The following is a 72089-nucleotide window of genomic DNA, read 5'->3' as shown; positions in this document are numbered from 1 at the left end:
GCATGCCACTGCATGCTATGAACACTGAGGTGAGAGGAGGAGGGTGACAAAGTTGTGCCTTGTAGCGCTGTCAAAAGTCTTAAGCCACCCCTCATTTCTTTATATTTCACTAGGAAACTGGGAAATGAGTGCAGCGATTTATTGAAGCTTGTACAAACATACATGGAAATACAGTATATGAGGCAAAAACAGAGTCTGTACAACTGTAACAAGCTTGAAAGACAATATCTGGTACGACCACCAGATATTTAGTCTTCAGCCTTTATTCTTCCTTTGTCCTTTATTCTTGGCTGCCTTTTGTTCTGTTCCCTGTTAAGTTGATCCCACAATGTTTCAACTGAGGTCCAGGCTCTGGAGAGGCCAATCTATGACTGATAGTACACCACTGTGTGTTTTGCTATCCAGGTATGTTTTTACAGTGTTAAAGTGTTTTTGAGATAATTGCCGTGGTGAAACAATGAATCTGTTCCCAATCGGATGCTTTCCATGGATACCATCAGAAAATACCATCAGATTTGGATGAAAATCTGTGTTTTACAGATGGCTGCAGACACTGTTGCACCTCCTCTGTATGTACTGATGATGATGCTCTGAAACAAAAAGTTCCAATTTGGATTCCTGACCCTGTAAGTCCTGTTTTCCGTAACTTTAAGTCCAGTTCTTGTTTAATTTGGCATAACTGAGCCTTTTTGCAAACAGGGAGATATGCTTCTTGGCACCCACCCTTCCCCAGAGACCATTTCTGATGAGGCCTCAGTGAACAGTTGATATGTGCACATGAATTTCAAATACTGTTCACGTGCTGGTTTTTTTTAGGCCTGCCACTTCTCCTTTGGTCCTCCACTCTCCCAGTTTCCTTAATTTTTTTAAAGACACAATGAACAGCATGTCGGGATACGTGTGTGTTTTCAGTTATTAGCTTTTTTTGTTTGATGCAAAAATACTTTTTTATGCCTGTCAGTCTGTGCGGTCTTTGGAGTTTTTCTTAGATTCATTTCAAGAATTGGAAACAATATGAAAGCTGAAACTGAAGCACAAATAACTTGGATGGTCTGCAACGCACCGCAGGCACTTGTTATTTGTGAGATATATCCACTAAAATTGCTCCAAAAGGTGACAGCACCGCAGGTGCTGTGGAGCGGTCCAGTTCCAGGACTTGAATTAGTGGAAGTGAAGTCTAGCACACAGTGATCAGCTACAGCTGTCTGGCACCTGTCATTTGCTATGGAGGGGAGGATTACAGGGCTTCAAATTAGCTGTAAGCATGTATTTTTAATGCTGTTAGGGTGAACATTTTAATGTGAAATAGTCTATGGTGCACTCACATACAAACCTATGTGCCTTTTGATCTTAAAGAAATATTTTGCATTTCCTCAAGCTCAGATTCTTACATTATTTTAACAACCTTCCATACACACACGGAGCCTGCATCACTAGAAATGACACATTGCCCTCTCTGCATGTGAGACATACGCCGTGGCAGTAAACAGTGCAGAATACGATTTATGTGCCTCAGCGCTGTGGCAGGAACAAGTGATAAATCATGGAGTATTGTGAAGTGGACACTTCATCAGGCTATGCATTTTCTGAATATGTCTGCTGTAATTCTGAAGCAATGAGTGCTATTACTTTCTCCTCATTGTAATTAATGTCACCACAGAGAGAGAGAGATAGAAGTATAGAGGGAGAAAGACAAAAATAATACAGAGACAGGAGAGGAAATGAGCAGCTAGCAAGCCCGAGAGGAGAACATAATTCAGGGCTGGACCGAGTGCCTCGGCTGTGAGATAACGGTGATAATACAAGAATTGGGGCTGTTGTTTCAGGGATAAGCTAACAGTGTTAATTCCTGTAATTCTTAAAATTAGAGTTAAATTACTCAATGCATTACTGATTTAGCAAATATGTATTTGGAGCCTAACTGGGAGAAAATGTGAAAGTAATGTTTAGCACCTACCGGATTTTTGACCATTCAGGGGGAGTAGTGTCACACAGATCACATTTATAAACTACTGTTTTCACTACAAAGTTGGTAAGGCTGATGTTACAGACAAGCAGTTGCGTATTAAAAACCCAGTAGATACAAAAAAAAAAGTTTAGTGAATTTTTGTTCTTCTTTGAGTCCCTCTCAAATTTAAAGGTACAGTTAGTGATTTTTGTAAGGTTATTTAACAGAAAAAAAGGATACTGTACTCATAAATATACAATGAATACTGTGTAATTACATCTTCCAACAAACTGATGCATTCTCATAAACTTATGCATTGTTTTACTATTTCTGGAAAGATACTGGCCACATAAGTGGAGGAAAAGAGAAGTCGCAGGCATTCGCTTGCCATTGAGAGACATGTAGATTAATAACTGAATCTTTGGATTCTAAATATGAATATGTCATACCTATGTTTTATTGTCTGAGAAGGGATCACCTTCACCAAAGAAGGGAAACGTGAAAAAAAGAGACAACACTACTGGCACCTTAATCAAATATCATCCTCTTCCTTCTCACCCCAAGCCTCATTTCCTGAACTGAAATCAGGGCTCTAACACATGAAAATGTGCATAAACATGCTCATTTTTCCTGAAAATGTCACAGTTACTTATTGTCAGCAGGTTAGATATGTGACCCTGCCATCTCCTGCAGCTGACAAGAACTGGCTGGACAACAACAAGTGGCAATAAGCGAACATTATGCTAGCTAATGTTGGGCTGAAATCACACTTTCTCTCTGATAAACATTTTGATTAAATTCTCACATTGTATGAGAGTGTATTTGCTAACCCTCAGAATCCAGCAATGTTACATCCACTTCAAAAAAGCTTCACAGCAAACAGCAGCTAACAGAGGCTAACAGCAGCTAACACAGGCTAACAGCAGCTAACAGCGGCTAACAGCAGCTAACAGAGGCTAACAGTAGCTAAGAGTGGCAAAAACAGCAGTGCTCACTAACAGTTCAGCATATCCTCAACAACTCACCACAGTATCTTTATCACTGATCAGAACTGAGCTTCTCTGACTAACTGACGTGTATCAGACTCCTTTCCCAAAGTTTCACAGCCTCTTTCAGAGTAAATAAAGGTGGACGCTGCTCACCTGGCATTGACGGCTGAGGTAAAAGTGGACTCACAGCCTTCAACAAAAAATGGATCTGACCAGTTTATACTGGTAGCAGTATAAACATGCTGATTGGAACTGGCTGTTATAGGCTGTATTTTGATATAATGTTTTTGATCTCTCTTGACTAAAACCTGTTTGTCCTGTAGCTAGGATTATGCACCTAACTGTGATGGGTAAGAAAACAGACCTCAGATGACTACAGTCTGAAGCTACTGACAGCTAGTGGTAAAAATTGTAACCACCATAACTCTAATTTGAAAGTCCAGGGTGACTGTCAGGCTAACATGTGAAATATTTTTTGGCAATAGTTAAAAATAGCAATATTGTTAAATAATATTGGGTTAAATAAAACCTTTCTATTGAACAAATGAAAAACCTGATGACCGCACTGGCATTGTGACCATAAACTTACAACTGTACACCCACGCAAACTCACAAACCAAAAGAAGGTGACTGTGGAGTTACTACAGCCTTGAAGTTTAGAAAAGCCACATTCAGTCAAGAGATACTCTGTGAGAAAACCAGCAACACCCAATTCAGAAAAAGTACAAAGATGTAAAAAAAAAAAAAAAGAATAAAGAGATAATTACAACATCAAAACATCGATTGCTTGGTTTAAAGTGCTCAGGTGTTAAAGTGAAAAATAAATCAGACAAGGCAAATCTTCCACATGAACTATTATCGAACTAATTACAGTGAAAAGAAAACTAAGTCTCAACAGCAGTGGTATAAACACCACACATACACGCACACATATCTTTCAGTTTAGTCTTTCACCTCCTCAAATTCCTTTCTGCAATTGTTATTTGCTATTATTACAAGCAGTTCATTTTATTAACAAACATGCATAAAAGGCTGTAAAAAATACAACTGTTAATTGGAAATTTAAAAAATAAAATACCTTGCATCGCCCATCGGGCCAATTGTTCACAAATAATATGCACCAATAATTCTTTTTTGAGAGCTAGAATGTGAATGTCTCTAAAGCACTCTGGGTCAACTTCTGTTGTTTAAATGTGCTACAGAATTTAGCACATGAAACAGATGTGACAGTCAACGTATATTTTTTCATTTCCCCCCCAAAATTCAACACAATTCAGTGGATTACATAATAAACAAATTATCAAGCCTATTGCTCTTGTATCGATCCGATACCAATGCCTGCACTGGTATGGACACTATTGATATTTAGATCAATCTGCCCAGCTCTACTTCTTGTGGTGCCGAATTATTCCATAACATGTTTCATATATATGTAAAAAGATGTGCTGTTTTAAAAAAAAAAAAATCTACTTAATGTAAAGAAAATGCTTTCTAAAAGTCTTTTCTGCAGGCTGAAATGTTCACAGATGCATATTTGACACCTCTCCCTGACACTGTGTATTTTTGACTGCTCCATTTTGTTTTTAAGATGTATTTTGCCTCGGTCAGCCTTGGAAATGAAAAGCTGACTGAGTGGCTGTGTATATTACAGGCCTCCAGGTGAATTTGAGAGAGGAGGGAGCAGCAGAGACCAAAAGCAGATGCAGGAAGCAAGACCGTCTGTCTGAGAAAGCGTGAGCAAAAACAAGGTTTTTGTGCTATTATTTGAAGTTTTATTATCAATTAAAAATGTTCTTAGACAAAGGGGAACATTACTTCTAATTCTGCTCTTTAGGTATGGCTCAATGGATTGGCCATGCAGCACGTGTGGACTGTTACGAGTACGCATGCTTCCACTTGGAAAGATTAAAGATTAAATACTAAGAGTTTTTAATCAACTCTGGAAGAAGAGAGCAGTTTGAGAAGTCATAGCCTGTACTATTGGAAGAAAAGATTGATTTGTCGCTTCAATTTACTCTCGGTAATGAAATACGATAAAGACTTTAAAGATCTCATTTTATTGTTGCCAAAGGGCAGAAACAGAGAAGCGAGTGCACTTCGACACTTCATAGCTGCTGTGATCTGCAGTACCTGCATGGCCAAATCCACGCTGCATACATCATCCTGAGCATACAAGGAAAAACAAGATGCATGTCAATGCTCAAAAAGGCTTACTGATGCAATATTGTTCTGTTGGAAAAACACCTGGCGCAATTTCTTCACTCGTCGCCCCAAAGCTCAGCAGTGTTTAAAATCCAGCACACCTTTGATCGGCACGCATGATGCATTTTCTCAGCCCCTCTAAACCGAAAGCGACAATGCATACTAAAAAACCTTGGGGAAATGCTACAAATTAAAAATCGAGTTGGAAAAACAAACACACACACACACAAACGCATGCTTGTATCCAGCATTGCTCTCACGTCGCCTTCTCTCTCGCTGCTGTTGCGAGTTTCTGTTTGCTTTAAACACAGATATCCCTCCAGTCCCTCACGCTGCTGCACACTGTAGCAACTCAAGGCCTGTTGATCAATGCAGCCTTAATTTGAGAGCATGGATTATAATAGAGGCATTAGCGTCCATTGATTGGAGCGCAGAGGGCCAGTTGCAGTATGAACGGAGAGTCGATAGAAACATCACTTACATTGACCAATACTTGCAAAAAGCCCCTCGGGGTGGGGGGATTTAAATGTCAAGAACAAGTTTGATGTGGGGGAGATTTGACCGGGCTCTATATTTGGTTTGTTCAATTTTTTTAAATGTTTTTTTTAATTAGAAGAAGAAGCAAAGTCCTGTGATCACGTCAAATAATTTAAAAGTGTTAGAAAAGCTGCTAAGGGGAAAGAGTAAAATATTTTAGATACTAAAAGTAGCGTTGATGAAGACACTAACTGTTCGTGAACTGGAAGATTGGTGCTGGGCTAGCGTATGGTAATTTAAGGGTACATCTGCAAGGTTAGGAGGAAAATTACAAATTGATTTTGGCGATTTCACAGGGTATTATAAGCTCAACTTGTTGCGTGCATTTAAAGATCCACACCGAGCGATTAGGGAAATGAGAGCACAAGTTCAATGAAAGTAAAAACACTTCATCTTGGAAATGTCTGTGGAATCAGTGCAGGCTTCAAAATGTCTGTTCTAGAACACCATCTAGGTGCTCGGGGCTGTCCACTGCAGGTATTTGTGGGTGATAAAAAAGTGTTTCTACATACTAATAAACATCATGGCTTCTTTATTTTGCATGCAAATTTTAAACACTTTGCTTGTACTGTTACATTCGGTCTGTGAGATAACATACATTTCTCCCCTGTAACATCCCATAATATCCTAACAGAGATAACAGGCAGTCTGGTCAGTAATCGGATTAATGAAGCAATCTGGCAATCAGTATTAATTAACCAAATGAGCCTAAGAATGAGTTTTTGGGGGGAGAAAAAGGCAAAAACAACAATAAGTAGAGCCAATCGTCTTTATCTGTGAGAACCACATTGCTCATCCACACTCTCTGCAGCCAATCATTCGAACCCTAATTAACTCTCTGGAATTGGCTCTGTGTGTGTGTGTGTTTTGGCCTAAATGTTCCTTCCCACTATTTACAGTGCAGGAGATTATCTTTTTGGTTGTTGTTGGTTGTTGATAATCTGAGTGTGCTGCAGGGCTAGCAAAAGCATGCCTGGAGCAGCAATATTTCCTCTCTGCTTGCACTTTTATTGGCTGTGCCCGGGTTGACAGAACCTGTCCAACAGTCAGTCACAGAGAGGTGTCCTCTGCTGCTTGTGTCAAACTACACCTAATCCTTTACATTTTGGTGGATAGAATACCTTAAGATGTCCAAATGCTTACAAGCCCAGAGATGGAAAGGTGTTTGACCGTGGAGAGCGTTCACTGTCTGTCTCTTTTGTTGCACAGATTCCCAGCTGATCTACGGTATTGTTGTGCTCTCCATTCCTTTGAAGGCACTATCCTCCTTCCTCCTCCCTCTTCATGCTCCTCTTGTGAAGCATGAAGTAATAGTGGCTCAGTGAAACTGCTGCGCTAGCTCTTTCATCTCCCCATGGAGCATCTGGTTGGTTTGAGCCATGTAGTTGCGAGTACACACACCCCGGGCCCCAGTGTGAAACTTCACCCGCTAACACACTCTGATGGCGTCCTCCGACGGAGCATTTTTCGATTTTCACGGCTTATGCTAAATATGGCTCTCTCGTGCAGCTGGAAGTAGCTGCTGGAGACAGAGAGCGAGCAAGAGTGATGGGAGTGGTGGAGGGCAGGGTTGCAAATGGTGATGTGGGCACATGCAGGGCTTGCGAGAATGAGGGGCATGACAGAAGAGATGAGCTCGGGCAGGTGAAGGGGTGAATCATGTTGTTGTGTTTTGCAGCAGCTAGGGGTGGGGCAGAGGCTGATTTGGAAGCCCAGAGGGGAAGGGGGTCGGAGAGTGAATGCATTGAGGCTAATGTGGGGAGATACGAAGGGGGAATGAGCTGAACAGTAGGCTCAGTCAAGCAGGCAAGTTCACTCATTCAACGTATTCCCACAGAAAGCTAATGTACAAGAGAGGCAGACAGAGTGGGTGGGATAGAGAGAGTTATAAAAACGAGAGAGGAAAGAAGTAGAGAAATATGAGCTTAGGGCATAAGTAGGAGTGTTACATCATGGAATAGTAAAAGATTGGGTCAGGTGGGAGTTTGTCTCCTCTAGGACTGAATTCGAAATCTCTCTGCTGCCTTTTCAGCGTGCAATAACAGCCAGACCGATAACTCAGAGAGCTTATTATCTCACAGTCCTCCACTGCCAGGTCAAACAACAGTCTGCACCTCTGAGCCCCCAGGATGGAGCACTGCACCACAGGGGACCCAGGGCTGCTGCTCTCCCCCCTGCTGGTGGAACAAACTACACAGTCACCCAGGAGCACTTCCAACTGCGGAGACTTTTAAAATACAGACCTTGAGCCCTTTTGGTTTTAGCCATGTTTTTATTTTTTTAATGATTCATTAGGAAGCAGCTTGCCTCTTTTTGGCTTTGCTTTTAATCTTTGGTCCTGTTGGGGTTTTCCTGCCCCTGCTCACGGTCTTGGAAGAATGATCCAGATGCTCCATTACAATTAAAAGTCACTTACACTAAGAATTATTCTCAAATCAGAGCTTTTGGCCACTTGGGGGCAGCGTAAACAAATTGTCAACCTGTCGTCTTTTATATCACTAAACTAAGAATCGGTATTTCTTTGTAGTGATGCTGCTGGTCATCTGCTGAAAGCCTTTATTGCCTTTTTGGTTTGTTTTCAGTTACCTACATTCTGAAAACAAAAAACAACCAGCTTTTCAGATGCTAAATGCTCCTCTATGTTTGCTGTCCAAGCACTGGCTTTTCATTTGGCGTTGCAGAACTATGCAATAGTTACATGCTAAGACCAAGAACAAAAGAACAGCCGGGCTGAACCAAAGCAATAAAATGGTCATCCAATGATGTGAGATGGCTTTTCTATCACGAGCAACCCTTTATACATTTTTATCTTACGCGGTGTGTTTAGGTAAAAAAAAAAGATAAACTCTTGATATTCTCTTCTATCTCCTGTGGCGTTGTTATACAATGTCCCTTGCGGGGTTCCGTAATACTAGACATATATAGAAATAATAATAAAAAATTATATTTATTTCAGTGTAACACATGCTACCTATGCCTGAAACTGTAGTTTATATTTTATTTGAAATGTTTATAACAACAACAACAGCAACAACAACAACAACAACAACAACAACAACAATAATAAAAGTGTTACTATAATCATCAACTTTATAAACTTAAGGCAAATAATCACTTCTCTGAAGTGAAATTAAGATTCTAATTGATTCAGGATCAATGTGTGGCATTATTGATCATATATGTAGATCTAAAAATTACTCTCTTTGTCTGAAGACAGATCTCAGAAAAAAAGACTCCTAAAGACACCAGGATACATCAAACTAAACTCAGCTCAAGTTAGCATTCGTCACACTCTTGATTATAATAATTGTCTAGTTTAGTTCATTTCCCTTCAAGGTGAATTTTGTAGACATTTCAAACGGCATTAAATGTGAAAACTGAGAAAATATTAATGTTCTGCATTACTCTAAATGGTTATGTGGACATCTTTAGTCTTTATATTACTTTAAAGTATTCCCTGGCAGTATTTTCTAAAGCCTGAAATAGAACTGAGAGTTGGTTGGTTGGTCTAGTCCTCCTGTGGGCCTCTTGAATTACAATATTGTGAAAGATTATCGTTGATTTTTTTAGCCAAAAACATCATATTTAGTCTAGAACACAGGTGTTTTTAAAAACATAAAGGGCTGTCAAGTGCATACCATAGACGATAACCTAACCATGGAGGTATGTTGGCCATTAAATGGCCAACAAACAACCTGGCGCACAGTCTGATGTCCAAAAAAAGAGATAAAGATGTATGTCTTTCAAAGTTCTTCACCCTGTGTGAGTTTTCCAAAAACTACAGTAACCCAAATCCCTGTCTACATGGGAACGTAGCCTAGGTTTAAGTATTCACACTCAGGACATAATTGTTACCTAAATTAGGAAGTTTAGAAAGGTAGCAACAGCTGGTAAACCATCTCCACACAGGAACTCTGGTCTGGATTCAGGACGAATGGACCAGTTGACTACATATTAATAAGTTGCTGCCTTGCTCATTAAATGTATTGTTCTTATTTTACAAATATGCAGTGTCAGTTACTGTTTCAAACAAGCAATGTAAGCAAAGATTTTACAATGAACTAAGGTAAAATCATATAGTGTTTTGGGATGTGGTTGCTAGCGTAGCAGAAACAGTGGTTGCTGCTAACGCTATTAAGGTTAGCCAAAAAAAGCCACACATTTCAGTTACATCGGAAACATGATTCTATTAATGGTTTCATATAAAATACTCACAGAATAGTCTGTTCAAGGTTCTGAAGGTTTTCTGGTTTTTAGTCAACTTTTACATTTTTTTTCTTTGCTTTAAACGATTAGCAACTTAGTTGCTAGGAACATCTCTCATCAAAGTTGCGCTTTCTTACATGTTTCCTTTGAATTCTCCAGCTAATTACCCACTTTTTAAAAAAAATATGTGCTCAAACTACTGAACAGCTGGGAGGGTTTAAAAAAAATACTTCATGCCCTGTGTGTCTAATTGGTTATTTATTTTTCATCTGATACACCTCATCATGGTGTGTTTGGCTTCATCTTCTCTATATATTAAAAAAAAGAAATCTTCAGAAAAAAAAATGATACATTGAAATTTACTGGACTATAAAGGAGCATAAAATGTAATAATTCAAGTGCCACAACTCTGCTTAAAAGAATGTGACTAAGAAGGAAGACTACACAAGCTGTAGTGACAGCCAGACAACCGGCCAGCGTGCCAAACAAGGACAGGATCCCTTGCGAGCTGCTGGCAGGGCTGCTTTGTTGCATCCTCCAACCTGCTCAGGTGTGCTGCATCCTTAACTAGGCCAGCTTCACCCATCGGTTAAATTGGAAAAACTCCAATCAACAACCCTGTGGCCATCACACAAGTAAGCCTAAAAGTTAGACGCAATGGCACCATTGCCTACTTGTCGAAATCAGAGTTAGTGCATTATGAAATGGCTCATTACTAATTTAGCCTGCTTGTTGTTCAATAATTTGTGCTATTCATACACGCGCTTTCTCTATGCACTCAAATTCTTCTGAGCTGCAGACAGCCAAAGTCAAATACTTTATCCACACTGCTGCAGACAAAAGGTTACTCTGATTCTCCCTCTGTCATATCTGCTCACCTCTTTTCTCTCTCACTCCATCTGTCTCCATCTCTCTTCTTCAGTCTCTCTTTTCTTTTTCTCCGGAGAGCTCATTCTTCCCGAGCTTATTTCCCACGAGCCGTCGCTGATTGTATGATTGCAATCACCCCACGCAGCTGCCATGGTGACAGGTAGAGCGTATTCTTGCTCTGAGCGCAAATTTAACACCACATTTGATGACATAAGCAGAATGAGGTGTACCAGGATGTGTCCCTGTATGTGTGGGTGCCTGGTTGTGCAAGTGAGGCTAATTTATCTAACGGACTTATACCCATCACAAAAAGCCACCGGCGTCAGAAAGTCTTGTGACAGTGTGTTGTGTATTTCTCATTTTCTTATTACATCAGAAAATGAGAAATACCAGCAGATAGTGTGAAGTTATATGTCAATTTGTAAGCATTCTCTCCTAAGGGGCATGAGGTTTGTCAGGGAATTGGGGTTTTTATGAGTGTTGTCTGTCTCTACATCTTTGTAGCTTCTATGAAACCTCTCTGAGGGGTGGAGGGTGCCCTTGCTTGTGTCAGAGAAATCTGTTTTGACAGGCTCGGGGTGATGTTTGATGGTAAGGTGCCTTTTCTGTTGGATTTATTTTAGGTATTAGTTCCTCCTACGCCGAGCGGCGCATCGGGAAGCTAGTGATCTCCATCGATGTCGGTCAGCAGCGACTGCTTCAGCTTCGTCCCAGGCAATGTCGACAGTTCTCAGGTCGTCCATAAATGTTCGACGCCATGTGGTCTTTGGTCGGCCTTGCTTTCGCTTGCCAGTTCGTGGACGCCATGTCATGGCAATCTTAGCTGGGCGATGAGGGGGTAGGCGTAAAATATGTCCCGCAAAGCGAAAGCGTCTTTCTGCAACAACATCGGCTAATGGGCGGGTGCCTGCTCTTCGTAGGACCTCCTCATTTGTTATTCGGTCCCGGTAGGAAATTCTCAGGATTCGCCGCAAGCCACGTTGTTGAAGCACGTTCAGGTGTTGAATAGTTGCACTTGTTGAGCGCCAGGTTTCACTAGCGTAAAGTGCAGTAGGGAAGACGATAGAGTTCAGTAGTCTGATCTTGACCCTCACATTCAGGGAAGTCAAGTTCCAAATAGGTTGGAGACGTCGCAGGACACCAACTGCCTTCCCTACTCTGGCGTCGACATCCCGATCAGAGACCCCGTCATTCGAGATGATGCTGCCAAGATCTTTTCTGTTGGGAAAAAAAAGAAAAAAAAGAAAATTGTTTGGTCTGTGTCATACATGCCTCCCTAACTGGCAGAGTCATCGCGAGCAGAAAATAAAAATGGTTTGCATTGTGTGACAGTCCTTGAGTAAATTATGGTGAATGTGGGGAGAAATAACACCTGGAAAACCCTATTTCACGGCACATAAAACTGCACATCAAGCAGCTAATTTCCATTCTGAATGTATTCTCTTGCATTTGTCGGCAGAGGCAGAGAAAGCCGGCGCAATATCACAAGTTTAAGGGCTGATGTCACCCAGTTATCCAGTTATGTCTGGCTTTTATATCTGCGCCGCCGCAGTAATGTACAGAAAGCTCCACTATAGCTCACCAGGTTGAGTGGGTGACCCCACAGACTGAAGGGTTAGTGTAGATGCCTGTGTTGTTTCCCTCTTCTTCCCTTGTCAGAAAATTAATAAATAAAAAAATTGTTATTATTAATCTGGTTCTGCTGAAGGTTTCTTTTATTACTGTGCTGGTATCTATCTGATACCGAATAAATACAGGGCTGGTATTTCCAATGCCGATACCACTACCAAAAGCTGTATTTTTAACCCATGTTAGCGGATAGCAGTGTGTCATCATTTATGAGATGACTTTTCATTCATTTTCCAAATTCTGAACACAATTTAATGACCAGTAAATCACTGTTTGTTTACTTTCCACAATAGTCAGGTAACACAGTAAAACACACCTTTCTGCTTTAATGTATTTTTAAACTGCATTTTTTTGAGGTCACTGAGGCAGTTAAACAACTCCTTGGTGTCAGGGTTCTTGGGGTGGATGAGGTCCGCCCTAAGTTCCTAAAAACTCTGGATGTTGTAGGGCTGTCTTGGTTGGCACACCTCTGCAATTCTGCATGGAGATCAGGGGCGTTACCTCTGGATTGGCAGACCAGGGTGGTGGTTACCATCTTTAAGAAGGGGGACTGGAAGGTGTGTTCCAACTGTAGGGGGATCACACTCCTCATCCTCCCTGGAAAAGTCTACATCAGGGTGCTGGAAAGGAGAGTCCTTTAGTTCGGCTATCAGGGAGGGGCTCACAGTAGAGCCGCTGCTCCTCCACATCGAAAGGAGCCAGTTGAGGTGGTTCAGGCATCTGACAGGATGCCACCTGGGTGCCTCCTGGGTGAGGTGTTCCAGACATGTCCCATTGTGAGGAGGCCCCATGGCATGACAGTGTGTCCAGGACACGCTGGAGAGGTGATATGTCTTGGCTGGCCTGGAAACACCTTGGTGTTACCCCTGACAAGCTGGAGGAGGTGGCCGGGGAGAAGGAGGTCTGGGCTTCTCTGCTTAGGCTGCTGCCCCCATGACTCGGCCCCGGATAAGATGAAGAAAAAGGATGGAATGTAAACATGTCTGTCTCTAAAACATTTTTGGGCAATTTCGTTTGTTTAAATGTGATATAGGCTATAAAAAATAAATGTGACAGTCAACAGATTCAGACATTTTTCATACTACAGATTTAAAAAAAATACTGACATTGGTATCAATACTATCGATATCAGTCTGCCCACCTCTAGTTTCTTCCTGTTAAAGGGCAGTTTGTCCTTACCACTGTAAATCTTAGATATCAGCTTAAATCACTTATTAAGTCATTAATTAGCAACAGGAAACCATCTTTTTAATCCCCATCCCATCTCTTCCCTTTTGGCTTTTCTTACATATACTCCTGATTTTTTTCTAACCTGCAGCTCTCGATCCTTTTCTCTTTTACATTCACACATCATCTCTCCTCTTACTTTGACTTTACTCTGTTCATTTCCTTCTTCCACCTTCATCTTACTCCCCTTTTCCCCCTGCCTGATGATGCTTTCACTCCTCAGGTTCATACTTCATCTCCTCCTTTCTTTCACTCTACCCTGCAATTTGATTTAATTTCCTTCTCTTTCACTTTAGTCTTCCCCCCCACTAGTTTTTAATACCCATCTGGATATAAAAAGGACACCACGGAGCATAGCTTCAGCCAGGCTGAAGGAGATGTGCAAATGTGTTTTATTATGAGTAATTTGGTAAATCTACTTGGACACAAATAACAGATGACAGTTATACAGGAAATATAATTAAGAACTTAACTTGACTATTTTAATATTAATAATTCAAGCTTCTTTTGAATTACTTTTAGGGAAAAAATACACTTAACGGCCACTTTATTAGGTATACCTTTCTAGGCAGGTTGAGCCCACTTTTGGAGGCCGTTTGAGAAGAATGAGTTCACCTTTCTGTCATGTTCAAGGAACCAGTTTGAGCTGATCTGATCTGGCATTGTCAGCCACAACACTCAGGTAGGATGTTTTGTTTACAAATGTGGTGTTAATAGCCAAGAATATATCTCGCACACTCTTAAACCACCAGCAGCAGCCCGATGCAAAGATTGAGTCAGACCGTCATGCTGTTTATGTTGTTTGTGCCAGATTCTGACCCCTAAATCCAAATGTTGTAGCAGAAAGCAAGACTCATCATACCAGGCAATGTTTTTCTTTTATCATCCATTATATATTTTTTAACTTTATTATTACTTTTATGAACTTGAGCAAACTGTTTCCTGTTTATAACTGACAGGAGTTTCTCATTCTTGATTGGAAGTGGCAGTTTCTGGAATCCATCCTTAATGTTCAAGCCAGACTATAAGAGAGGGCAGCATCAACGCTAACAGCAGGATGTCTCTGTTTGGCAAAAACTAGCCAAACTATTGGCTTAGGGTAGCACATTGTGGTGGATTTAGCGTTCTGGTCGCAGGTTGTTGTGGTCGCAAGTGACTCAATTCAGTTATCAGTACAAACATTTCAGTTGTACAATCTTTCTAATAGCTTATGGTTCTGCCTCCTTGACACTGGCCTTGTAATGTGTAGCAGCCTGTCTTTTAGCTTGGCTGTATAAAATTCAGTTTCATACTGAGCTTTGTTGAGAAGAGTCCTCTGTGAAATGGATTGAATGAACAGACATGTTTGCTGTTGGCTGTTGTTGAGCTGAAAAAAGACACCATATCCACTGTTGCTCTGTGCTTTTCTTCTGTACAGAACCCAAATGAATTTTACTTTTCTTCACAACAAGAAATGCATTCTGAGCCAATAGTGAAATAAGAGTGAGCAGGTGGATGGTGCTGCCGATGTAGGAGCAGGATGCAATAGAAGACCAGTTTAGATATAGGCGACCCTGCTGTAGGGGGCAAATGGTAACAGCTTTAGTGGTATTTTAACTAAATAGTTTTATTGATTCTGAATTTATGTATAAAATAAAATCCCCAGCTGCTGCTGTTAAACTTCTAATTATATGTGGGGATGAATCCAATCTCAAAATGTCAAGTGTTAAGTGTAGAGAAAACAGAAATGTCCAAGGTTTGGTAACACCTCAAATAAGATGAGGTCTGAGTGACTGATACTGCTGTAATCTGATCATATTTTATGGAAGTTGTCTTTTTAAGAAGAGAGCCATAGGTTAATGAAACACACACACTTATAAGTCCACTGTTTAAAGAAAATCGCTCAAACACCTTGCTCTCTATCAGTTACAGATTATTTTTGCACACATAACTGCTGTTAAAATAATAAAAGAGGCAGTTTTATAACTTCTAGTTCATGGCACTCCCTGCAATGTCAGAATCCTGCTGCATAAATGTTTTGGAGGTGAGAATATTTCAACTGAAAGGTAAATTAATCGCAGTAGAGCACATGCAGCCACACTCTCATTATTGTAGAGCATTCATGGTGTCCACAAAGCGATGCACTACCCTTGCTTTATAGACTTTGATGTGTTGCACAGATCGGGGAGTTGGCCTAAACCCAAAGGCTCGTTCTCCTGGTATAGCAGTGTCATGAGAAAGCCTTTAAATTTAAACAGTCACTGTATCCAGACCTGATACACTGGGAGTGGACAACAAACAGATGTGGCTATTAATAACTTTTCAGCTTTAGTTATGGAAACAAACAACAGTCACATCGCCTCGGTTATTTTCTCCAGAAGATACAGAAGTCATCAAAGAATGTCTTCATTGACTCTTCGCTAAAATAGTCCCAGTTTGTGCTTCTCCCCTAGCTTAATCTCCATCTATTCTGAATTTGGCTACTCAAAGGAAATTTGATGATCGCTCTGGCAGCTGTGAATGAATTTTGTACTTTCATGTATTATGCTATAGTGCTCTAGTGTGTTTGTCTCATCATGCGTGTGAATTAAAAGCTGATTCTCTCCTTGACTGCCACTAAGAGCCACGTTGTAATGAATGAATGAATGAGAGATTTAAAATCTCTCATTCATTCACTACAACTTGGTTGTAACTGCTGAGCCAGGAGCACGACGGGCATCAGAGACAAGGAGTGACTGAGCTGGTGAGTGAGGTTGTGGTTCACACAGGTCAAGTCTCCATCTTGCTAAATGAAAGACGCATATGCATAGAGAGGGTGTGTGTCATAAACTGGCTGTGTGGAGGCAGAAGAGGACCCAAACGCAAAACTCACGGAGACAAAAAGCTGAACTCAAAACACTGCTTTATTGCAGGCTTCACAAAGAAACAGAACTAAACTGGGAATGCTAACTGAGGCCCGAGGGAACACAGAAAAGCACACATGTTCGGGGAGGAGACATTGACAACGCGACACCGAACTGAGGGAGACATGCACATAAATACACAGAGGGTTAACGAGGGAAGTGGGAGCACACGGGAAACACAGCTGACACAGATAATCATAACGAGACACGGCAGGCGTAACACAACACTGACGGGAGACTGTCAAAGTAAAACAGGAAGTACACAGAGGTGCAGACAGGAGGAGAGAGAGAGACAGAAGAGCACAGGCATAGCGGGCTGGGGAAACATGGAATAAAACACAAGGAGGGGGGACGAGGGCTCACAGATATAGAGGGGCACACAGGGGGTAAAAGTCACAAGAGGGAAATCAAATAAGGAACAACTTAACAGAGCAACCCAGGAACCATGGCCTAAATAAAGAACAAAATACAAAAATACATGAAAACTAAGAATGCTGGGCCAACATGGCCCAGGATCATGACAGTGTGATTTACTGGTGTTAATATTTAAAATGTTTATTATTATGTGTTTAGAATATAAATACTATCTGATAATATTATAATATTGTCTGTTTCTGGTCTCTTTCTCTAACCCATATACTCATTAAAAAGAGACCAAAGTACATATACAAAGCTAAAGATGAATTTATGTGATGACAATACTATTATTTTATTTATTATTTTACAAACTTCCATTGGTATCAAGACATCAATATTTCCGATTCTTTGGAGAACAGTGTTGTAGCAGCCTAATCCCATGTTGCGACAGCCCTGCTCCAGACACTAGTCGATAGGAGAAGAACAATTTAGTTTTGGATTAACAAGAGTTCAAAGAAAACACAAAGTGCTGCTTGGCAGAGCATTGCATGCATGCAGAAAGATGCTTGAAAGTTACATGTTTGCTAGCTGGTAAGCTTCTTGCAAGCTGTGGGCACTGGCACACACACAGCAACAAGCAAGGAACGGCACGAGCTGTGTCATGTGATTTGATTCTGAGCGACGGATCCTCACAATAAAAACTTTTCACACAGCTTTGCAATACTGAAAGATATTGGAGGTTACCTTACCTGCCCCTAGAGTGAGACGACTACACAGGTGTAGCGAGTTGAAGAAGTTTTGTTTCTCCCTTTTCACAAAACACAACATATCTAAAGCTGGGAGGAAGTCTCAGCATGACCTCTGTGTCATGTCAGTCATTGCTAACACTGGCAGCTAGGACTGTGATATTAAGTGACAGAGACAACCTGCAGTCTCCAAAGGAGTGATCTGCTATATGAAGTCTCTTCTCTCGAGTTTGCCAGGTCCACAAAAGACGGGAGGAGTGAAGGCTGGCGTCGCCCCTGATGATTCTGAAACACGAGCACTCCTGCACCGCTGTGCACTTTGCAAGGCTGTTGCTTTTGTTGAATCGATTTTATTTATTTTTATTATACGTGTGTGTTTAACACCACACGAAAGGCCGAACAAGGAGGGGTCTTTAGTGACCTTTTTGACTTTTTTATTAAAAGATGCAGCGAGACTGTGTTTGCGGTTCTATGAAGCATATTTTTTGATAGAGATGTTCTGCTGTGCCACAAGAATTTTAAATGGCTCAATAACAACCTTGTAAATGTCAAACGTCTTACTCCCATCTTGCTGTTTACCCCCCCCCCCCCCCTTTTTACACGCTTTCTTCTTCATCCTTCGCTCATGTGTATGTCTCGCCCATCCTATCCTGTCTTCCTCTCTCTTCTCTAATTGTCCCCTATAGCCGAGGGGACGGAGCCAGACAGGGAGACAATTATACAGAAGTTGCTGTTATGTAATTCATTATCCTGCTCCGTCTTGATTGGCTCACTTGGGTGAAGTAAGGGTAGGAGGGAGGGAAATAAGGCAGTTCATGCATGGCGCACAGAGTAAAAGGACGGCCGGGTAGTGATGTGCCTGGCACAGCATTCTTACATGCCTCAGCGCTTTCCATATATACACATATATAGAGAGATAGAGATTGTTGGAGTTTGGCTTTATCAGGCTGCACTCAGGCCAACTGCCCCTCCTCCTGTTTCCTCTTATCACCACGCCGCTCTGAAGGTCAAATATTACTCCGATGTTTGCTCAAAATGCTCGAATGAACACGCAGGCACAAGTACAAATCTGTCCAATTTATTACAAACCAGAAACACACTTGTTCATTATCCGTATGTCAGGAGTTGTAGATATGCAGAGTCCAGAAGAGCACTGAAGGCAGCTTTTTGGGGCTTACATGTAAATTAAATAACCGTTTCTTCACTCCAACATCATAATGCACGACTTCACAGAGCCTCTATCGCTATCCAGTGACACATTGCTCAATGAAGCTGTTCATTGTGCTTGCAGCAAACATAAAGTTAATCAAATTATGGGTGTTCTTCATTTTTCTAGGACACTTCAAAAGCACCCGTGGTGCCACTTTGGCCATTTCCTTCATACAGAAGACAACAGATGGGACAAAGGAGTCGTTTCATTTCAAGGCCGAGGACAGGGGCTTGATTGTCTCCCAGACAATTTTAGGCTTATTTGTAATAAAAAAAAAAAAAAGAGAGAGAAAGTGGGAATGACTTTCAAATGCAGCTCTGTATCGTTAGGAAAAAAAGCAGTCTAGTTTCCTCTGCGCTGCTGACTGGATGCCTAACATAATGGACGGACACCTGTTTGAATTAACCAAAACGTTGCAAGGTTGCTCTGACACTATAGGCATTGCATGGTGCATTTAAACAAAGGCTGTCTAAAAGAAATGATGCAGTGATTGAGGAGTGAGAGAAGAAGGGATAAAAGGAACAGGAGAAAGAGATGGAGGAGGGAGAAACAGAACAAGGAAGAGTCACACTGACGGGCGTCTTATAGCAGGGCCGATGTCCTCAACATTGTGCGTCTGTCATAATCTCCCTAATTCACCACTGTATTACATAATGCCAGGCAGGAGGCCTTGTTTTTATATAATAACCGTTTACTACAGGAAATGCCCGAGTCAGTGTGTGCTATTTAGTTTTGTATTCGGACTCGAGGAGTAGAGAACGGAACTTGGAACGTATTAAATGACCGTTCCACAAGCAGCACCTACGCAGCGACACTCAGCCTCGATCTCTCACTTCAGGAAATAATCGCTGTGTTTTATTTTACTAACATATTTACTTGAGCATTCCTGTGCACGGACAACTTGACACACAGTGCCGGTGTGTTCAGATTTCCATTATTTTTGTTTCTCCTATGTAATCTGAAACATTTATCCGTGATGCAAGGAGTCATCCCGGCAGCGTAGCTACAGAGATCGGTGCAGACTCAGTAAGTTGTCAGAATTGCTATGACACTTTATACTGACATTCATTGTCCCGACATCATCTTAAAAGCTTTGATAGTACCAGGATCTTTCCCCCTCCTCCATCAGGAGCTTGACATATGCAGTTTTGAGTAAAATACGTTGACATGTATTGGATGGACTGTCTTGAAATTTTTCCAGAGACATTCATGATCCCTTTGGATGAATATATCAACTTTGGAGATCTCAAGGCTTTGACTTTAGACACGTCTGGCATCAGGCAGTGTGAGGGGGCTCTGTGCTTTGGGAGAACATGCACATGCGTATCATCAACAGTGACAAGCAAATTCTTCCCTCATATAAAGGCCTGCATTTCAATCCAAAACCTTTTAAAGATGTTGAAGAGCTGGCCTCATTTGGCAGACTGTATAAACTGTAACAAGATCTGATGTGTGCTGACAAGCCTCTGCTGTGGATGTGGGCTTTGTGCAAAACTACCAGCTGTAAAACCGTTCTGCAAAAAGATGTACCAGGCTACCTTGAAAGAGTACATTAATTTGAGTAGTAAGATGCAACTAATGCAGTCCTGCTGCATCCTCTTTTCCGTAAGCCTTATTTACTGAAAACAATTTATACGAGCGTCTTAATTGCTATTGTATTTTTAAAGGTAAAGCACGTCTCTGGTGTTTTATCTCCAAGTTCCCTGCTAAATCTACAGGCCTGGCTTACATTTTAACACCTAGTGATTATAGCCAAGATGAGATGGCAACTTTTTTTCCTGTCTGGAGCATAGATTGCACATAAAATATGGACGTATAGATGCCTGGATCTTAAAAGTGTAGCCAGTGCTGTGTCTTAAAACTCTTTCCAGTGGTTGTTGGGAGAGGTTTATTTTTATTTTATTTTGTTTTACAAAATACGTTGTGTATGTATTCAAATTGTTATGTATTTATACAATTATAACCTGTTACTATAATGTGCAAACAATGGCAGTAAGAAACATAGTTTTAATAGCTCCGAATAGCATTATTTTCACCTTGACACTCAGATTCATCTGTTGAAGATGAAGGAGAGGTCAAAGGTCAAATGCAACATGCTATTTTAAATCTTTATACAGTACTTTCTACATATTGACAACACACGCCACACTTGTAGCAATCATGGCGTCTAAGTTATAAGGCTTTCTGACCATTTTTGACTAATAAATGATTAAACTGACTTTGAAGAGCTTGGTGGAAATAAGCAAAGGTGTAATGGATGGTTACCATGACTCCACTCTACAGCCGTACATGCAAAACTTTACAAATTATTGTGTTCACAGAAGAAATGATGGCAAGCAATCAAAAATATAAGCTCCTTGGCAGCTGTAATTATCTATGGAGAAGTGACCCTTCTTCTCAGTTTATGATCACAGAAGATACTTTTCTAATAAGTTTAAGGTCTTAATCGCTAGTTTTAAATCCCCAACAAAGACCAATTTCCTTTTTATAAATCATGATCACATCCAGACACAAAAACTGACAAAAGACAAGAAGCCAATCCTGCATGAGTGTGCAGTGCTCTCGATTCCTCAGTCAGATCCACCCCTTGCTTGCATAGTCTTGTTTGAAAAATTAAGATACCGATGGACAAACTGATGAACTCATGGCTTCAATATGGGGTCTGCCACACACGAGGTGATGTCATCTTGCTCACGTCAACTTTTAACATACAGCCTATGATCAGGAGCTTGTCAACATCAAACAAAGTGCCCAGAGCTGATCTGTTTGTGCAGTCGACTACAGCAGCTTCACTGTGTACTGTGGGTGGGGGAAATGAATATGTACAAACCATCAGTGGGCTTTGCCAGAATTTGTCTCCTGACACCTTGTGTTTATCTCTTTGAATGCATTACATCTTGTTACTTCAGATAATCAAATTTGAATGTGAGGCGCCGATTAAGCAAAGCTCACACAAATATATACATTGCACTCAAATATTCACGCACACACACACACACACACACACACACACACACACACACACACACGCGTGCATTTATTCTTGACCGTTTGAATTGCACCATTATGGTGATTGCAGTTTACATCCATCTTCTCTTTCTCTAGACAGCCACAGTCAAACCTAATGAGCTTTGCTCAGACGGAGCTCGTGGCTCTATTCAGGTTGTGCAAAATGTGTGGAACCTAATCCTTTCTTACGCAGATCACTAACTTACACTGATCAGCTAATAACTCTGCCAACTCTCTCATTAACCACTCTCAGTGACTCTGGTCCGGCGCCCATGAACTCACAGACCTGGCACACACACGTTTTTCCTCTCTCTTCCATACATGTAACAGTGCTGGGTGATAGCAAGCAGAGAGCTATATTTTAGGGTGCAGTTAATCCTTTACATACATAATGCAAACCAAAGACATTTTTATCACTACACCTGTAAGGCCTGGAAGCCTTCTCGATTTTAAGCCACTTCGATTTGGTCAGAAATGATCCAAATGTAAATCTGAGTGAGAGCTTACTGCAGCATCAATGACACATCTTTAAACATTTTCAAATGTTGAACAAAGTTTTAGGCACAATGGTTACTGTCAGAGGCCTCTTCATAATGTATTTATGGTACTAAGTATGCAAAATGGATAACTGTTGGCATTCTTATCCGAGGTTTGGATCAACATTAGGGCACTGCATCATTTAGCGCTGTTGCATTGGCTCAAGAAGGTCCTGGCTTCTGTGTGAAGTTCACATGTTTTCCCCACATCTGCTTGGGTTCCCCCGAGTACTCCGGCTTCCTCCCAAAGACATGCAATTATTTGGTTTACGGTAACTGGTGATTCTAAATTGGACATAGGTGAGAATACGAGTGTGAATGGTTGACAGAGAAACATTCAACCAAGGTAACCTTTCCAGGGTGTACCCCACCTCTTGCCCTATGGTAGCTGTGATCGCCTCTAGATCCTCTTGTGATCCTGCGTCAGATAAGTGAAAGAAAATGAATGGATGGATGGGTCAGCATTAATGAACGACTGCTACTTTGGAACCTTAGAGAAAATATATCTACATACAAACATATGTGCACATGGAGAGATGACACAGCTAGCTTTTAACATGGCGTCCTACAGCTCTTTGTAACCAGTGCCAGTATAGTGTCACTGATTTATTATATATTTGTGATAAAGAATGCAATGTTGGGGCCAGTATGTAATGCTGTGTTTAACTTCCAAACCTAATGAATTATGCAGGCTGTGGCTGAAAAGTAGCCTGAACATCCATCCATCCATCCATTTTCAACCGCTTATCCGAGGCCGGGTCGCGGGGGCAGCAGCCTAAGCAAAGAGGCCCAGACCTCCCTCTCCCCAGCCACCTCCTCCAGCTTATCCGGGGGAATATCAAGGCGTTCCCAGGCCAGCCGAGAGATATAATCTCTCCAGCGTGTCCTGGGTCTGCCCCGGGGCCTCCTCCCGGTGGGACATGCCTGGAACACCTTGCCCAGGAGGCGCCCAGGGGGCATCCTTGTCAGATGCCCGAACCACCTCAGCTGACTCCTTTCGATGTGGAGCAGCAGCGGCTCTACTCTGAGCCCCTCCCGGATGGCCGAACTTCTCACCCTATGTCTAAGGGAGAGACCAGCCACCCTTCGGAGGAAGCTCATTTCCGCCGCTTGTATCCGTGATCTCGTTCTTTCGGTCACTACCCACAGCTCGTGGCCATAGGTGAGGGTAGGGACGTAGATCGACCGGTAAATTGAGAGCTTCGCTTTTACACTCAGCTCCCTCTTCACCACGACGGACCGGTGCAGCGTCCGCATTACAGCAGCTGCAGCCCCAATCCGTCTGTCAATCTCCGGCTCCCTTCTCCCATCACTCGCGAACAAGACCCCGAGATACTTGAACTCCTCCACCTGGGGCAGGAACTCATCCCCGACCCGGAGAGGGCACTCCACCCTTTTCCGGCTGAGAACCATGGCCTCAGATTTGGAGGTGCTGATCCTCATTCCCGCTGCTTCACACTCGGCTGCGAACCATTCCAGTGCGAGCTGGAGGCCCTCACCCGATGAAGCCAACAGAACCACATCATCCGCAAAAATCAGAGATGAGATTCTGAGGCCACCAAAGCGAAATATATATATATATATATATATATATATATATATATATATATATATATATATATATATATATATATATATGTGTGTGTGTGTGTGTGTGTGTACAAGAAGGCCTATCACGCAAGACCCCAGGTGCAGGCTGTGTAAAGATGCCCCAGAGACAATCCAGCACATAACAGCAGGGTGCAAGATGCTAGCAGGCAGGGCATACATGGAACGCCATAACCAAGTGGCCGGCATAGTGTACAGGAACATCTGTGCCGAGTATAACCTGGAAGTCCCGAGGTCAAAATGGGAGATGCCCCCAAGGGTGGTGGAGAATGACCGAGCTAAGATCCTGTGGGACTTCCAGATACAGATGGACAAAATGGTGGTGGCTAACCAACCGGACATAGTGGTGGTAGACAAACAGAAGAAGACGGCCGTAGTGATCGATGTAGCGGTTCCCAATGACAGCAATATCAGGAAGAAGGAACACGAGAAGCTGGAGAAATACCAAGGGCTCAGAGAAGAGCTCGAGAGGATGTGGAGGGTGAAGGTGACAGTGATCCCCGTGGTAATCGGAGCACTAGGTGCGGTGACTCCCAAACTAGGCGAGTGGCTCCAGCAGATCCCGGGAACAACATCGGAGATCTCTGTTCAGAAGAGTGCAGTCCTGGGAACAGCTAAGATACTGCGCAGGACCCTCAAGCTCCCAGGCCTCTGGTAGAGGACCGAGGTTGAAGGATTGACCGCCCACAGGGGCGAGCTGGTTGTTATATATATATGTATATAAAAAAAACCTAATGTTATTGGTTTACCACACTGTGTATGTGTGTAAACTTGAACAGAATAGCAATGACTGCTGAGATGTCAGTAGTTTTCCCTCACAGTGACACCTGGAACTGAAATGACAGTGAGGTTGGGGAGCTGTTTACTACTCACATCAAGACAAATGCAGTTCTTCACTTTTTTTTTTTTGGCCTGTCCCGTTTGGCTCTTTTGCCATCAGAATTGTTGTCTAAAGGCAAAGAAAGATGCCCAACGGATTTACTTTACCAAATTGACCATCCCAGCCTTGCCGTAATGGTCCATTTGATTCACCTTTTATTGTTTATTTTATTTTCACTTACTGAATATGGGACAGACTTGACTGGGGGAAAGAAGGGGAGAAAGAAAGAGGGAAAGAGAAACAGCTGAGAAGAGGGACGGGGGAGAAGGTCAAAAGACAAAAACCAACAGAACGGGCAGCAAAAAAAAGCATATATCGATCACCTGGATCACCTGCTGAGAAAGAAAAAAGAAAACAAGCAGAAGAGAACAAGAGTAATAGAATAAACAACATCACAATGATATATGGGAATATGACAGTAAATACTAAATATTAAACATTATTGTGCAGCACATAAGATCAACAGAACACAGTGTGCTTTGAGGTAGGAGCCAAAAAGGGTGTAGTTTGTGGGTGTGATCACCCGTGTGTACACCTGTGAGCATGGACGCGCTTGTTTTTTGTTTTTTTAAAAGGTTCCTTCATGTAATAATCTGCTAGAGGGTGTGGGGGGGCCACAGCCCCGTCCTCCAGGGCATGAAGCAGGTGTGGAGGAGATCAAAACTCCAGACATCCAGAGGCCCCCAGAACACAAGAGACCAAGGAAGACCAACAGAGGGGCAGCTGCGCCACTGTCCCGGAAAGAGCTGAGGAGAGTCCCAGATGAGGGCTCACTCAGCAGCCGCGGAGCAGAAGCCAGGGGGAGTTGCAGTGACGCGCCCGTGAGCTCCGCCGGCAGCCAGCTGCGCCTGAGTGACTGAGCCCCAGGCCGAGAGGCCGGGGGCACCCCACCTCCGAAGTGGCCCGAGCGAGCCCCAGGCTCCAGGCCCCGATAAGCGGCCGCCAAGGAGTGAGCCAGTGTGTACCCGGACGCCCATCCCCGGACACAAAGAACCACCAACGCACCGACACCTGAGGGAGTCTGCCACTGGCAGGGGAAGTGGTGGTAGGGGGAGATAGGCCTCCAAACCTTGGAGGGCCTGAGATGTCCCCAGAGAGGTGGCGCCTGACACCCAATCTGACATATAGACACAGACATACAGGCACACACAGACACAAACATCCATTCCCACCCTCATGCTCTCATATGCACTTACTCCACACTCAACCAACGTGGAGACAGACATAAAGAGACACTGTACACACGATCACACTCCCCAAGCGTACTCTACAAACCGGGTCTAGGTACCCTTGCCCCTGGAGGGGGGAACTGCACCCAGACCCAGGTGGTGTTACCCTTTTCCCTGCGGTGGGGGGAGGCAGACCGCCCCGACTCCGCAGCAGCAGGAAGGCTCCACACTCCAGACCGCAGTCGGACGGCCAACTCCTCCTCCTAGCCCCCCCGCTCCAGCAGGTCGCAGAGAATGGGGGTGACAGAAGACTCCAAACCTCCCTCCACCCGCTCATTGTAGTGTTGATGCATGTGTGTTCTAAGGTGCATTTAAAACCCAGGAGGGCATGGAGCTACCTGCCAGAGAGCAGCAGGTAAGCGCATGGTCCCTCCTGCTAGCCCTCAATGTCTACGTGTATTTAAAATTGAGAGGTGGGCAACGACGCCAGGGGTGGGGTGTACACCCTGATGGTACTTTGGACTCCGTGTATTGTGCCCACCCCCAAGATCCTATATGTATGTGTAATGAGAGTGTGAGTAATGTGAATGTCTAAGTTGTGGGATAAAATTGAGGCAGAGGCAGCCAGAAGGGGACAGAGGGGGGGGGGGGGGGGGGGTAGCTTCCTCTGCACCCTGGTGACATACCCCTACTCCAAGGCCCTGCATGTGTGGGTGGTTGTGGTGGAGCGGGAAGAGGGAGGCAGCTGGAGATGGGGAGGGAAGGAAGGGAGGGGCAAGTGACCCCTCCCTGGGGCCAGCTCCCCCGCTGACCCCAGTAGGCACCCCCATACTCCGCGACCTGCCAGGGAAAGGGGGCCCAGGCCCATCCAGACCGGGGCCCAGTGCAGCAGCGCCGCCCGGCCCCACAGAGCCCGGGACAGTCCACCCAACCCCACCACAGAGAAAACTGCACCCACCCCACCATCCACTCATCTTCCAGACTACATAAGACAATAAACACCCAGGCTGAGATCTTCCTCCACCTCTCCTGTATCTCCCCCTCCTGCAGAGGGAGCTCCTGAGGAGAGGAAAGCTCCTGCAAGATGTGACAATCTCCCCCACCAGTTGAAGAGCCCCCCAGGTGGCTCGACGCACCGGCGGCACCCTGCTCCAGGGCTGGGCCCCCATGCACCCACCCGCCCACAACCCCGGCAACACACCAACCAGGACCCAAGCCCCCGAGGCCCGGTCCGGGTCCCAGCCCAGTTCTTCACTTTAAGACTGTGGCCGTTTCCTTGTCATTCACCACAGTGGGTGTGACTTCAGAGAACGGAAATATGTTAATTTTCTAATGATATCATATATGACTGTAATGAACTAATCTGTCAAACGTGTGTTGCTCCTATCTGCCAATCGTCTTTCATCAAATAAAGTGTTTGGTAGGTGGTTATGTTGGTAATCTTTATAGCTATTTTAATAGCTCCCATTATTCCCCCGTTCCACTGCTTTCACAGTGATTCAAAACCTGCTGACAGCAGCAGCTGCCTGGGAAGCAGCAACTGGCGTACTCATTATTTCACAATCAGGAGTCTTTTATTTACCTCCATTCCCTCTCATGGTCTCTATGGGAGCTAATGGGAGGAGGAAATGTTTTTCTTATTAAAATGAGACCAAGATGGGATGAACTGACTGGCAGTGAAGAACTTGAGGTGTGGCTTCCGAGAGAAATCTAACACTGGTCGTTTTGTAAATAATAGCAAATTTTTTTTGAGTTATAGTAGAAATTGTTTAAGTTGTTGCAAATTAAGACTGTTATCTTAAGATTGTACATACTGAAAAGTTGGAATAAAGTAATGAACCTGACTATGAAGCTGGAGAAGTTAAGGGTTTAAATTCCACCTTCAGAATAACTAAAGTGATCTGTCAAGAAGTCTAAGGAGCTTAAAAAGAAAAGCGTCTGGACTTCTTTAAGTTGCTTGAAGATGTTTCACCTCTCATCTGAGAAGCTTCTTCAGTTCTAGGGTCAAATGTTGGGACTCCCCACCATAGCTTCTCAGATGAGTGGTGAAACGTCTTCATGAAACTTAAAGAAGTCCAGACGCTTTTCTTTCCAAGCTCCTTAGACTACGATGACCTGGATGACTGAGAACCTTCACAGACATCTGTCAAGAAGCCAATCTTAAGGAGGAGGAACGGGGAGAAAAAGCTGAAGTATGCCAACTTAAACAAGAACTGGACTTAAAATCAGTGGCAACCGATTGAAATTTCTGGTTTAAGGTAGTGTCAATATCTATGGAGGGGGTCAAGAGAGAAGTGCAACGGTGAGTGTCTACAGCCTCTAAAGCACGGTGGAGGCTCAGTCATGATTTGGGGCAACATCTCAGCCAGTGGAATTGTGAACACAGATAATTACACTCAGATCACCATCTGACATCTTAATTTTTCAACACGACATTGCTGTAGTTCCATTTATTTTTGCACACATTTCAATAAATCATTGCTTGTATTTTCCAGACTTTGCAAACTGTTGTATAACTCATGTTTCAGCTATACAAACAAGGAAAAAATAAAAATGAAAGAAAATGTTGCAGAAAGCATGAATGACTCTATCTACCTGTGAACTCAGAAAGTACCCCTACATCCTACTACTTTACTTACAAGCTTTCTATTTGCATGTGTTTTAAGGTAAGTGAATAAGCTTTAATTTTATGGGGTGTGCATGCTGCAGTAACCAGAAAGAACCGGTAAACTGTCATTATGGATCTGAACGTCTTATTTCCTAAATCTATCTTTTAATCTTCTCCATGTAGAGATAGATGACTGCATCACTTTAGAAACAGAACCTGTTGCATACTACTGTCCTTTGTTATCTGTGGTGCATGTCAGACTAATTATGAGAATAAATTGTGCAGCCTGGTTTATTTTAAAAAAACTGGCCTGCAAGAAGAAAACGTGTCTTCCTTGCTGAATAATGCACAGCGTTAAAAAAAGAAATCCATATGATCCTTGTAGGAAAAATGGGTCCTTGTAACATTTAATTATTAGAAATTGCTGAGTAGAAAGGTTTTGTAATAATAGCCCTTCAGAGAAATACATAAGCATTTATCCTGTAAGGGAGAAGGCCTTTGGTTGTTTGGTTTGTAATTAAGGACGGTACAGCTCCTGCAGCTAAACAGCTCTCTCCTCCTCTTCCTCCTCCTCCTCTCTTCCTCCCCTCTTGTCGGGAGCAGTGTTCAGTGTAATCTCTGGCCTTAATAAACACATGAAGATACATGTGTGTGCACACACCAACACACTGACACACACATATTCTCTGTGAAATCCCTTTAGCTGGAAGAGCACGCTGTCTTAACAGTGGAGGCCTTCACCACGCGCGGCAGTGGCTATATATAGAAGTCATCATAGTCGGCTTTCAGGCCCCCTCATCTATTTCCCCTCTTCTTCTTTTCTGTATTAACCGCACCACTGGTTTTCTTTTCCTAAAGTGCTTTCTAGCCGGACAGCCCATCCTCACTGCTGTCCTTGAAAAGGTTGCACACATGTTTCATTCTTCTCCATTTTGACTGTCTCCTGCAGAGAAATCGGCGAAGGGCGACGGCAGAAGAGACGGAGAGCGGGAGACAGTCCCTTCTGATTGAGAATGATTAAAAGCAGCGGGATGTCACACCCTGCTGGTGCTGATGACACGACAAAATTACAGTGTGTTAAAGACAGTAAGCTGAGGAGGACGCCCGGAGCAGGAGGGAGAAAACGCTGGGAACGAAATTGCGATCCAAAATCAGTTCTGACAAATTGATGTTGAGGTGAGCCTGAAATCCCACACGTCTTGCCGTCTCAAACCCAGTCCCCCCCCCCCCCCCCACCACCCCCCAGTTCAGTTGCCTCATTATACAGAGAGTGACCTCATTATTTCCTACAGAAACAAGCATTCCCTTTCACGACCCTTATATGAGGTGCCCCCAGGATCCCATTAAAGCGACGCTCTGTTTGAAGACCATTCGGAGACCGACACTGCTCCACTTGAATTGTTGATGTACCAACTGGTGGAGTGCAATGGCTCTGAGCTGCTTGTGGTGGTGTTGTTAAAGTTAATGTTTGATTATGGGCTCTCTGATTTGCCATCTGGACTGCATGGGAGGAGAAATTAGCACCGTTACAGAACTGTCACTTCCTATGCTCATCAACAGCTCTGGCTTTAGAAGATATTTGAGGTTTTTTTTAATAAGGTGCAAAGCAAAAAGTGGATTATCACTTCATTACAAATGTAGAGATCTGGTATTTCAGTGGAGACTGCAAAGTTTACGGTCTTTAATACCATGTAAAAAGTTTTATCAGACCAGCAACAGCCCTTTTTTATTAAAGAAAAGATACTAAATAAATAATAATAAAATAAAAAAAAAGAGCTCTCACATTAACAGTCTGAGACTGAATGCTTCCAGCAAGGATGGAGGTTCCCTTCCACACCATACAGGAAATGAGTGTCTTTCCAGAAAATTACCTAGATTTGGATTAACTTGTGATATTTTCTTGAAAATGAAGTATTTAGGGCTGTCAACGTTAACGCGGTACCGCGGAAGGATCCGTCATCGAGATTAACACAATTAACCCATCTGGAGTGCAGAATGACTCAAAATCCCTGAAATGTCTCCGTCAACACATTTTGGGCAGTTTGTCCATTTTGCGCTCCAGTTAAAACTGTTAAAAATTTAATTACGTTAATCGTGATGACGCGTTAATGTTGACAGCACTAGAAGTATTGATGTAAATTACAGAAAGAATAATTTTAAAAATTCCTGGATCTGGACCAAACTCCTAAGTTAAGCTGGGCCAAGCCTTATACATTAACTCATGCAAATTCGTCCTTAGGATAAACTGAAAAATCACATTTTCGTGGATTTTTGTTGGTTTGAGTCTTTTTTTTTTCTTCTTTTTCTAAGTTCTGCATCCTTGTAGAATGCAGAGATTTCCACCTCTGTTGTGCATGCCTGTGAGGTAGCATAACATAAACAGCAAGGCAGGTGATAAGTAGACAGCATCAGCAAACTAGTCAAGTTTCTTTTAAGTATTCTTTATTTCTGGTATCTGCATTCTGCCATAAAACAACCAACCAGGTAGGCAATACACACACCTGAACCTCATTAGTCTCTACCATTGAAAAAATAGGTCAGACCAAACAATGCGATTCTAAACAAAGAACAGGAATACGATTATGCATCAAATTGACTCATTTACTCAGCTAAATGGTCTGAAAAGTAAAACACTGCATACAATACAACTCAAAAGGCTACATTAAAGAAAATAAACAATACTATACAAAATGAAAAACCCTTCATTTGGTTGCACCCAGTGATGCGATCGATGACCTCATGACCCTATATAAACAGGAAGTACTGGAGCAGCTCCTCCCACACACCTGTTTTAGATACAGGACCTGACGAAATAGACAAGTATGGTAAGTATAACCAAAGCAGCATAAAGAAACATAATTTTCTAGACATTTGCCTGTGAACAGAAGAAAATTGAAGTGACTTGATGGTTAGTAGTAATTGCTTTAAAAACATGTGCGTGGGTGTAATGGATGTAACCACTGCTACCACAAACAAACCTGGTATAGTATGTTAAGCAAAGTTACACCAGCAATGTCTAAATTAAAGCATTATGGTCAACTGCAAAATAACAAGGAATAGATTATCAATATGGTTTTGGCAAAGGTCTGGTGTTCATGTTTTTAGCATGATTTGTGGTATTTCAATGAAATCTTTCTCTCTCTGACCTTATTAAGCACTACCTCACCTGAGGTCAAAGTGCCAAAGCTACAGTTCACCAACTAACGTGTGAAGATGCGTAATGGTTCCAAAAACACAATGGTTGCTGACACAGAATCTGCTAAATGGACCTCTTGGTCGTGTGTGTGTGTGTGTGTGTGTGTGTGTGTGATAATTTTTCTAGTTTTGGTGGCTTTGGGAGTGAGAACGGGTTGAAACTATAATGTAACTTTCCGTGTGGAGTTTGTTCTCCCTGTGCCTCTGTAGGTCCTCTTCAGGTAGTCATCCTTCCACACACATGCGTGTTAATAAATAAACTGGTGGTTTCTAATTGGTGATAGGTGTAAATGCTTGTCCATCTCCTTGTGTTACTCTGCAAAAGACTGGTGAGCTGTAAAGGGTGTACCCTACCTGTCAAGCAATGACAGCAGGGTCAAAGCTCATCCCATCTTGGCTGACGTGGCGAATATTAATGCAGTGATATTCCTTTGGTAAACATCTTGTGGAAGCCTTAGATTTAGCACCGTCATTCTTTCCTATCATGAAAGTTAACTTTAGATTAACATTAGCTGTGTTACACTGGCAGTGATAGATTACCATCAAGTTACAGAAATCCTATGTGCACGCTGCAGGCTCGTGGTTTGTTTTTCCTGTTTTGTTGCTGCTTTTTGCCAGATTGTAATTATAATTTGTATAACGAAAGTTGACTTCAGTTTCTTGTGGTAACATAAAACAGCATTACTGACATCTACATAAAGATACTGAATACAAAATACCTCTAACAGCAGTGCAACAACACACATGTGGCTAAATATACTTCGGGGAAGCTGAGGAAACTTGTACTAATTAGGAGCTGGAGTGTTATCATTTAGTTTTTACTCACTGATGAACAAAATGTAAATATTTCATTATAGTTCTTTTCTTGAAATCCTCCCCCCCCCCCCCCCCCCCCCATGTTTTAGGTAAAAAAATAAACAAGTAGTACTTTTCATCAGTTTTTAATAATCAGATCTTAGGTAACGTTGCACGATGTGCGACTCATTTCTACATGTTTCAGGATGGTGCCTGATGTCGCACTTTTTGTGGAGAAGACAAATTTGGTTTTAGTTTTTAATGGTTTATCAGACGACAAAAAGGTTAAATTTAGAAAACAAATTACTGAAAAATAAGTACAGAACTGCCGGCACTTTCAGTCGGTTCTTAAAAACAGAATGAATGCTTCTGGCATAACTGCACTTAATTCCATGGTTGGTGTGAACGGCTGCATTAGGAATAAGTGAGTCCGAAACTTGTATAAGGAGCAGGTTTATTGCTTGACCAACACATTTTGGCCCGTGGCCTTCATGACCCTGCTAAGGCCTCACAAACTTTTTCTTGCAGCTACCTCAGTTTAAAATGTATAAAACCAAAAAGTTCCCTTACAGTGGAGAGTTCTTAAAAATGCAAAGTTTATAAACACTACAAATGTAGGATATCGGTGAAGTCCTTTACACACTTTGCAAACTTAATCTATTTGTTAGATTCCTGAGTTGTGATGTAACAACATGACAACTGGGAGTTCAGGTGTGCACACAGGGAGGGACTCGCTTATCATTCATGTCTTTGAAGCTGACAGCTGATCACTTACAGACTAGGCTCCAGTTGCCTTTATAACCCTCTGCTATATTTACTACCCTGTCATATTCAAACAATAGTATCCTGTAGTATCTTAAGACCTTTACACATAGGAAGGGTAAAGTCTGTGTAAATATTTTGTGCATTAAAAATATTTTTGAGACTCACCTGTCCAATCAGATCTCATTGGTTTGTTCCAGGTCAGTCAGCTCTCTGAAATGATTTGTCCGGATCCTGAAATGTGCTCCCAACTCTGCCAGCAAAAACTCAAACTGCCACGCTGACATCCTGAGATATGTAAGAAAGTGGTCATGAAACAGCTTCAACTTCTGGATCAAACCATGAAATTCTCCCTGCTGCTGCTTTCTCCTAAGAATCTGCAGAATCTCTGTTTCTTCCTAGAAGATAGAAAAACACACGACAGAGCACCATCAGTCATGGATTGATCTCCCCAGAACTTGAACCTCCACATTGTTAAACAAAGTGTGATATCATCTCAACACAGAATGGGACAAAGTACAGTCAACATCCAAAGAAATGTTTGCACTGTTACTACTCAGCCATACCCAAAATTGACTTGGCAAGAACTGTACAAAAATATTTCAATAAATCACTCCACCTGCTATTTATTTTCCCAGCAAAATATAAGAAAAGAGTGACAGTTCAAGAATATTCCACAATACTGTAACGCAACCATATTTATTGTTTTAAGATGTTTTAGCTGCTTTGGAGTGATATATGAATGTATACAAAAAAGACTTTGGAGTCCTTTCAATGAAACTCTCTGATAAATGATTGCTTGATGTGCACTTAATCGTGCTAATAAACTGTGCCCAGGACTTCTGGTAAGTGAACCTAAAGTAATTTTTATTTACCACTTATTATCAGGAATCAATGCCTGTGCTATCCTCCTGCACAATTTAGGAATGCAGTTTGCCAACAGTGCCCCCTGCCCCCCACAAAAGCGTTCTAGCGAACAGTGTTGGGGAGTAATGGAATACATGTACCGCCGTTATGTATTTAAAAGACAAAATATGAGTAACTTTATTCCGTTACAGTTACTGTTTATAATGGGTGGTATTTAGAATACAGTTACTTTGTTGAAATAAAGGGATTCCACGGCGGTCTTTTCCTGTTTCACATGTTTGGCTCTGCCCTCTCTATTTTTGGTAATTCCACGCCGGTGGAAACCCAAACAAAACAAGAGGCTCAAATGCCCATGTCTCAATCTCGCGTCTCATAATGACGTGAAGAAATATTTTAAAAAAATGATTTAATATGAAGGCAATAGCAGAGTGTTACAGGCATCGCCCTAAAGCATGTAGCCTGATGGGCAGTGTAGTCCGTGCTGCAGGGTGAATGGACTGTCATACCCGTTATGTGTCTGTGAGCGAGGGAGGGAGAAAAAGGTGAGTGGAAAAGTACGAGCTGTCACCGAGCAGAAACGGGAGCTGCAAGCATGTAAATATAATAATAACCACTGCAGCCAAACAGAGAGCCTGACGAGCCCAGTTGTAAGTAAGCTGTTAAGACTCGACTGTACGCTGTGTTCCTGTTTTCCTCCGAAACAATAAGTTCCGTTGCAGCAGCCTTTCAACGCCTCTCTCTGTCTCTCGCTACCAAAGTTGACCCAGACAACAAAGTAAAGCTAGTTTTTGGCTACGAGCCCGACACGAACCCGACGTATTAGCCAGAGGTCCTTTACTACGGTTCAGAGCCACAGACCTGTTTTCTATACGCGCGGAATAGTTTTCTATATGAGATCGCTGCAAAAAGTGCAGCCTTACCTAATGTCCACCTACTGTTACTCATTTATATTAAGATTTAAACATCTAGTTGCTAATGGTATGGTGAGTAGCCTTCAGTAATAGTAATAAATCACACAGCAATAGGACATTCATTAGTTGTTAAAAAGCATGATAATATATTAAGTAATCCAAAGTATTCAGAATACGTTACTCTCATTGAGTAATGTAACGGAATATGTTACAAAATACATTTTGTGGCATGTAATCTGTAATCTGTAGTGGAATACATTTTAAAAGTAACCTTCCCAACACTGCTAGCGAAGACTGCAGATTGTTATGATAACGGAAGCAATTTATCCGGACGGCTTTTCAAATGAGCAAATGGAGGCATAAACTCCTCGTTGACAGACAAGCGAAAGGTGGAAGGAGAGGAATGGGTTTTTCAGTCTAAGAGATGACATGTCTACTTTGCTGTCCTGCCAGCGCTACCTGTTCCCTGGTAACATTTAAATTGCTACCTTGCTGCAGGCTCAGAGATGAGCAAAAATGTCAGTGTGTGATGACAAACAAACAGTGCCTCTACCATGTCTTGATTCTCTCTTTATTAGACAGAAACGCGGTAAGGTTCATTTGCATCGAAAAGAAATGTGGGCGAGAAAACCTCAGGCGCACACAAAGAACTGCCGGTGTGACGCTGCGAAATATGACATCGTGCCACAAATAAAAGTCAATCCCTCAAAGGCTACATGCTTTTTTTCTTGCTCTTGCTTTCTGTGAACAGTCTCTCTCTCTCACACACAGGCCCAGCGGCCATTCGTTGTTTGAGCAGCATGTACCCATCAAATCCTACCTCCCCTCCCATCCCCGCCACCTCTCTCTCTCCAAGTGTATATCACAGGGCTGACAGACAGCACTGGGGCTGAATCGCTCCCTCAGCTTCGGAGGTCTGCTCTAGTGTGTAATACTGATCTGTGTGCCATCAGCCACCATTGGCTTCACTTACACACTGCCTCATAGAAGCAAATTTTGCTTCAAAGGGAGAAACTATTTATTTTCTAACATTTGTACCAGAGAAGCACACAACTAAGCTCGCCAAGGATTGTTTTCTTTTTCCAGGTTTAAATCCAGGACATTAAAGCTGCTCAAATTGCCTTCTCAAAGCTTTCTTGGTTATCTGTCGACAAAGCAGTCCAACTCAGTAGTGCAGCATAAACAACATCTCATTTATCTTCGTTTTAGTCAACAGCAAACGTCTTGCTCTTCGATTCAATTTGCTTCACGCAGCTCCAATGATCAGAAATATAACTGCCAGGCATATGGAAGAGAGCTAATCCAGAAATGTTTATTAGTGTAGCAATTGTACCTTTATGAGCTTTCAGCACCACCCATCACTACACTAATGCAGATGCAGGACTCGCTGTTAATGAATGCTGCCTGAAAGATAATGTTTAATCTGTAAAAGAAAAGATATTAATCTGTTATTTATGTTGCTGATTTGCAGTCCCAGCTGGATCTGCTTTACTATTCATAGAGTTGAGCCTGAGCCTCGCTGCATGGGCCGTTAAGGCCGTGATTTGCACGAGACATTGCCCTGTGCGTATGTGTTTATACAATCATGCATGCATGCACTTGTGCTTGAATGCATGTCCATGTGTGCTTGACCCAGCTCTATACATGCAAGGCTGGCTTTCAGCACACCACACAGGCATGTTTTTTTTTCCCTATACAGCATATTTTTCTCTCTTAACCTCTGCAATCCAGCTGATTTGGTGACTCAACACTTTTGTTGCAAAAAGAAACACAGTCTTCACAATAAAATGCAGTGCATCTCGAATTAAAAAATAAATAAATGTGTGGACTATAAGCTAACTTGTAGGAATTTAATAAACCTTGTGAATAAGTAAAAGCCACCAGTACCAGTAGGTTTGATGGTGAAGTGCATAAATGAGGTTTTTTACAATAGCACAGTTGTATTGAATTGTCATCTAATATTCAATCAATCTGCTCTGCATGAAATTTTTGGAAATGAGACCTTAAACTATGACCTCAAGAGATGGTGCCTTTAGCAGATCCGGGATTAGCTATGTTGAGTGTACACAAACCCATAGTATGGTTAACTACTATATACACTGATCAGGCATAACATTGTGAGCAATGACAGGTGCAATGAATAACACTGATTATCTCTTCATCGCGGCACCTGTTAGTGGGCGGGATTATTATATTCGGAAGCGAGTGAGCTTTTTGTTCTAAAAGTTGATGTGTTAGAAGCAGGAAAAATGTACAAGGATTTAAATGAGTTTGACAAGGGTCAGATTATGATGGCTAGACAAATGGGTCAGAGCATCTCCTAAACTGCAGCTCTTGTGGGCTGTTACCGGTCTGCGGTGATCAGCATCTATCAAAAGTGGTTCAAGGAAGGAACAGTGGTGAACCAGTGACAGGGGTGACAAGGCTGAGGCTCACCGATGCACGTGGGAAGTGAAGGCTGGTCTGTGTGATCTGATACAACAGATGAACTACTGTAGCCAGTTGACGCTGGTTCTGATCAGAATACACAGTGCATTGCAGTTGTTGTGTTTTCGGCTATACAGCCACAGACCAGTCAGAGTGTGCATGCTGATCGCTGTCCACCACCAAAAGCACCAACAGTGGGGATGTGAGCATCAGAACTGGACCACAGAGCAACAAAAGAAAGCCTTCTCATCTAATGAATTATTTTTTGTTTTTGTTTTTTGTACATGTGGATGGTGTGGTGCATGTACACCGTCTACCTGGGGAACACTTGGCACCAGGATGCACTATGGGAAGAAAACAAGCTGGGGGAAGCAGTGTCATGCTTTTGGGAAAGTTCTGTTGGAAAGCTCTGGGTCCTGGTGTCCACGTGGATGTTACTTTGACGAGCACCACCTACCTAAGCTTTGTTGCACACAATGTACACCCTTTTACGGAAGCAGTATTTCCTGATGGCTCTTTCAGCAGCAGGAACATGTGCCCTGCCACAAAGCAAATATAGTTCAGCAATGGTTTGAGAATAGAATAGAATTTTTTTAAGGATATATATTTTTTTAGTTTTAGAATAGAAGAGGAGCACAAGATTCAGTTTGAGGTGTTGACTTGGCCTCTGAATTCCCGAGATCTCAATCCAATCGCACATCTGTGGGATGCACTGGTCCTGTTGCTTTCCTGGTCATAATGCTATGTCTGATTAGTGAATATGATTAATGCACTCTTTATCATGATTTGCATTTTCCCCCCGCTGAGCCATGCTGGATGATTTTCACGTACAGGTATTTAACCCGGGCTACAGTCTGCACTGTTATATCTTGGATGGAAATTCAGGCAAATTACCTTAATATTTCCACTTCACTGCTAACTGGATATGTATTCTAGCTGGTCTCATAAAGTGGCGAGGAAAGTGGAAGGTGAAACTGATTTTTATTATTTACCCCTGCAGGCATCATTTCACACAAATCATGCACTCACTTTTCCTTTCCTTCAAAAGAATCTTAAATCCTTATTTTTCTTTTTTAACCCCCATGAAGATTGTTGTAGAGGGAAAAGCTAAACATATTCCCCTGACATCAATTCCAATTCCCTCAACTGTACTGTAATATCACTGCATATTTCATAATTAAATATTTTTGTGTTCATATCACTAGTGATCTGTGCAATGAAAAACAGACAGGCAGCTGAAGCTCAAAGCAAAGTGTCAACCCTCTGTGTGGTACTTTTACCTTTACTTCCTGTTTTATTTTATTTTATTTTATTTTACCCAGAAGGCATGCCATTGCAGAAATTATGAAATCAATGTGGATATAATAAAAATGAATATACATTATTAAAAAAACAAAACAAAACCAAGTCAGAGTCAACAAATACAATATTACAAAAACATAAAGTCAGACTTATGAATATTAATTGCACCAAAGTTTTTATAAAAAGTAAACTTGCCCAGGGAGGCAAAAGCATTCGGCTTCAGTGTAAAGTTTATTCCAAACAGAAGTGCAAAATAAGACAAAGCTGTTCTACCAAGTTCCCAAAAAGACACCCTAAGGAGCAGCCATCTAGACAAGTGCAAATCATAGCAGCTATCTGTAAGTTGTAAAGGATTGCACAGATAAGGAGTTTACCCAATATAGCACTGTACTGGGGAAAGTGCTGTTGCGATCGTGTTGTTGCGATCGTGGCTCAAGAGTTGGATGTTCATCTTGTAATCGGAAGGTTGCCGGTTCGAGCCCTGGCTCGGACAGGCTCGGTCGTTGTGTCCTTGGGCAAGACACTTCACCTGCTGCCTACTGGTGATGGCCAGAGGGGCCGATGGCACGATATGGCAGCCTCGCTTCTGTCAGTCTGCCCCAGGGCAGCTGTGGCTACAACTGTAGCTGCCTCCGCCAGTGTGTGAGAGTGAATGAATAGTGGTATTATGAAGCGCTTTGAGGGGTCCTGAAAAGCGCTATATAAATGCAATCCATTATTATTATTGTGTCCTTCGACCTAAAGAAGGCCAGAAAAAAGTGTGATGTTTTTGTTCTTAAAGCGACTCATGGACCGGGCCGCGAGAGTTGACGCTCGGGTGTGAAATTTATGGTTTTCAGGGTTTTATTTTGTTGCATTTATCTGCGACACCTTAAACGCCGGTCTGTGAAAACATTGTCAGACATAAATAAAAAGGTTGGGGGCCGCTGTGTTAGACAACTAATTTGATGAGAAGCTTAAAGAGTTGTGATACGCAGTCCAGACAATGTAGCGTAGAAGAGGTAGTTTGCATGTAAGTAAAGTCACCACGAATAGTAACATTTAAGAATGTAGCCAGTACGTGGATTTTCTTAACTGGTAAATTAAGACAGTTTTTCATTAGTCTTTCAATAAAACCTCCTCCTAGATTACGAATGGCAGCATTAACTAAGTTATTTGTGGAAAACATGTTGGCATTTAGAACCTAATTGAAAAGATGCTGTGATGCCTGAAAGGCAGTCTGGAGCTCCTTAGTTTCCTGACTCAGAGTAAAGTATTGTGTCATCTTCATAAAGGTGAACTTTAGCTCAAAAACATATTATCCCAAATTTTATTTACAGAAATAGTTTTTTGGTTTTTTTGTTTTTTTTTAAAGAGAGGGCCTAAAATGGAACCAGGAGGGACTCCTTTGAAGAGATCCAAGAATTTTAACTGGAAATCCTTTCACGGATACACACAAGGTTAAATCTGCAAGGTAGCTCCTGAAGCACCATATTACCCCCTCACTCAAACCAGTATCAATGAGTATGCCTAACAACAGGTCATAGTCTTCAAAAGGTAAAGCTGCTGCTATACTGTGACCCACTCTAAAGCCAGACTGAGTTTTCAGCCCAATACTGTTTTATTTCATACAGAGAGGCTACAGAAGTATGCTGTAGCCTCGGTGTTACCCATGGTGTTAATTTATCACTTTGAATTACAATGCTACAACTGTACACTGAACCACACGACATACACACTCACACATCCATTAAGTGGCGTGTCGGATATCCAGCCGTGAAATCAACCGCTGAATAAGGAGTGCTTCCGTCCGGGTAAAGAGATCCATCGATCGCTGTCTCCAGACATAAAAGAGTGTCTTGATGCAATACCCCACAAGGATTTGTGCTAGACATGCAGACCGAGAGGAATCTCATACTGTACTCTGCGATGGATCTGACCTGAGTGACTCCTCCTGCTCCTATCCTACCTAACAACTTTCTACTCAGACACGATTTCTGTTGTGTGAAGTTCATTGCATACCTCAAGTGATAAAGCTCATACCAAACAAGTGAAACATCTGACACAAAACCTTTGTGAAATTCCCTACAAGGAAAACTGATTTTTCCAGTCACTTCCACTTCCTCCACCCTTTGAACTATTGTAACATGATCTTTTTGGGTACTTTTTTCCTCTCTGTCTGCTAAGGGACAAGACCAAGAAAACCTGATCTGAATGAACCAAGTGTGTGATAATGAGGCGTATGATAATAGCTACGCTACACTGTGACCCTTAGCTCCTTATTCAAATTCAGTGTGATGATGGGATTGAATTTCTTCCAGCCTGGCCCCTGAAATAGAGCGAATAACCATGGTCATTAAAACAACCTTATCCAGTGGAGACCCATGAGAAAAATGACCTATTTGAGTCTAAAGTATAATAACTTAAAAGAGCCAAAGTATCCAACTGTTACGCTGTAAGATCCAAATAATTCATCTATAACACAGTGCTGCTGAAATGCTATGTATTCTTAAAAGAATAGATATTTTACTGGTATGACTAGTCTAGTGAATCTAAATCTATATTTAATAGACTTGCAATGTGGGCTTCAACTCCTATAAACCGAATTTATTAGTGAGGAAACAAAAAAGACAAAAAAAAAGACTTGCTAAATATTGTGCCCACAAGCAAAGGATGTGAGTCAGTTTTCATGTTACACATCCCCAGTGGAACATTGGCTTATAAAGTGCTCCTCCATAAAATGTCGGCTGTTACGCCGTTCTGGCAGCCTCCAGGCAAAAGCTGTAGAGGTAGCTTGATCTCCTTAGACATTTAATTTTCTTCCGTGTAGGACAGAAAAACTTGTTAATGTGCTCTTATATGAGGTTTTTAAGCGCAAATCATCTACATAATCTGTTGTTTTTGTCTGAGGTTTGCAGGTTTTTGCGCTACATAGTCTCCTTTTCTATTTCAGTATGAAATTTGCAAGTAAGATGTTCTCTCCAACAGTCTGTCCGTCACTCAATTATCACCCCAGCACATGTTGTATACGTTTTAAGCAGGCAAGCTGCGATAACAGGGGAAGTAGTGTCGTTTTTAAGAATCACTTTATTCGTCGTGCATTTGCACGGTATGTTGTGACACACAACACACAGGTGTCTGCACGGAGCAGAGTCAAAAGCAGCTGTGTTACTTCCTGTGGAGTGGGTTCTTGATAGCTGTCTGTCTACCGGTCTGTGTGGACACACATCAAAGCCTCCTGTCAAAAACTTCTGATGGAGTTGGAACAGTGACATATTTCAGAGCTATAATCAGTCACAATATGACAGAGAAATTACCACCTTCCCTCAAGAGCAATCAGTCAGTTCCAGTGCCAATCAGCTCATCTGATGCTCACACAAATAGACATGTCAAAAAAAAGAAAAAGGATACCACTCCCACTCTGCTGTAACGCTAGTTCTTTCTGTTTGTGGAGCTCCGAGGAGAACCGAAAGAAGCTTTGCACTCCAGAGATGTTTAAGTCGTTCAGCGAAACACCTGTGCTTGTTTCATTAAAACCCATTTGATTGTCAAAATAGGTGCACACACTTATCAGTGGTCCTATAAATTCTTTCAGTTGGTGTCTGAGTAACTTGTACGCAAGTGCACGCAAATGATTGCAGCCGCATCTTTGTCAGCTCGCCTCGCTGTACGCAGCAGGCCGGTGCACCTAGTCAGTGTTAAATGATCATGTTCCAGTCTGATGGTCTAACCAAGCTCTGCTGTGCAACGACGATGCCTAGAGAGACGAGGCTCCATTTGAGCAGAAAGATAAGACGGCCTCCTGCCGGTCTGCCAGCGCAGCAGGGGGTGGGAGAGTTTGACGGTGGAGGAGCGGGGATGCATAAAGTGGGAGTGAAGAGTTTGTAGGGAGAATGTTTTCTGTCTCTTCCTCTGTAATCTGACCAGAGTAAAGAGAGGGACTGGAGGGTGAGGTGAGGTGAGTAGTTGTAAAGCAAATGTGCCACACTGGCAGGCCCCTGGGAAGACCCTGTAAACACTGCTCAGTCACAGCTCTGATTACAAAGGCAGAGAGGGGAGGGTTATAAAAAGAAGAATGGAAAACAAGGGGGAACTGGGAGGGTGTGACAGCAGGAGGGAAGGTGGGATGAAACCAAAGGGACAGAAAAGGACGTGGAAAAAAGAAGAGGAAGGGAGAGATGCTAAGTGGATGGAGCATAAACTAGAGGTGGCTGATGAAAGAGTGGAGAAAAAAAACGTCAGAGAGAATGAAATCGATATCAAAACCCTTTGTTATTTCTGTTTAGCCGGAAATATTTTTCTCTACAGGTTGAATTGTTTGCTTCTATAGGAAATCATCCAGCCTTGTTGTGCAGCGTATAACTCCATCACAAAGTCAACACATGGATTTACCTTCTGGAGTCGATACTGCAGCTACATCTAACTCTGTTTCATTTGCATTTCTTTAACCATGACTTTTGTGCTCCCCTCTGTGCTATTGATCCACGCAGCCCGTGCAATATGAGGATTTGAAATGGCGGAGGAGAAACGTTTGATATAATTTTCCTTTAAGCCACAGCGCCTAATTATGTGGCATGAGCATGAACACTGACAAGAAAGCAGGAAATTGGCCTCGGCTTCTGAACTGGCAATCAGTGCTCTTTGATAGAAAGCTATGGAGTCATATCATTGCATCAATAATTACAGCTGTGGATAAGCCCCAAAAACAAGCACCAGCAGAATAGGAACCAACCAATAAAGAGAGGCAAAACAAAGTGGGCCAATCAAAAGGCGAGAAACATTTAATATGTCAGCGTCAAGCCAAAGAGGCACAGCAAGAGGGATTTTGAGACTGAGTAATGAACGTCGGTGTTTGTCTGTGAGGTTGTTTGTGGTCCTGATAGCTATCTGTGACGTGGGGCAGATGGATTAGTTCAATATTGAATTAGAGCTGTCTTTTTAGAATGCCTCTCCGTGTTCACAGTTAGCCTGTTTAATGTCTCGTGCCATTCATCTGGAGCAGACTTCCTGCTGGTTCAACATGAGATTGTGTTCTTTTCTTTTAATGCATCTTAATACAACTTTAATAAAGTGATATATGGAAGTCTGTCGATTTCAGTATTAAATTTCAGTGCCTAATATGTGTTTAAAGTTACTCTAAGAAACAAAAACAAAAAATAAACTCACTTAGTATGCTCATAAATCATGAGCACACAGATGATAAGTTTATCAAATGTTCAACATTATTAATATACATACACTGGCCCCTTCAGTAGACCTTATGCGTCAGAATTGGCTTAAATTCACCAAGGTGCTGGAAACATTCCTCTGAGATTTTAGTCCAGCATAGCAGTTAGTGCACGTTTGTCAGTGTCATGATCTGGAAAATTCCATCAGGCACCTGAGTTTCCTTGGTCTCCACCCCTGGGCGGAGCCATCATTGCTCCTGCAGTCCTGCACACCTGAAGCTGATTCTGGGTAATCGGGTTGAGGATTTAATCTCCACTCAGACTCTGCTTCACTGCCAGTTTGTCAATGACATCATTTTCCCTGGGCCTTCTTCACCACTTGCCTTCAACCTCAGCTTTTCTCGGGTTATCTCCGCGTTCCGGAAAATACAGAAAACCTCACCTGCCTGCCCTCCAGCTGTCGCTCACCACCTCGAACGCAGTGGAACTCAGGTCAGCCCTCTTCAATACTCACCCAGATTCTCGCTGCCGCTCCCTCAAAGCCAAACTCACTCTGGCTATCAGTAAGCAATATCAGTCATACTCACCTTCCCTAAGTGTCCTGCACCCGCCACCTTTCTAACCACGTACTTTTCTCTTCCCAGTCGCACCCGCTCCATTCCTGTCCCACCTGTCAATTCCCAGTTCACCCTCACTGACCCACAGCCGCATCACTAGTAACACTTTGCTACGAATTAATCTGTTTTCTTAATAAAACACTAAAACGTACATGCCATCTCTGTGGTTCTCTGCATTTGACTTCAGTTTAGCTATCGGCCTCTGACCGTTGTGACAATCGGCTGCGTATTCATGATGTAACTGTCCCACTGTAACACATCCCAAAGCATGTGTGTATTCTGTTGAGAGCTGGTGACTGTGGTGGTACGATGACCTTATTGCCATGATTAAGAACCAGTCAGAGACAATCTAAGATGATTTGAGGTTTGTGACAAAGCATATTATCCTGCCATAAGCAGCCATCAGATGTTGTAACTTAAGGCATTTCAGTTGCAGCCATCCTGTTTAAAATATCCTTAAAACAAGCACTAATCAGGGCCAGTTGGATGTTCAGAAAACATCTGACATTATTTCCATGGGGAAAAAAAACAAAACTGCTGCATCATGACCCAAATAAGTCACACATGAAAAATGGTTTGACGTACATGACAGATGTTAGGGGAGGGGGGGAAAGGGCGAAGAAATTAATTAATTAAATTAAAACAGAATGCATCTATCTCTGTCTACGTCTGTGGACACTCCACTTCTTACAGTCATCGCACAAACACACGCACCCTTTCCATTTCCTCCATTCCCCTTCCCTTAGCTGACTCGCTCAGAGTGACAGCCTGGATGATTTCTCTTGTCAGTCTAAGTGTGCGCTGTCACACCATAGCTGCACCTGCCTCTCTCCACCGCAGCACTCACTCTGCCCTCACCTTCTGTGCTGGCTGCTCTTTCCCCAAACTTTCTCCTCCTCCCTCTTGTTTTGCTTAAATCTTCTTTTATCCATCCTGCAGACTCATTTGGTCTCAATTCACTGCTTAACATCTTCTTTCCTCGCAACACAAACCTCCTATCCATGTGGGCGTAGGGGATGGAAATGGGAGTGATATAATTGACTTTCGGGTAAAGCTCATGCTCTGATGGATGATGTGTTAATATAGCTGCAGTGACCTCAGATCAGTGTTTGGTGTTCTGATCTTATCTGCTAATAAGTGGGTTAATTAATCTTAATATTAACTTTGACCCATTGGAGGGGAAAAAAGGATGTGGTGTGTTCATAGGTCTCTGTAGGGACTGGTCCACAGATATGAGTTTCCATGCAAATGCTGAAGTTGAGCCTATTTTAATGAAGCAGAGAAAATAAAACAACTGCTGCATCTAAATGTGAAACTGTGGGAAAACATACCCATCTTTGTTTTTAAGCTGAGGCGGAAGGCAGGAGTCGGTGAAAGAACACTACGTGAAAATTTTAAATGCCAAGTTTAAATTAAAGCCCTGCAGGTAAAATTAATGTAGAATATTTGAGAACTATAATAGACCGAAAGCAAAGGAACACTCATTCAAAGACGATAACTGTCAACATCTCAGTATCCCCATGTCTGTGATCGTTGGAGGTTAGTAATGTGCCTTACTGTCAGCCGCAGTCTGCCTTAATTGATAATCACTGTCAAACATGTAGAAATTAAAATTCAGTGATGGATTTCTTTTCTAGGATGGAGTCAGTATAGCTGCATTAAACATTTAAACCTGCTTTTTCTACAACCACGAGCGAGTATTAGTCTATATATTTAAGGTCTTATCTTGACCTGTTCTAAGGAGGAAGGTTTATTTTATTTATTTATTTTTTTAAAGTATAGTGCTGTCAGTTTGATTTGCAGCATGTTTGATTTTGTTTGGTCTGTTTGTGCTGGTTCTCCACACCTTAGTGTGGTTGAGGGGCTTGTGTGTCTCAGTGATCCCAGGGGCTTTGTTGTTGGGGGGCTTTTTGCCTCTGATTTCCCAGGAAAAATTGGGTAAGGGACCACAAAGAGCAATTCATTCCTATGTATGGGGGGGGAAAAAAAATCAAGGGGCAAAATTACCCAGTCTGGAATAAGTTTACCAGGGCCCCACCCTGGAGCCATGCCTGGGTGCACGCCTGAGGCAAATCGCCTACCTGATCTGAACCACAGTGCTGTTCTATTATTGGACTTCTCATCACATGATAGTTTGTCTATAAAGAGGACAATATCTGAACATAAGGGTGTCTGTAAGTGCATGTGGCACCAGGACACCCTAGGTCACAGGTTTAACTCAGCTCCCAACTAATCATTACCTAGGATCCAACTGAAGATCAGGTGGATGTCTTCAGTAGAGGAACCAGATTCTGGGGACGAGGGGGGCAATCCACCCATCACTGGGGACGAGGTAAGTGGATTGGTTGTTATACAGCACTTTATACAACATGGCTCATTTACCTACTGACACACATTAATACAAGCGCTTTATTCTAAAGATGATTTAATAGTTGATTCATATCCCCATGTTCATCTATGGTCAAAGCTTTGTATAGTGACCAAAAGAATGAGAACATGGATCCAAGTGACAAAAGTGAGCTTCCTTTGAAGGGTGTCTGGCATCGAGGGGTCCCTGGGATAGAAGAAGGACATGCTGGAAAGATTCAGCTGGTCTGGGAACGCCTCATTGTTTCCTGGATGTTGGAGGAGGTGGATGAGGAGAGGGGAGGGTATTCTGGGTTTCTCTCGTTAGGCTGCCCCTGCAACCTGGCCCCGGAAGGGGAAGAAAATAGATGAATTGTTCGTGCTGTTGGAAACTGATGTAATCAATCAAATTTAGAAATGTAAAGGGGGAAAAAAAAATCAGTGGTAGAAGTTGTAATTTGTTTAAAATGGGAACACCATTGTAAGGTGGTTATTAGTAATCTGTAATTCAACTTTTGTGAAAATAAATGAGATTAGCTGAAATTAAAATGATAAGATGTTTTCATAAGGTGTAAGTGCATAAACCATAAAGATTTAAATATGAGTCATTTAGCCCATTGCTAAGTGGTTACCAGGCAACATGTTGTGTTATATATCATATGCGATCGAATGTTACTGCAGTGAAATAGAAATTATATACTTTTATAAGGTGTTAGAGGTGCATCAATGTGGAAAAACAGGCCTTTTTAAACCATTGTGACATGGTTGCTAGGCATCCTAATGACCTCATTACTATACAATATAGATAAGAACCTTCAAGAGCCCAAGATATACCTGTGTATCAAGTTTGGTTGCTCAGATCCTGATTGTGTAGAAGAGGTTTGTAGACAGAGTGTGTGCATACTCTACCTCCTAGATTAGGCATGGGTTTTTCAGGCTCATCTGTATGTCATTATCACTTACCTGCAGAATTCAACCCCAGCTCAGGTTTCCACTCATCACCAGATCGCTGACCTACTCAGTGTGGTGAGAAGTTGAGTTAAATGAGTTGCTCTGGCTCTTGCAGGATCTAGCTTTGATGCTTGCCTTTTTCACTTATGTACCTGCCTTGTCCTCCTCTTGCTGTGTGTTATGTGAACAAACAAAACTGCCTTGCAAGTCTGAATTTATTTTCTAAAACACAAGGAGGAGGTGCAAAATCAGTGGAAAGCAGCAGCAGCAGGCTGCTCTTCCCATCCCAATACTGGGTCTGTCTAAGTTTGGCTAAGAACCAAATGTTCCCAGCCGCCATGTCCCATGGATTAATCTCTTACTACAGCAACACATGGAAACTTAATATTACGAAGAAACTTCATATCAAGAGTTCTACAGTCACTTGCCATGGCTCTTAGCAGTGCCAGAAGGCTAATAACAGGATCTAATAGGTTTTAGACCCTGCTAACCATCTGCCCGCCCCTGCTCTCTTCTCACACTGCCTACTCCTCTATGAGTGGAACCAGCACTCAACACAAGCACAGCTCAGTTCAGCTCCCTGCTCTCTAGATTTTGCTCTGTCTGGCTTCCTTCAGGAAACCACTGATCCTGCTCTACTCTTCCTAACATTCACTCTAAGCTCAATCCAAACTCTAACTTCTGTTCTGAAGTACTCTCGGGTCATTTTGCTATCTTCTTTTACAATAAAAAATCATATTAATTACAGCCTCCCCCTCCTTACTTGTAATATTATATGTAGCATAACCATTCCCAGTCTGATGGGCAATGATCTTAAAAAAGGAAAATTTGCTTTTCTAAGACCATTGCACCTGGATACTCCAGACCAGCAGACTTCTGCTCTTACAGAGATGTTACGGTGTAATCTAGTGTGCTGTTCATCAGAGGCTGAACCTAGCAGTGACCAAAATGTTTTTTTTATTTTTATAATCCTGATGCGTAAACCCTTAGACTCAAAAGAGCATGTACTTTCTTTTTTGCATGACCGTCTATAGGGGGAAGAAAAAAACCTTGGTAAATATTTTTCAAAACAGGGTTGATGAAAAACTTATACCTATCACATCAGACAGAAGCCTCACCAGAATCCAGCCAAGGTTAACCCCAGAGCACCCCTGGGCTAAACACAAAACTGACTTTGTGATCTGCACTGCGTCAGATTTCAAAAACTACCTTCAACACCTTTAAAGCAGCTCGGTCTCATGTGATTTGTTTCTGCAAATTTAGAAATATTTTTCCCATACAGTGTCTTCCCACAGGAGAAGCAGCATTAACATAAAATGAAGCCAGTTTACACTTACACAAGCTTGCTGCCATCAAACACTGCTACTTAAGGATATTTTCTAAATGTTCTCCCTTGAGTGCTACAATATTTGGATTGCAGCTCAGCAAACGCCAAATTTTCAAATGCTTTCATTGTAAGCAGGTGAAACAGGGGGAAAACAAAACTGTGCTAAAAGAGACAGGATGGTGGAAAGGAATGAATAATGTTCAACAACTGAGGGGACAAAAGAGCAGAAGCTGGCATAAATTGGCTTGCAAAAGCAGCGTACAGTCATAACGTACGTGTGTATCTAACCGAATGCGGATTCATTACTGGAAATGTTTGCGAGAACCTGTGCACTTGTGGTACAACTGATACAGAAGCAGAAAACCCAAGGTGGTTAGAGTTTTTAGGTTCGCAGGCAAACCAACACAGATTAAGAATCAACACAAATCGAAGACCCAAACTTAACGACTCTGCAGGGTGTTGTTTATTTTTATTTTTTTACATTTTCAGTTCAGTGCAGAACTAGGGTTACTGAGTGTTGAGGTGTGTGTGTGTGTGTGTGTGTGTGTGTGTGTGTGTATATATATGGCTTTAATATCCTCTGTCTGATCACTTGTTGGGTCAGAAAAGATGATCCATGGCTATTCATTCTTATCACGGCTGCTTTTGTCAATTTGTCGTATTATTGATTGGACCTGGAAGCGAAATCTCTGCAGCATCCGAACAAAGATGAAAGAGGAATAAAGATGGTACATCTGCAGTTTGACCGTCACACAAGATGGCTTAGGCCTGCACCTCTGTCCTTGTGTGCGTGATATGTGTGGAAGAACACTTCTGGGGTTCGCCCCTTGATACATCCACAACATAGATGGATGAGGCACACCAAAACAATATACCCTCTGACCTAGATACTAATAGAACGGCCCCGGCCTTCAGTCGCTCGCTGCTGTTCATACCACACTGTCTCTCACGAGAATCTACACAGTAAGAGAAGGATTACTGTGTTCCTTATATGGAGTAAACATTTTTAAGTGGTGTGTTGCTCCTGGTTTTGTGGACATAACTTCCTCTTAGGGAACAAAGAACAAAGTCCCTGAAGATGTTCAGCCTTAGGGTCACAAACTAGTTTACTCCTTCGGCCAGTCCTTAGTTTCTTCTTCTTTGTCGTCGTCTTCTTATAAAAACATGGTGTGTGTGTGTGTGTGTGTGTGTGTGTGTGTGTGTGTGTGCCCCAGTGTGCCAAAAAGCCATTTTTGTCCCTTTTCATTTGTAACACATGCCTTCATGCACGCTGTCCACATAACCTAGAGTAGTTGGCTCGGTGCATGTTTTCTCACACTGTGTTTGTGTAAATACCGGCATTCACAGTGAGACTGTTTGCCATTATTAAATATTAACTATGGGAGTGTTTGCTCTGTCTGACAGACCAGCTACTGCTAATGGCACTGTGAGTGTGGTTTATTTGTGAGATGAGGCTCTGTGTTGCAGGAGCTGCTCCTCAACTTATTGACAGAGGGAAACAGAGCTTGGTGAGGGTGGCTTACCCCTGAATTATCTGTCTTGCCTTCACATGCAGGCTCTCACATCCTCAGCCGTCTCTCCTTCTGGTCAGGTCTTAAGAATTGCTGCCTGCACTTGACCCTCACTGGGGTTTGAAAATGAAGTCCACTTTGGACTTTGTTCCAAGGTAGACTTTAATCAAAAAGATGGATGTGGAAACATTACAGTATCCATAGGCTTGTGGATTCCCAAGATTTTACTGATGTTATTGTCATTTTCTAGAGACATAGGTACTCCACGGCTTGACCTCCCATTTTGAAGCCTCAAGTCAACCAAATATATTTCAGCATCTTCTTAACATCTTGATAACTCCCTGGGAACTCTGAGTCACCGTGAGTTGTTCAGAGGGACGTTTTGTCAAACAACAGAGGAGTTATCAGATGGAAGGACTGCTCATGCTCAACAAGGATGAGACAAGAGAAAAAATCCAGTGATGACATTTAGCTGCGAAGCACTGCCCTTTACCAAAAGTCAATTGAACAGGAACACACAAAGGTCAGTGTGTTATAAACTGCAGCACAGCGATGACACGCAGGTGATTCACCTGTAAACAACACTGTAAGAGCTTCTGTTGCAACAAAATGAGGGGGAAACGGTTCACACAGTGTGGGCACATATTCCATATACACTGAAATGAATGTCAAAATCTTCAGTCGCTTTTCTCATTTAGGTCACCGGTCTGATGCTCTAAACTTTTGATCCAATCTAGTTTTGAAACCTTGCATTTCACAAAGCATTCCACGATTGATGCAATGTACACAGCAGTCTTTGTTAGAGCTTCTTTTCAGTTTCTTTCCACTTTAAGCTCCAGCAAAATGGTTTTTTTTCCCTTTTCATAGAAAACCCATTTTCAGAGGCTAGATGTCAGTATAAAACATGTTTTTACTGTAAGTGTTTGGCATGTGTTCTTGAATAGTAAACTTGTCTCACTTTGTCAGATGTATGATGGGAATTGTAACTGTTACTGGAAATCCACATTAAAGTGTTTGGTCCTGTTAACACTCAAACCTTCACTAATTTACTTTACAAAGGTTGTTTTCAAGAAGGCTACACATCCGCCTTGGCAGGCCAGAGAGACCTGGGAGGATACAATGAAACAGGAAAAGTATTGCTGACACGGGTTTAGGAGTGTTGTGCATTCACTTAACAATCACTTTTTCCTCTTTTGTACAAATGAAGTAATCATGCTAGAAATTTCAACAAAAGGTTTCCTTATAAATTCTTTCTGAAATTTCAAAGAGTCTCCCAGTGTTTTACGTTGTATTAGATGTGGGGTGATTATTGCTCATGAGATCAATTTGCAGTATCCAACACCTCCAATCGTCTTTGGCCCTGCTTTTTCAGGGAAACGGGAATTTTTATTTTTTCTGTCAAGTGAATGCATGATACTTTCATACTTAGTCTGAGTGTATCTGTTAAGCTTCTAATATAACAGTGGAATAAGTCCCACTGTTAGAGATTTTGCCCCACTTATAATGTAAAAAAAGCGTTATGCATTGAGTAATCCACTCTGACTCGATGCTCTACAATGCAGACTGCAGACTGAACGATTAACTGTAATTTCTGTGAGACAGACAAGGAACAGACAGCTTTTTGTGTGGATTGATCCTTTTATGTGGCCTGATAGCTCACATTTGTTTGTGGATTTTACTGCTTGTTTTGTGCTTTTCCTCCCTATTAAAGCAATAAAGTTTTTCTGTTTACTAAAGGTGAAACTGAAAGTTTGGCTTCTTTAGGGTGTCAAACGTCTTCACAATTCTGAAGTTACCTGAGGCATCTGGCTGTAGGGTTTCTATAATTATGGATCATTGTCTTGCATACGTTTTGACATGCATCATATTTTCCAATGATATCTGTTCTAAAGCTTTATTTATTTTTAGTTTTTTATTATTTTAAAATAAGTGCTGCATTTTCAGGATCTGTGGGGGAAAGAAACTTTGTTCCTTCCACTGGCTTCTACCTGTGCAGAGACAGGTGGACACAGCACAGTTAAACTGCTGCAAATCAGCAGTTTAACTTCAAAGATAATCTCATTTACAGAACTTTTCACCTCAAGTATGCCGATAGAGGCTAAGCATCATTTCATCTGCAGCCAACACCTCCTCCTTCAGTTGACGAGCGATACGTCCTATTCATAGATGCTTTTGCAAATAATGATAAATATGATTTACATTAGCATTGAGCAGAAGGGAAATATAAAACACTTTCACCATAGAAGAGCTGAAAAGCAATTTTAATTAACAATGTTTTACATTTCCATACTGAATACTTCCATTAATGTTCCAGCTATGGCAAACATTCGTCTGGGGCTTATTCAATCAAAAGTTAATTAAGTTTTGTTTGAATTAATACAAATGCATTACAAATAAAGGATTAGCATCTCAGATACCTACCACTTTTATCAATTACAATACTTTAGAAGCACAGAAATTTAATTGGAAACTAACCAGCTCTGCTGGTAAAAGCAGAAAACAACAAAGCCTTTATCGCACAGTGAAATGGCCTTGGTTTCAGAGTATGAAAAATGTTTTACAGCTCAAATTATCACTGCATAACAGTGTTTAGGATAATTTTCCCCAGAGGGTTAAACAAAACAGGTTCATGACAATTTATCATAACACAATTTTTACGCAGGTTTGAACATAGCTTAAACCTTGACAGTACACGCTCACCATTACACACATTTGCTTTCCCCCATTTCACCTTTTTTGCCTCATGTGATCTGTCTCCTGTGTGGATCTCAGAAGTTTGACTCAGACTTACGGTTTCCTCAGCCTCCTCTCGCTTCTATCATCCGGCTCTCATGCCGCCTCCTTTCTCTCTGCCCCACCTCTTCCCCATCTTCCTTTTCCTTTCTCCTTGTCTGCCATTCTTGCTGGTGATGAGAAGCATTATTTCTCAGAGCTTTTACACCCAGGAGGCCGCTGCCTGGCTTTTGGCAGACGTTGATAAGGGATGATGCTGCGGTTGCCAAGCCATACAAATTATTTCAGGAATAAAGAGATCAATAGCATCTTTTAGCAAATCCTCCCCCTTCCCAGACCACCGTTCATCCCGAGTTTATTTTTCACTGGCAGAACAAAAGTTAGAGGAAACAAAGAAAAAATCTGAGGGAGGCAAGTTTAAGCTGCGTAGTGCACCAGAGGTCATTCATAAGAAAGAAAGGAAAGAAACAGGAAAACCAAATGTCAGCTTTTCTGTTTGCTGAAGGTGCCAAGCTACAACTCACACATGTAGACACAAAGGTGTGTTTCTGTTCAGTGTGACTGACAATGTAAGGATGCTGTATGTAATAATACTGTTAGGTTTATCTAAGTAAAACCCTTTGCTTAGATAATACACTTATTTTTTTAATATTATGTTATTCTTTAAGCCTATTTGTGAATGAATTAGTGTAAATAATTTTGATATACTTGTTTGTATGATATATTTGCAGGTTGTTGTAGCCAAGCTTAGTTTAAACAATGGAAATTATGGGATCGGGTAACTGTTAAGCATAATGGTGGCTCTGCTGTGCAAAGGATCAGGAACACATGGGCATGTAGATTTTTCAAACAAGCTTTCATGAGTGAATCATGGATCCTACAACTTTTCCGAATGTGTTCATATGTCGCCTACAGTAGTCCTACCACCAGTGTTGGGTCCGTTACTCAAAAGTAATGTATTACACATTTCTCCTTACTTTAATTAAACGCAATGCCGTACATTGCTTAATTACTTGCCACAGAAAGTAATTCATTACACTACTTTGATGTTTGTATTACTCTGTAAAATGACCTGAAGGACATTGCTAACTGATAATTTTGTCACCATGTAAACCTGAAGCTACAGGTCCACACAAAGACAAAAACACAAAATTGACAACACAACAACGTTCAGCCCTGAAAGTTCATCACTGCCTTTGTTAGCTTTTTGTAGCTGCTGTTGGCATGTACTAGCTTTGTGTTAGCATGCTCTCTGTGCAGATGCTTGTAATATTCATGTGACTGCAGTAACATGTTACTGCACCCAACCCTGCTCACCACCAGTTTGATACTGACTGCTTGTGCATGAACACTAACGTTTCTTGCCTCTGGCTGAGGAAAAAGTTTCTGTTCTCTACTTTTACATCATTTCCTCTGGGATTAATAAAGTATTCTGATTCTAGGGTTTCTGTTACTTTGTTTGGTTTTCCTTCTGTTTCCTTCTGTCAAAATGCTGCAGCATGAAATAGCGCAGTGTGCTCAGTCTGAGGAGACAGCTGCTAGAGCATAAGGCGATCAAGGATCTAATGCAGTTAGCTAGCAAGCTAAATGAATCAGTGAAATCCAGAAACATTTTCATAGGAGAGCATTTTTATTGTTTGCTCAAAATGTGGCCCAGATGTAAGATTTATACCCAGTCATGGCATTAAAAAAATATATGATGGGGAATTGGAGTTTTAATTGATGCAGATATCACGGGAAACTGAACCGTGAACCCATGTATGTATTTTATTTAAATGAACTATTTATTCCACTTGTAAGACAAAACTAGTCAAATATGTTTGTGAGGGACTGCAGCTTACAGGCATCAGAGGGACAGAGGCAGAGGGCAACAGAGCATATATAGGTCAAGCAAAACAGACAAGACAGGTAAGTATTTCAACTGTGAGCTTTGTTTATGTACAAGAGTATATATTCCTCCTTTAAATACGTGTAAAACTTTTTATTGATAGGATTAAAAAAAATCACAAGTTCTTGTTTTTAATGTCATGACTTGTTTACATTTTTAATAGAGCCTCCTAATATATCATATGTATAGTATTATTGTTGTAGTATTGGCTTTTCTAAAATAATATACCAATACTATTGTCTACATTGTGCTATGTAGCAATATGACAAACTGTTCAGCACCTCGGACGGACAAGACTGTGGGCTGATGGTTTTTGATGAGAGATTAGTAAGACATCACATTCAGTCAGAAAATACTATATATTGTTATACTATGTAGGTCTATAATTATTTTTGTTTAAACAAAAGGCACCAGTTTCCCAAAGGTGTATTCTATACATTTGTAATTGATTCTTTAAAAGTTACTCTGCAAGTTGAACTGATTGTAAGGTAAGTCATCAGGTAAGGTTACACTGTCACGTGTGCACATATGCAGTAGCTGTATGATTTAGTGAAGTCTAAAGAGAGTGCACCTGTAGCTGTTTACCTGTTTAATGATCTCATCAACCAGCCTGAAGTGACATTTGCAATAATACTGTAGCTCAGTCAGATTTCTGCAGCAGCAGATGCCTGCGACTACACAAAGTCAATTCTGTTTGTCATTATAATAAGAAATGTTTGGTCTGGTTACAGATTTTTCTTATTCTGGCATTTAAACCTATTATGTTTGAACAACAAACTTGGCCACAATAAACAGGAGTAGTGGCTGTCTGCACATTTCCACCAGTCGAGCAATGTGACACATTTCCCCCAGGTGTGAGAACAAAACCACTGTGAAACAATCAGGAAGACATTTCATCTTTCTGATTAAATGCTTTGTTCTAGCTAAACCCTCTACTCCACATCACTCACCCAAACACTGGTTCTTTTTATCTCTCCCATTGTTAAGTTATGAAGGAGGGATAAACATTTGCACAAGCTATTATTATTATCTAAACCCACTTGCATTATTAGGTTGCTAGTACGAGGTTGGGCCCCCGTTTGCTTTCAGATCTGCCTCAGTTCTACATGCCAAGGTGCTTGAAACATCCCTTGAAGATTGTAGTCCATGTTGGAATGAAAGCATCACACATGTGCTGCAGATTTGTTGGCTATATACGCATGATACAAATCTGATTCCTCCAGGTGGTCTATTGGATTGAGCTCTGATTGAGAACCAGCCATCAGAAGATGGACATGGTCAGCAGCAGTAGGGAGATGCAAGGCAGGTTCGATCCCTGCTGTTTACATCTCGTGTTGTGTTTTCATTCAAGTCTGACCCTACCATCTAAATGTGGCAGCAGGAAAAAAAAATCATCAGCTCAGACAAGAATTTTTCAATATTCTATTTTCATATTTTCCCAAGCACATGTTAACTGTAGCCTCCGTTTCCTGTTTTTGGCTGACAAGATGAGCAGCCAGTGTGGTCTTCTGCTGTAGCTGATCTCCATATGGTACCATTCTGCATGCTTTGATTGTAACGAACGGTTATTTACTGTTGCTTGCCTACTAGCTTGAAACAGCCTGGCAATTACCACCAGAATTCTGGCTTCAAAAAAACATTTTTAGCCTAGAGATCTGCAAGTAACTGGTTATTTTTGCTTTTTTTGGACGATCCAGTGCAAACTCTAGAGATGGTTGTGTGGGAACATCCCAGTACATCAGTTTCTGAAATACTCAGACAAACCGTGCAATTTTTAAAGTTACTTGAATTACCCTTCTTCCCCATTCAGATGCTAAGTTTGAACTCCAGCAGATCATCTAAACCATGCAAAAAAAAAAATGTGCTGGTGTCATTACCCTAAATGGGTGAAATGTATTTTGTATGTTATAATGTATTTTGCCCCTAAATGGGGCAAAATACAAACCAGATTTTGTTCTTAAGTCTAAATAATCAGTGAGTAAGAGGTGGGAGGCTCATTAAAAAGTAACATTTGTTAACTCTTTAATTAAACATGATTCAAAATAAACAACTTCACATTCTGAGATTTATAATGATTTTTTGGAATTCTTATTTCCTACTTTACAAACAAATCCTGCAGCAGTTAACAGTTTTTTTGTTTTGTTTTTTTTTTGTTTTTGTTTTTTAAATAATGAGATTTTTTGTTTCATTGTCAGTGGCACCAAATATTTGCTGAACTTTTCATCCAGCTCTCATAAATGGTTTATTAGTTAAGGTCATTCTGGTGCCAGTAGCACTATATTTCTACATATATCCTGCTTATGTGCCACGGATAATGATCTACAGAATCTCTCATACATCTTTCTGTGTATATGAAAGAAACGGCTGGACATGATGGGATTTCTACAGCCCTAAATGAGACATGGGAATGAATGATGGAGCATTAGGACTGTAGTCTTTGTCATCTTCGGCCATGTTGCAGCTTCATATCAATGTGCCCATTACTCATCATTGGAAATCAGTGAATGCGTGGGTGTATGTATGTGTGTGTGTGTGTGTGTGTGTGTGTGTGTGCGCGTGTGCATGCAGAGAGACATAGAGATGCAAACAAAATGATGCCTAGCCTCTATGCATGCCTGAGGTTTCTGTGTAAGCAGGCTTTTGTAACGAAATACTGTACAGGAACTTATCAAATCACCCACTCTGGTTATTAGATTGCTACGTTTCCCTTTTCTTGTTACCTTTTAAAAAAAAAAAGTGAAATAAGAGACAGAATGGTATCCTTTGCAGTTTTAAAAATTAATGTTGACAAGTGAGGGCTTGGTATTCTTTTATTTTTCTGAGAAAAATCTTACATTGTGACAAGATACGGAGATAAGTGTGTGTTCTGTTTTTTTAATATATCGATGTCTTTTTGTTATGTTTGCTACAATCTAAAAGAATAGTTATTGTGTCAAACGCACAGTCTGACCGTTTCATTACAAAAGAACAGCTTTTGGCAAGATGCCCTTGAAAATGGCAATTAACCCCTAGCTGCTGCAGTGGTGTTGAACACAACTCGAAGTGAAAAGTGTTAATGAAAAATATTAAGTCAGACCTAGGCAGCCTAGAGGTTGGATAATGACTGAAAGGTTGCCAGTTTGGGTTGAGAAAAGAAATAAAAAGAGCTCCCTGCTCCCTCAACAACTGTTGCCAATTTGTCCTTGAGCTGAGAAGGAAACCCCAAATGGCTCCAGTGGAACTGCTCAGCAGCTAATGGCAGAAGATTGGTGACTGTTGTGGGCAGCTCCCAGATGGGGATGTAAAATGTGTGCTTGCTGCTGTGCAACACTTTACTGAAAGATTTTGCAAGCTTAGTCAAATTTCTACAACATATTTGAACAGTTTATGTAGAACACAGTGGAGTGTTTACTTGCAATTTACTAAAAACTGTATTATTATTTTGTCTGTAAGCAGCACAGCATAGAATTACAGAAATAACGTTTTAACTACCCATCCATCAGTTTTTTTCCACTTATTCAATTTACTGGGACCAATACAGTTTTCACTAACAAGTGGTATTTACCAAGTGTTTGGTCTCTAAACCCTGCACGATTGGGGCTTTAGTAGCCGATTTCACAGCAACTGCGAGTAATCTCAGCTAACAACTCTCAACCGGTCATGGAATGCACATTATTTTTGTAGAAACTGGTGGTTGTCACCAACTGGTCTCATGGCCCATGTGACTGGAGTCACTGGTCTTGTTCCTGACCTGATGCGCCATCTTTTGGCTTGATCGCCACCAGAGATCCTCAACTATGAGATTGTGCCAGTTTCACACAGAATTTTGTGCTTTGTTACAGTTTTGTTTGGGAACACTGGTCAACAGTGTTCCACAGCATGTCTTTTATCCTGTCTTCCTTCTCTCACCCCAACCGGTCGCAGCAGATGGCCCCGCCCCTCCCTGAGCCTGGTTCTGCCGGAGGTTTCTTCCTGTTAAAAGGGAGTTTTTCCTTCCCACTGTCGCCAAAGTGCTTGCTCATAGGGGGTCATATGATTGTTGGGTTTTTCTCTGTATCTATGAAGTGCCTTGAGGCGACTTTTGTTGTGATTTGGCGCTATATAAATAAAATTGAATTGAATTGAATTGAATTGAAACAGTGGCAATAGTAGCAGCTGAGTTGAAACTAAGAAGCAACCCCATGTGTCTCCAGTAGCAGTGCCCAGCAGCTAATTATGAAGCTGGAAATTTACTCCTGCTAGTGGCAAGCACAACATTTCTGTGGAGCAGTCAAAGCTTATCCATGGAGACAGGTGCAGCAGTGCACGAGGAGATTTGAAGGGGGAAACAACAAAATTTAAAGAATGTTTTACTTTTTTAAAAAAGAACTACATCCTATATAATTTATTTCTATATTCCAGCATGGTGAAATCCAACTGGTGAAAACACGATTTACAGATAACATGTATGCTTGTTATTTTGGCTTGTAAACACAGATGCTAACCCTAGCTGTAACCTTTTAATGTGTCATTTTAATGCTGTGTAGTAACAAATAACCTCAAAATGCAAAATGCGCCTAACGGGCATATTATTCATAAGTTATCCCATGTTGTACAGACAAGAGTCAATTATTAAGTCCTGGGGCAATCGTGGCTCAAGAGTTGGGTGTTCGTCTTGTAATTGGAAGGTTGCCGGTTCGAGCCCCGGCTAGGACAGGTTCGGTCGTTGTGTCCTTGGGCAAGACACTTCACCTACCGCCTACTGGTGATGGCCAGAGGGGCCGATGGCGCGATATGGCAGCCTCGCTTCTGTCAGTCTGCCCCAGGGCAGCTGTGTGTGTGTGTGATTAACACACTGTATTTAATTTGTTTTGTCCATAGAAAAACTAACCTGTATAAATGACAGTTTTCCTAGGCGGAGCTGTCTGGCTTTTGAAAATGTTTCTCACAGAGCAAAGAGGGTGTTTTTGCCGTTTTTCTGCCTAAACCCATAATTTGAGGTGCAAAGCCCACTTGTCAAAGCAGACATACCTATGACCTTTCGTATGATTGAAACCAGCCATGGTACGGCACATCATATTATTTGATGTCCTTGCCTTGATCGGTGCAATCATTCAAGCATTAAATGTCTACTTTATAGCTATTCTGAATGTCACTCTCCCTAGTTCATCTTTTTGAAAAGGAAGGTCTTCAGTTTTGAGTGAGCAACCCTGCGAAGCAGAGCACAACTCAATCCAACCTGTTCTACACAATTTCACAGCACAAAAAGAGATGAAATGGTCTGATTGCTTTCTCTACATTTTTGATTTACTATTAAACCAAACAATTGCTAACAGACTGTGTCACCCACTGTCTTGGTAAAGATAGCAGAGCACTTTCACAGGAGGCATAAGAGGTGAATTCAGTTCAAAGTCTATCATTATTTGATGCATTTGTCTCTTACAGCTTCTGCTGTGAGCACCTGTAGTGCTTTTTTTATGTTGTCAGTGCCATCTTAGTTCTTTAAATTCATTTCTTGACCCACTGTGACAACAAATTAGTGTCATCTAATGTCGTCGAATTAGACGAGTGTCGTCAAATGTTCAGTTCTGACACGATGACCATAAAAATAACAAATGAAGATAAAATACTTTTTCCTCAAAATTCAAATAAGAGTTTTAACATTTGAATAGCTAAATTTAGAAATAACTCAATGAAGTAAGTTATTCATGACGTACAAAAAGTACAGTCAGATGACTGTAATAAACACCTTGTATTAGGTCAAATGACTCATTTCACTGGAAGAAAAATCTACATGAAATTTGTGAAACTTCTAAGCCAGAAAGATCAAAAACATCACGGTGCAAAACACATGCACTACTTTATATGTATAGAAAAGCACCTCCAAGTCGCATTTGGCATTCATTGGAAGGCTGCGTGAAGCAGACGGGATAAGTGCCTTTTTCTTCTTCCAGAACCATGACAGCAGCGATTTATATCACCTTAGGATGTCTGCTACAGGTATACTGGAGAATTAGTACAGGTAGAGAAAGATTACATTAACGGTCATTGTTTTACTAATTAAAAAGTACATTAGAATATTGGTTCATGGTAAAAAACCTGTTTGCAGTGTGTGGTTTTGCTATACTAATTTGTTATATGACTGTGTGTAATATGAAAGGATAAAGGGTATCATTTGTAGCTGTAGTCCTTCTCAGTATGTAGCATGCCTCGGCTAACTGTTGTGATTTTATAGCTCACATTTTTACTTTTTCTTTTGAATCTTCCGGTTCTATTTTTGGCCACAATACACATCCCACTGGATGCTGTCTGCTGAGCACTAGTTAAAAACCAGCTGATGAAGATGGAGAACCAGCTAGCACCAGCTGGTTAGCTGCTAGGTGCTTGTTAGCTGCCATGTGCATCCGCTGCCAGGTGGTTCCCCGGAATTGGGCATTAATCTGATTCTGTCACATTGCAAACTAAATAGCTGTTATCATTTTATCCTTAGGTTATCTAAGTGTTTGTGACCTGTTGTTGTACATAAGAGTTGATTATTCATGACCTTTGGAAAAATAGTTTGAGAAACAAATCTCAATTATTTTAACCCCCAAACTGGTTGATTTTTAAAGGAAAAATAACTGCAATGTGACAGAATAAGAAGTTTTAAGTTACTGTCAGAGTTACAACCTTACCCTGGTTATTATTTCTGACGTTTTTCACAGCGGCTTTTTCAGATCTGGTATCACCAGTGTGGGGCTTTTTTTTTTTTTTTTTTTTTAATATCTTTATAAACACACCTATTGTATGTCCATCTGGCAAACAAGAATACTTATTATTCTTGCTTTTCAGCTCAACACTGGCAACTGGAATTATCATGTTAAGGACACAGCTGCCGCTGGGCAAAATGAGCCAAATGCCTGAAATGGTGCAGCGTCAAACCTTCTATTAAAACAAATGCAGAGAGTGGGTGGTTACACTTAGCGCTTATTCACCATCTGAAAATATAATTATAACAACAGCTGACACCATTGTTCTCACTTTAAACTTTTCTTTGAGGCTGCCAACACCTGCCGGGGTGAATTATACTAATGATGAGCACTCGCAGTCACAGTGATTGACATTTATCTGAGTTCACTTCCACTACACATAATGCGTTTTATTTTTTTTTTCTTCTTCTCTCCCACCCTTAAAACCTGGGCCTTTTAGTTTGCTTTCCTTGCGAATTTATTTATGCATCTCCAGGTGACGGTGACTGGCAGAGAGCAGAGACTGTGAGACAAACAAAGAATTAGAAAAGCCACAGTGAGAAGAAGAAGTTGAGAAAGGGAAAGCAGAGGGGTGTGAAGTCTCATTTAGCTTCAGCCGCAACAGAATCTTTCAGCTTCACTGGTTGGTTTTGATAGAACAGGAACAGCCGGGCTCCCCCACAGAGAAAGGGGCCAGCACAGTGAGATGAAATAGCTTTTTCTAAACACCCTGATCACGCATTACAGCAAATTACTTCCCATCACACTGAAAAAAAGAAATAATAAATAAAAGAAATCAGTGTGCATATTCAGTGAACCATGGCACTACAGTCTGTGATGGTGCAATGTGGAGGCTGATTTGTACTATACAAATGAGGATCCGGGAAGTGTGTGTGATTGTAAAGCAAAACTGCATACGTATAAGTTTTAAGAAGGGACTTCAAATAAAAGTTGCATTTAATAGACGCGTCTATGGCTATTACGTCTTGCGATGCACTTCATGTATTCATTAAGCCTGATCCATATTGCTAATTAACTTCCCCTGTGTGAGGCTTATCTCAAATTGCCTGTGTGCTGCACAGCTGTTCAAGAAGCATCTTTAAAAACTCTACGCTTTGTAAGAAAGTCTCCTAAAAAAATATCCTGCCTCGGGGAATTTTTTTTTCTACACCATGCAGTGACTTACAAGAAACTTGGATGAAAGCGGTGAATGTCAACTGTTCCAAAGTTATGAGTGGAAATTATGCATGCGTCAATGTGTCTGTAACTGGTAATTCAGGAGGCTCAAACTGGAAGGGGCTCCAACATTGACACGGCACTCCTGGTACTCACCCAAATAAGCATCCCCTGTTTTTGTGTTTTGCTTAATTTTATAGTAATGTTATTTTTCAGGGCATGGAAGAGGAAAGGTTCATGTTAGCGCCCCATTCAGTCTTTCTGTTTCAATTTAGTGCATAATGCTTACTTAAATAAAAAAGAACAAAATTAAAGAGGCCCAAGTGTTTTGTTCAGTTGGCATGTTGGTGCAATGGTTAGCACTGTTGTCCCACAACAAGAAGGTGAGCTGGTGTTCTCCTGTCTGCATGGGGACTTTGGCTTCTTCCTGTCTAACTGGTGATGGGTTGTTTTGGTCTCTCTCCATTGGCCCTGTGACAGACTGGTGACCAGCACACGGGGTATCCCTCTTCTTAAGAACTGGGATGAGCTCTGCATTAGTGTAAAAATATGAATGGGTGCTCTGTTTCTTAAATGCTCATATTAATTATGGCCAAATATTTGAATAATTAAAAAACTTAAACAGTAAAAAATGAATTGAACGGTGTATATCCAACAATTTGCTGTCAGCTAGAAAGGTGATTCTGGATTTTTATGGTGTCCGACTAAAAACAACCATTTTTCTTTTATTATTAGGACTCTTTCTTGTTCAAAATTCTAAGATAAGAACTAATGCAAAAAACCCCAAAAGAAGAAGAACAACAACAACAACAAAAAAACCCTTTTTTCCATCTGAATTCATTTTTAGTAATGAATCTTTCAGCTCATAATAACGGCAGCGATTATTGGACGTTATGTGACAGGTTTTGTTAAGTTTGAATATTTGCTACAAAAACATGTTAAATAAGAAATTTATATACATTTGATTTATTTAAAATGAATGTTATCATGAAATACTGTTTTCTGTTACACTGTCACTTTGTGGTTAAGCACTGTATTATATATGATGGATAAGTGCACATAAGCTGCTGTGCCTACACACTGTCTAAAATATAGTCGGGCTTTCTCTCTCTCGCTCTCTGTTCTTTATCTTTGACTGACTGAATGTCAATGAGAACAGATGAATTTTAATGCGATCATCACAGCTACACACCTCCGTCTATTAGCCCCACCAACACTTGAATTTTTTTTTTTTTTTTTTTAGATTGCAAGGACCAGTCAAATGGCATAAAAGGCAGGTAAATGGGAACTAAAAACAACTTCTTCTTTTTTCAGACAATAGAACCTGCACCAACACTCAGTATGAGATGAACAAGGATTGTCTTGAAGTGTTAATTGCACAAAGCTACTCTAGTCGAGTCCCAAAATAAAAACAGCTGGGGGCTGAGAATAATAATAATAATGATGATAATAATAATAATACACTTTTTCCTTTTTTCCCACTAATTCTTCACTAAGTTTACCTTCTACAGTGTAAGAAAAAAGTCAGTGGATTCCTGTGCGATATAAATATCAATTGATAAAAAAATATTATCACTTCTTAGTATTTAAAAGGTACCAAACTCATATTTACATATTTGACTTTGCATTTTCCCTGACACCGCACCAAAAGCCTCATAGAATAGAATAGAATAGAATAGCTATGTGCTTTGCAATATATACATTTAAATCTAAATAAACAAAATCCTAATAAATGTAAATATTTTGCCAGGTTTGGGACACTTGTTTGCTTCACTCGTGTATAAACGTGTGTGTGTGTGTGTGTGTGTGTGTGTGTTTTGTTTGGGGTTTTTTTTAGTCTTCAATATATCAGTCTTTATATCAGGTTTAATAAATGACATCTTTCAGGCAGATGAGTTACTGAAATTGGTTTCAGTTTTGGACATAAACCAGCAGGTGGCTCCATAAAAGCTGAAGGATCTATTGTGTTGAATCTACACAATCCTCTGAGCACCCTCTGAGCAGGTGAAAGCAAACGTCAGACTGCACTTGCACATTCAAATGAAACAATATTATTAATATCCACCAATAGTAGCGCAAATTGTTTTGTAACCAAGTATCATAAATATAAGCAGAAAAAAAGTTAAACCATCTATTTAAACAGCATTCGAGACAGAAACCTCTGGCTTACACCTCTGAGCTGTGGCTTACACCTCGGTGTAAAGTAAAGGGAGCACTCAGACTGCCATTAATCTTTAGTGCTCTCTGAACATCTCCTCGAAAAGCCTTCATTATACCAATGAGGCTCGATTTTAGACCAAAGTACTCAAAAAACCTTTTAAGATAAAATGGTCAGCACTGTCAAATACTTCTATTTGGTCTAATGAATCCAAACTCTGTTCCCTAAGTACCAGAGGAATCCAAACATTGCTGATTAAAGGCATAGCAGCCCTGTGTATACTTGGTTTTAAAATGTTTCTTGCACAGGCGGATTGTAAGTGGACCATCATGCAGAGACATAATCGTTCACACTGCGTCTCAAACTAGACTTGTCCAGTTGAGATTTCATCACTCAAGATGTCTTTGAAAAGCAAATATAAATGTGGCCAGAGCCTTACCAACCAGTCTGAGCCCTGAAAAATGCTTTGTAATGTAAACAGAGATGGGCTAGACAGTTCCTACTGTCCTCAAAGTCTTATTTCTTCAGAAGCACAGTTATCACAGCTCTTCTGCTTATCAGAGGTAGAATCAGCTATTCAAAGCTTTCACTGTAAACATCAATAGGATCTGGACTGAATTCACTGAAGAAGTTCTTCTAAAACTCAACTTGGAAGATCAGGGCTCAGAACAGAACTCGCAACATCCTTCCACACTCACAAGTTTCTGTGAGTTCTTCTCCAATAGCAGACCAGAAAGAGGTGATGTGCTAACTCTATATATTCCCAATCTCTAGTCCCATAAAAAACTTGGACGGAGCATGTATCTGGTTGATGGTCTGGATTCATCAGCAAGGTCTAATAATGAACTGTTGACCGAGCTGAACTCTCTCTTGTCCCACAAGTGTCATAAAGAAACGAACTGTTCTTTTAAGGCTTTTCCTTTCAGAATATCTAAAATACTTTTTTTTCCTGCCAAACAATTAGTTACCTGGGAAGGGGACAAAATTATTCTCTTAAATGAGATGTTACTTTGTCTTCACTATGTAAACTTTTCCACTAATTCCTGTATTTCTACTGTTAATCGCTCTCTCAAAGCCAAAAAGAAAAGAACTGCTAGTCAAAGTGTCACTTACATACTATCATAATTTAGACTCTAGAGGTAACAGTTGTTTTGCACTTTCTGTGACTGCAGATTTCTTTTCACATTACATCATGTCTGTATCTGCTCTTTCTGCCAGAATTAACTCTACAAGACAATGTCAAGTCCTTGTTGTAGTAGTTGTTCCAAACTGTGGATAACTCCTGTGAGACACTGCATGCTTAAGCAGAGGAGCTTTACTTTCTGATAGGAGTTTCTCTCTCTCTTTTAAAGCTGGGTACTAATTTTTTTTAATGTCTGGTGAAAGTGAGTGTGTGAGAGGGAGCAAGCCAAACCAGATACATGGGAGTTTACTTTCTAATAACACGAGGCCATAATTTCTGGGAATGAGAAAACTGAGGAGTGCACAAACACACACAACATGATAAATATACTTTAACGCCGTACGGCTGTGTTCATCTGCATTGCAGGCTGACGCTAATGGCAACTGTCAGGGACGAAGGTGGCTGTGTTATAGGAGACAATGATCTTTGATGTGCTGTTAAAAACACCTGCTAGAGATGCATATAGCTGGAAAAACAATTTTAAGGTGACTCCAAAGCAGGAGCGCTTTATGGAGATGACTTGATATTTTATGCTGTGTATTGCTATGAATAGCATAAAGCTAGATAAGTTTGCAAATTAAGAGTAATTATGATAACAAAATTACTTGATTGTTGACTATTTACAATTGATTACATTAAAAAAAATCTGTAAATGTACCTTAACAGCATATTTGTCATGTTTTAATGTTCTTGTTATCATGGGAGCATGATATATGCACATGTATGTTTGTTATTATTGCCACAATCCAAAACGATGACAAATACTCTCCAGAAAAACCCCTCAAAGGGACCGTGTGCTTTAAACAATGCCAAAAGTTATATATACTACCACACAGTAACTGTGTTTAAACTGCCACAGGGGGGAAATTAAGGCTGACAAAACATCCTCTTCTAAGTTGGATTAAAACAAAAACAGAAATTAAAAACCATAAATAAAAAACACATGTAAAAGTGGGGAGTGTAATACAAACTTAGGACTCAGCATAAAGTGCAGTTTGGTTAAAGCTTATACTTTAATAAAAAATTAAAATAATTATTTGATCCCCTGCTGAAAGAATCTCTAATTTTTATGGTAGATTGATTTGAATGGAAATAAAGTATGGATAGGGGCTCCATGACCTTAATGTGCTTCTTTTTTAGCCACACCTTTGCTGCCTTGGAAGTATGTTTAGGCTGATTGTCATGCTGGACGACCCATCGGCTCTAGCTGAGGAAAGGAGGTTCCTGTCCAGGATGTTATGGTACACGCCCTGTATAGGGCCATGTACTATACACTACCCTCTATTCTACATAGTTAAGCCATGCTGGCTGTTCCCTTAGCAGACAAACAGCACCAAAGCATAATGTTTCCATCTCCATGCTTGACTGTGGAGGTGGTGTTCTCGGGGTCACACTCTGCATTTCTTTTCCTCCAAATTCTTCTTTCTTGTGTCCTTGTTGTTTAAAATGAATACTGCACAATCATTCCACATCCTTAAACGCATTGAGTTGCTGCCTTTTGACTGGCTAATTGGATATCTGCATTAATGAGCAGTTGAACACGTGTAGTGGCCAATGAGTATTAAGAGATTTTCACCGGAAATTTGGCCAATGACATTGTTTGCAGAGTTCTTATCAATTAGGTTAATGGCATTTTAAAAGAAAGGCACTGTGTAAATAAGCCATTGATTTTTGAGCAATGGTACGTGCCCTTTTCCCAGTGCAAAGCAGTGTTTATTAAACCTACATTAGACCTTACTGAATAATTGATCTGTCTGTGACTAACGTGTCACAACATTTTAACTGTGCTTAGCTCTGCAAATCTGTTCAGAGTTCTACTGAAGGCTGTTTGCCCCGGTGAAGTGTGGGATCCCAGGAGATTCACCTCAAGGCTTGAAACATAAGCATTTCAAAATGCCCACGGCTTCTTTTAAGGTGTTTGTTGCTGTTGAAGTGAGTGTTTTAAAGTACCGAGGAAAAACAGATGGCTGCAACAGATTTGAGCCAGCAGCTGGGCATCACATGCCATTAGCTTTAAGCTGCCCTCTCTTGCTGCAGCACTGATCATATTGTCTCACCCCATCTTGTACATACAGATGTCTTCCTGCAGTACCAATAAATCCTAGACTCTAGCCTTAGCCTTCTGCCTTTATGCGTGGTGTGGGGAGATGTTTCACTAACATTTTCTCAATGTGCTGCAATATCTGCACAATTGTATTGGATGTACAAACATGGCTGATGATAAATGTGTGTATGTTGAAGTGCAGGTTCAAAAAGCACGTGTTAATCCGACAAAGCTTTTTCCTCCCACTCCTGTGGTGTCGGTTTGTCTGCTTTGAGAACATGTCTCCTGTTTTTCCATTGTGCTGATTTTCACAGGCAGAAAAGTTACCAAACAAAACACAAGTGAATAAGCAATACCAGCGACTACAAGCAGAACCTTTTAGAGTAAATAAAGGTTGTTTTTTTTGTGTCGTCAGTAAGAATTTGTAATGAAGAAATTATGCATGTTTGAACCTTTTCCTCCGACTCACATGTGCACAGTCATCAGGCTTATGAGTGGGATCTTGTCAGCTCGATGCATTTAAAGACACACACAGCAGGGAACTCTATCAGTATTTCCCACTGCTGGTGTTTTTGCCATGAAAAAAAATGATTTAGCAAGTTTTTTGGACTCTGTAGAAAAAATATATTCTGATGAGGAAACATTGACCCAGAAAGAGGTGGAAACCAGCCGGTGGTAAACAGAGATTCTGAACTTAAGTAGAAGTATAGATATGAGTGTTTAAAAATACTCCAGTAAAACGTGAAGTACTGATTCAACACTTTTACTCAAGTAAAAGTAAAAAAAAAGTACAGTGAGAAAGTAAAAGTAGTTTCTTGAAGAATATTTCTACCAGCTATTTTTATGCAAAGCCAACTGAACCTTGTTCTATATTAATGTAGTAATAAAATATTAATAGCTTGCAACTTTATTTCAGTCTAAATTTTTAATTCTAATAAAGGTACTCAGCTTGAATCAAGTAAATAGAACATGATCAGAGAAAAAAAATTGGAAAATTTAAAATAAATAGCTCAATTATTTTGCCTACATTATACAGCATGACTTTGCCAATAAACAGGAACATGAGCAGGGAAGAAGGTAAAGTGGGATTCAGCAGGTCTGAGATCAGTTGTAATGGCTCAGTGTGTGGAAAGGGTCATAACTCACAATAATTTCTATTGAGAGCTCCGGTAGATTTTCTTTGCTCTGCTCTGGATCTGCACAACTGAATTCAACAAGACGTCAGCAGATGTTTCCTGAACTGTCCTGGCTGATTTCCATCCTCTACACTGACAGAATACTGTTTATGCTGTCTTTATTCTAGACATTATAAAGTTGGTATGAATTCAGCGAATGAATCTCAGCATCATCAGCTTAACTTCAAATTCATTGATGCAACCTAACTCTGACCATGAGCTCCACAGCCGTTGTGCACCAGTCACACACTGTTCTTTACTTTAAACCCATCACAGTGCACTAAACTGCAGAGTTTTTCATACAGCTTCTAAATAGCTGCGTTTGTTTTACAGCACGTTTCACAGGGGGTACCCCACATTTATAGCGGTGCAGCACAGACAAAGAAAAGGATGAGGAGGGGTTCTAACTAATGAGGAGGGAAACCGCAAACTTGGAGGTTCTAAGAGTCCGATATATCAGGATCAGTTTGTGGTTTAGAACAGAGTTTGTGTAATTATAAAACTATGTAATTTATAACCTGGCTACATTAGCTCGCTTTCTTCTCTCTCCGTGTGAAATACAACAGCTGTACTTCTAGTTAGCAACACACTGTGCTACAAACTGCACACAAACACTCTGTGTTTGCTGATGTTTGTCGAGCTGATAGGAACACTGAATTTGAAATTACCTGACGCCTAAACAACGTCACTCCCTTTATGTTCGCTCCTCTTCTCTATGGCTAGCTAGATGCTGAAGTACCGTCACCTGCAGTCAATCCAGTGTATGATTTTAAAACACGCACACGCCCACCGTAACCCCTGACTATGGCACACAGTTTTGCCTCTCTCATCTCTTTTTATGCGACATCCTCTGATTTCTACATGAACAGGATTGCCTTTCATGTCTTACTGTTTAGCCTCAAATCGGTTTGATTTGAGGCCCTGATTTAATAACTCTCCTCACATCTGTTAACCCAAAAATAACAAGCCTGTCTTGAAAATGTAAGAAGTAGAAAGAAAAGATATTTGTTTAAAAATGTAGGAGTAAAAAGTCGTCAAAAAAAAATACTCAAAGTACAAATACCTCAAAATTCTACTTAAGTACAGCAACAAAGTATTTGTACTTCATTACTTCCCACCCCTGCCCGGGAGGATATGATCCTAATTACTTAGAGAGACAAGTACTGCATCTTCTTGTCTGCCACAATGTTTTTGAAGGAGGTAGACAGTGTGCACTTCAAAAAAAGGGTTCTTGGGTTCATTAGGGGCTCTACACAGATCAAAAGGGATCAAGTAAACAGTCTCTGTGTGCTGTATTCTCACACACTTTGCAGCGTAGTGAAATCTCATTTTTGCATATATATACATATATACATGACCAGGGTTAATTCTTGCCTGCTATGTTAGGATGTTCTGCGAGAAATAAAATGTGGCAACCTTGTCATAAGCAAAAAGTTGTTGGTTTTAAACCAAATTCAGGTGCTGATATCTCCTCTGAGAGTTGGATTTATGCTCAAAGCTGAAGTACAGCCTCTGAGCATAAATGCATATGCACCTGCATATTTAGTCAGCATAGTTAGACTGCCTGATATTGTTTGTATGTACTTTCTTTATACTTTCACAGAAAAGCCTGTCTAGCTTTTCTGTTTGTCAGAATGCATGTAACAAAATACTGCTTTAATTCAACACACAGGCACCCCAAAAGAATCAATGGCCTCAGAGGAGAGGTAAAAGCCAAAAGAAAATAATAACTGTGTAAAAAATAAATAAATAAATAACATCCAGTGAAACAAAATTCAATGTCTTTACTAAATGTCTCACACACTAGTTTTTATGTGAATGTAATGATCTCTTCAGAGGATGACATAATGCTCATTAGATCAGATAAAAGATACAAATGGAGGTAGATTTAAAAGAAGTATCATGCCTTTTATCGGACAAAAGCCACCACAAAACACATGATTGTCTGCTGCTGCGCTAAACGTGCTGCCAGTGCTTAACCAGTGGAGGGAGACTTTAGAGTTTACCTGTACAAAACATACTACAAAAATAGCTACACAGAACATACAGTAAAATTAGGGCAGAGTAAAAATACCTTAAACAATAACATATCAACTTAGAGTGTGTTTTGTTATATGCAGTGGGATTGTCCGTTCATAGTTATGGACAAAGTCGCTTTTTTTTCTTTTCTTTTTTTTACTCAATCAATTATTTCTCCATCAATTTGCCTTAGAAAAGAAATGTTAATAAAACATTCAGGAAGGGGTTTTGTAATTGAACCTGTGTTGATAATGCC

The 72089-nt window shown here is 41.1% G+C and overlaps 2 long non-coding RNA genes across 2 annotated transcripts; both read left to right on the top strand.

The window, feature by feature from the left end:
* Positions 1 to 31384: 31384 nt before the first annotated feature.
* LOC113006869 (uncharacterized) lies at positions 31385 to 34219 on the top strand. Its single transcript, XR_003269816.1, has 2 exons — positions 31385 to 31438; positions 33566 to 34219. It is a non-coding gene; the product is annotated as an uncharacterized LOC113006869 (long non-coding RNA).
* Positions 34220 to 44322: 10103 nt separating this feature from the next.
* On the top strand, positions 44323 to 52380 carry LOC113037117 (uncharacterized). The gene is made up of 3 exons (XR_003274580.1): positions 44323 to 44511; positions 46881 to 46968; positions 47169 to 52380. It is a non-coding gene; the product is annotated as an uncharacterized LOC113037117 (long non-coding RNA).
* The last annotated feature ends 19709 nt before the right edge of the window (positions 52381 to 72089 follow it).

This window comes from Astatotilapia calliptera, chromosome 15, assembly GCF_900246225.1.
Source record: "Astatotilapia calliptera chromosome 15, fAstCal1.2, whole genome shotgun sequence".
Lineage (NCBI taxonomy): Eukaryota > Metazoa > Chordata > Actinopteri > Cichliformes > Cichlidae > Astatotilapia > Astatotilapia calliptera.
The sequence above is the reverse complement of the archived record's forward strand: the minus strand, read 5'-3'. Positions and strand labels throughout refer to the sequence as shown.